Source organism: Lonchura striata, chromosome Z (assembly GCF_050655825.1).
Source record: "Lonchura striata isolate lonStrDom1 chromosome Z, ASM5065582v1, whole genome shotgun sequence".
Taxonomy (NCBI): domain Eukaryota; kingdom Metazoa; phylum Chordata; class Aves; order Passeriformes; family Estrildidae; genus Lonchura; species Lonchura striata.
In genome coordinates this window covers 2818339-2890427 of record NC_140740.1, presented here as the reverse complement: position 1 = coordinate 2890427, position 72089 = coordinate 2818339, and the positions used below count along the sequence as shown (strand labels likewise).

Sequence of the window (72089 nt, the reverse complement as noted above, 5' to 3'; positions counted from 1 at the left end):
TTGTTAAGATTTGTCCTGAAAGCAGGACACAGATTTCTCATTAATTAAATAGAAACCACAAAATCAGATAAAGAAATAATCATAATTTATGTGTAAAATTATAAATACCAGCATGTTTAGTCAAGTAAAATAATTGTCAATATTCAGACTCTATAGCTAGGTATTGTTTCTGAGGAACTTGAAGAGAATGCTATAAAAATATCCTCAAAGTGAGAAGGGACTTAAAAAATTGAGCTACTTAATTAGTTTATCAAGGAATGGTTCATATGTTGCAGAATATGTTAAAAAGTCATAGAACGGCAAATGCTGTTGCTGTGCTACTTTAAAGTAAATCTAAATAAACAACATAATGAAGACTGAAAATCTTCCATATTGCTGTGTGTTGAATGGACTAAATAAGGAAGTTACAAATAATAAAGTTACATAATGTGTGCTAATACATTGGTTGGTGCAGACCAGTTTGAATTTGAGGAAACTGGAGCAAGAAATAAAACTCTTGAGTAGGAAATCAATATACAGAGTTTGAAATTAATTTTAAGACTACTAGGTTATAATGGTATGGAATGACATAAAATACCAAGATTAGACTCATTAAATTTTACATTTGCAATTAGATTTCCCAGTTCACCCTGTATTAGAAAAATTCTGCTCCTAAATCCAAAGGCAACCAATAAAAAAATATTCTAATCTGTAGAAAAATTTCTTAATTGACTTGGGTATATTTGTTATTTTTTCATATATTTTGGATCAAGAGATTCTTCCAAGTCAAAAAAAATAAAAAGAACATATCTAAAAGAATGATGAATGACATATTATTTCAATTATTGTTAATTTTACTTATTTTTTTTTAAATACTACAATATATTCAAAATGTAGTAACAAAGTTTACATTATCCTTTGGCAGCGCCTGTGATTTCCATTTATTTTCTTTCATGTAGCACAATTCCAGACTTGGCAGAAATAAAGATGCTATGTATGAAATACTGAAAATTATTTTACTGAGGTGCTTGCAACACCATTCTCTTTTTTCCTTGTGCTAAGTGGTTTATGAATGCCACTGCCAGGACTTCCTGAAAATATGAAATATGTCTCTTGTTGCTGCTTTAAGGGGGGGTTGGGAAGTGGGATACAGGACATGGCAACCCATTGAAATATCACCCTAAATAAACAAAAAATGCCTAGATCTAGAAGAGGTTTTTTTTTGTTGTTGTTGGGGTTTTTTTTGGTTTTTTTTGTTTGTTTTGTTTTGTTTTGTTTTTTTGTGTGTTTTGTTGGGTTTTTTTTTTCCCCAAAAAAAGCAAATACAAAAATTTATGGAGAGGAGTGAAATAGCCTTCTGCTTACTCTTATTATTATCTCTATAATTATACAGCTTTTAGCAAAGGTGAAATCAAATGACACACATGGTAAGAAGCAATTTTCTCCATATTTATGTTTTTTTTCTGAACTTGTAGTGCTCAGCCTTTACTGCCCCTCTTGTCTCTCTCTCCCAGCCTTGTGGATAAAATATGAGAAAAAAGAATTAAAAAAAAAATTAAGAGTAAGAGGAAATATCTGGTTGATGAAATGCAAAATTTGCCTTCAGGGCATATATTCATCAGAGGCTATTTCCATCTTGGAGAAAGAAAAGAATGAAATGGGAGAAAAAGATTCTGTTCTTTGTCAATCATACATTATTTAAGGGCTTCCTGAGAAGAATACTTCATCTGGACCATTTTTAAAGAGGATGAACATGCTTTCCATTAATGTGTTTATTCTTGTTTAAAATGTATTTATCCCATTCACTTCCATCAGTTTAACAATGGCTCAATACATGAGGAAGATGATTAAAGGACACAGAATATTACATATTTTGTGTTTGCTCTGAAAGCATGAGCTGTATGGTTGGCTGAGTGATGCCATCAGATGTTCCACCTGTGACCTGATATGAAAAACACTTTTATAGTTAAATAGTAAAAGTCTAAGATGTGATAAAAAAATCTGAGATGTGATAAGGGGCACCACATCTTACAGAAATGAATTGGGCATTTTCACTCCCAAAATGCATTTCTATTCACGAATGCTTATTTAAAGATAAAAATAACTCCAAATTTTTTTGAGAAGTGGGAGATTCTAAGTCAAATATGGCTCAAAATTTAGCTACTTAAGTTTGGTATATTTAATGGTGAAGCAAAACTTGAGAGAATGGATATTAATGTGAAATTGAACAACCAGAGTTAAACAAGAAAAGGTTTATTTCCTGATTCTTGTAATTGGAAAATATTGGGAATGTATATCTTATAGATAATATTATATAGTTTTGTTTCAGTAAATCCATAATATCAGTTTCATAGCTAAAGCATTTGTTTATTGTATGTTTGTTAGTTTGCTTAATTGCTTTGGTTTATTGTTTAGGGATTTTTCTGGTTTTGTTTTATTTAGTTTTTGGCTGGGTTTCTTTTGCTGATTTAGGGTTTTGGGTTTTTTTCAGAGGCATAAGAAAAGAATTTTAAAAGTAAGTGAATAAAATGCTCAATAATATTGACAACTCAAGGAGATCAGAAGTAGCAAATGTTCCACATAATGAGTCCAAATAAAATTCTGTGTTTTCTGTGGTATCATTTGGTCCTCTGATTTGTCACACTTCATAACTGATGAGGTTTGGAATTAAAAAAAAAATCAGAGTCAATGAGAGATATTTGATTTCTTGGTTTGATCCACCAGTTCTGTTCATTTTGCTTTTGACAGTGGTTTTGTGAAATAGAATTGTCTCTACAATTTTAGAGCATAGTCTGCAAACCCCTCAGAGGTTCCAACCACTGAAAACTTCCCTTGGAAACTTTATTTTATTTATTTATTTATTTTTTTTTTTTTAAGGCTGCATGCTAACTACTTTTTGTGGACTATGGTTATAAAGGACAGGAAAACAGAATAATCACAATTAATATTTTCTGCTGCTGAATAACTGATGCACGTAGTGGGTACTTAAAGCATAATTAGGAAGCCAAGTGGATATTGACAAACAGTTTGAAAATAGCAATAGGCAGCATAAAAGTGATATATTTTTGCTTTTGGCCCCCAGGCATTTAAGAAATTGTAGTGCAAAGAATTCTACATCTCTGTCTTGAAGAAAGAGTGGCAGATATGTAGCAATGGCTGATTAAAGTACCTTAATTTTTATTGAGACAATCTGTGAAAAAATCCTTAAGGGAGCACTTACAGAAGTGTAAGGTTACACTGGTATTACCCTACACAAAAATTAGGAAATTATTTGTTTTATTTTATTGCTGTCCCACCCACTTCTAGGATAAAGAAAAAAAAGGCATATTCTAATCCCAAAATGTAATGTGCTATACCAAGCCAAAGAAATGGGCTTATAACAGACACGAATAAACCTTTCTTATCTAAGGAAGACAACAAATAACATCAAAAGTGTCTGTTTAAAAATATTCTTCTATTTTTTAAAATATTTTTCTAGCCTTGCAAAGTGTTTTTCATTTACACTTTGTTTTATTTAACTGAAGACACCTGTTTCCCTTTGAAGGCAATGTTTAATCTCTTCACCACAGGAGGATACAGGTTAAAGCTTCAGAGGAAGTATTTTGAAAGTAAATATGTGTTGTGAGACATCCAACTTTCAAGTCTTGGAAGTGAAACTGTCTGAAGTGCCTTTTTTCACTATTAGTGTTGAATCATGACTGCAGCCACCAGCAGATATCTTAAATACATGTACCAGTCATACTGCCTGGAAAATCTGAGGTTTCTTCATCAATTAAAAATAAACAAGGTAATATTTAGCTTTTTGTGATTGAGAATAGGGACACAGAGAGAGATGAAAAGGCTGTGTGAGTCTGGAGTCAAGAAACCCATCAAAATGTGGATCCAGAATAGTTAAGGTTTTAAAGGGAGGCAGGTCTTTGAATAGAGATAATAATAATAATAATAATAATAATAATAGTACATTATAATAGTACTTTATTACTATTACTGTTACTATTATTAATTGACAATGACGATGAAAATAATAATAAATTTAAGAGGTCAAAATTAAAAAAAATTCTTTCCTGAATATCAGATTATTGCAGGCTAGAACAGATGATATTTTGGCTTTCACGTGTTGTTCACTTTTAAAGTTCATGACCCAATTAAGGATAAACCTGTAAGAGAAACAGGTTGGAATATTGAGAATTATGCTGTGTTTGTTGAGGAATTTGTACAGCAGGAGTTTGGCAAAAAATGTTTGCAGGTTTATTTTAAAAGGTGTCAAAGAGCAAATTACAAGAAAATGGGAGGAAATTGGTGGGCCTGCTGCTGGATTATTTAGTGAGATTTGGAAAAAATAGTTTGTTTCTTATTGTGTACAATAGAAGTTCAAGTAAATTCCTACATTTTCTATTTTGAGGCATCGAAGTCCAAAATGCTCCGGCCTGGCAATTACACCTGCAGGAAAACACATGTTAAGAACAAAAAAGGTTGAGTAACTTAAATCAGACTTCTGAATCACAACTTTGAAAGTGCTGTATCTAGAAAACATGGTGGAAAGCTACTTATTCACTTTATTCTGCAATTTATGCAACCCTCTGTTTACTTAATTTGAATATGATGATACTTGATTATGACACTTATGAGTTTCTAGAAGAATCTTTTATCTGTTTTAACTAAACTAGGGGCTGTCCATGAATAAGGGTAATTTTAAAACAATTTGCTATTTAAAAAAGGAAAACTTTTCAGTGTTGTTAAAGGAATCCTGTTCAAATTTGAGAGAAAAAGGTTAATTTTTTATTTCGTGTAAGCATCTAAAAATAAAGGTTATTTATATTATAGATATGCAGCAATCGCACCAACATATTTTAATAAATTAAAACAACCCTAAAATTTTACTTTAGGAAACTTATCATGCTCTGAATTGCCAAGATTGGAGATACTTAGAACAAGGAATTGAAAGACATTTTTTTATTTGTTTTTGTCTTTGAATGATACACAGAAAAGGAAGAAACAGCATCATTGTGTTAGGTCCTTAACATCTGAATAATTCAGATTAAACTCGGAATTGTGAGTGGAGTGATGATACACAGGGGATAGGACAATATCAATTTTAGACACGTGGCACAGATTTCTAATTTAAAGTGTGCTCCAGCTCTTCCAGAAAACAATTCTGCAGAGGAGAAGTTTCTCATATAATTAATAGGATCTCTGTACTGTTATGCATGAACCTCAAGGATGTCCCTTCTTTGAAATGAAATCTGATATAATGCATGCTGAGGAGACAAAAGAAACATAATTGTATTGTGTTATTCAGGTCTGAAATGCCCCATTTAAGGAACTATGCACAACAGAGGCAGAATAACCCTTATAAAATACTCATCCTCCTGCTTTTCTCCTCAGCAGAGTGGCATCTTGATGTGGAAATGTTTTCCTGCACAACACATCAGGGAAAGCAGAATTTTTTTTCTGAGGTAGCGTCTGCACTTCACAAATTCAAACAGGATAACTGTTGTAGGAGGAGAGCCACAAACCGCTGAAAAGAGAATTTGAAATGACTCTTGGAAGATATAGAAAAGAAAAAAGGGCAGGTGAAACCATTGTTAAGGATTTGTGAGAAGGGCCTTGTCCAGCTTCAAATGTTCACGCATCTGAGTGGTGTAGGTTTACAAAAATCTATAAAAACGGAAAAATAGCTTGAAAAACACAATGCACCAACACAATGTACTCAACATTCAATGCAAATATTTTATTTTTCTGAGCGTCCCCTCAATTCACTTCAGTGTGACTACACCAATACCAATTAACTCATTTAAAATTAATTTCAGCATCTCGGGAACAGCCATAAGAGTTCCATTGTAATGCAGATCTAATTTAATGTATCACTAAAGTGGCTTTGGCCACTTAATACTTCATACTGGGTTTATTAAAATTGAGAAACCCAATAATCTCTGCAGTGACAGGAGGTGGGTTCCTGCATGGTTGTCCCCTAAACTTTCCCTTGGGGTGGGGAACCTTCCCTTCATGGATGGATGATTTCTTTGAGGGCATAGGAATTAAATTGATGGAAGAATTTGTGCATGCCAAATGCTTTCTTCTACTCTAAACCCATTTGTCATGCAGCACGTTGTTCAATTTTCAAAAGGAAATTTTTTTTCCTTCAGAAACTTTCAGTCCAAAACATCTTTTTTCTAATTTATGTTTCTTTTTTTGATCTATGTGCCATTAGAAAATATCAAAGTGGAATTTATTCCAAAAGGGAAGTCTCAAATAGGAGAGGTAACATAAAAATATTTCTGTGTAAAGGATTTAATGTTGCCTCAATTTCACTTTATAAATGTAGTCTAAACTAAAATTATCCTGAAATCACCTAAGAGCCCAAAGTACACTTCAAGTTTTTAGAACAGGGACAAAGTTGATGGGACAAAATTCTCCTGAAGTTTCTGTGACCAACTCCAGATCTGGCATGCTGGAGTGGTGAATTCTTGGAAGGCTGATAATTTAAACCATGGTTTATAATTAACTTTGACTGTTAGAGTCTTGTTAATTATTAATAACAAACATTGGCATTTTCATTGCAGACCCTCATTAATGTTTTCTTACATGGTCATATTAGGATTTAAAAAAATTGTCTAAACTAACAATTTTAGGAAAGTTAAGAAAGTCTGCTGTGTGGGAAGTTCAGCAAATTCCCCCTGCAGCTAAGAAAGTGATATTTTCCCCCTATAGATGAGTTATTTGCATTGGATAGTATTTATATTAAATAATGGGTGACATTTCAGCTTAATTGCTGTCTTATTTATTTCACATAGTGACTCACAAATTGTTAGTTTTATAACATCAAACACCTTAAATATGAAAGTGTAAAGAATTTTACCCACTAATGGATCATTAATTGAATTTAATTTGTTTACATTCTCAGTACATTTGGCCTATTACTATCAGGAGTTACAATAAGTTCTTTACTTTCTTCTGCCTAAGTTCTGATCAGTTCAAATTTGTGTGTTCACTGACTCTGCTCATGCTTACTGTAAACTCTGAGCATCCTAATGGAATAAGGAATTTCCAGAAAACTGAACTGAGATGCTAAACATTTTTTTAATTCTTTACATCTCTATTTTATCTTCTCTTTTTATCTGGGCTTGTAAGTGATACCTAAAACTAATAATTTCTAAACTTCAGAAATGTCAGTTGGCTACAGAGTTAATCCAGAAATAGTAGATCATATTCCAGAACGCACATGATCCGTTGAAACAATGCATGTCTCATTTCAGGAGAGAAAAGCTCTCCTTAAAAAAATATTTTCCTTCTTGCTTGATGTAATTTTAACGTGGCTGACACTTCCATTCCTTTTATAATACCTTCAGTTCTGAAATCAGCAGGTGCCAAGAGCTTCAAAGGAAACAATCAGAACTCACAGCGCTGAGATCTTATATATCATTACAAAATTGGTTTGTTTAAAAATACTGAAACAAAGGTGAGGGTTTTAGTGTATATGGTTAATATATATGATATAGCTAAGACTATAAGATATAGATTACATATAATATTATGCATGATATCTATTATTACATAATGGATTTATTACACATATGTGATAAATACATTAAAATCAATAAATATATTTTTAAAATATACATATACATATATATACATGTGTATATACACATTTATATATACATTTTTAATATATATGTGTATATATTACATATACACATATTATATATATATAAGCACATATACTTACACACACACACACACACACACACACACACCATATATATATATATATATATATATATATATATATATATATATAATAAAATATGTATAAGCCAAATATGCATGTTTTAAAATTTCATGACTTAAAGGATGACCATCCTCGGACAGATATTTCTACTTGCCTCATCTTTGAAGCAAATCCATTCTTTTTAAGTTTTCTATCTTCTCTCTGTTTAGTACAAACTGATTTTTTTCTTGATTTTTGGCCAATATGGGTATACCTGGGTTGCTTTGTGGGTGGGCTTGTTTTTAGTTGGTTGGTCAGTTTTTTGACTGTTTTTATTTTATTTATTTTTTTTTCAAGTTGCTGTTGTGGGTGGTGATCTTTCATTCTTCAGTTTTGTTTTTTTTTTTTCTTTTTTGTTTGTTTGTTTGGTTTTTTGTTTTGTTTTTTGTTTGTTTGTTTTTATTTGTATTTTATTTTTAAAGATGGATTTACAACAGAACAGCGCAGGTGCCTGAAGGAGATTGACCTGGAAGCCCACTGGCTCCTGGAGCCATGCACTGCATGCCTGGTAAGAAATTACAATTTTAGCTGGAAGTCTGTTAATCCGTGCTGATTTTATTTGCAGAGTCCTTATCACTGGGGCTATTTCCAGCGCCCTGATCACCTAGACCTGCTAAAATTCTTAATTTCATCCCTCTCCATCCCTGCTTTCTGTTACGTCGATCCACTCCGATTGCTGCCCTTATCACAAAATCCAGCTTGTTGCAGTGCAGGCTGGTGTGTCTGCACCCAAATTTACAATAAACCTGGGAGCTTTCTCATTATTTCTGTGCAGGTGGCTGCTGGCAATTTGGAGGAATTTGGGGCTCTCTATGGTTCTAAACTTCACAGCAGTGTGAACTTTCCCCTCCCTGAAAGTGACATCTCCCCACCCTCTGTTTTCAGGTGCTGTGACAATGGTGTAAAAATAAAACACCTTCTCTTTTTGCAGCACTCAGAATATACCTGGCTCCTCCTCTCACTCTTCAAGGTTTTTCATTTTACTGGCAATGCAATTAAGACATTATTAATTAAGTTCACTGCTTTTGGGTGAACAACCAAAGAAAGCCCCTGTTTAACCAAGAATGCCAACATTTTTCTGCATTTGTTGTGGAATGAGCCAGTTTTGATGAACATATCTACATTTTAGCTCCTAAATTTAGAATAATCTGAGTTACTGCATTCCATTTTTTAATAAATACAATTTAAAATAACTGATTTTCAAAGCAGAAGTGAAATGTGGGATTTTTTTTTTTTGCAGTCATAAGTATTATTTTAACTGCATTAAGTGGAATATTTATGGGTCATCAAGAGGGATATTGCTATCTTATTAATTCTGTGAAAAGTCTTTTCTATTTCCTTTCATAAAAACCTGTTTGGAAAGAAAGGGAGCCTAGTCATGAACATCATTCCAACTGCAATAATAGCCTAAGTGGGAGCAGATTTCTAAAAAGAAATCAAGATTTTGCTTTTGTTGTACCCAGATCTACAATTATCCTGACTTGATGCTTCTATCTGTAGTTATTAAATACTCAAACTTTTTTGTTGCTGTTGTTTTACCATTTAATCATCGAGGAACTAATATTGCTGGAACAGTGATTTAGTCTTCTGTTTACATGTATCACTACACTATACATCTTTTAAAATAATTGCTCAGAAAGCAATATTAGCTGAATTAACTGAAATAAAACCCTGAGGTGTGTTTAAAGGAGCAAGAAAGAAGTGCAAACTTTTGTATCCTAATAATCTATTTTTGCCTTTCCTTACTCTTAGCCCATCCTGCTCAGCCACGCTCAGGTCACCAAAGCCTTAGGTAAATACTCACAAAGATGAAAGGAAGATTTGCTAAATGGCATCTGTGATCAGACCTCTTTTTCTGGCTTCTCTTTATCCCACCTGGCAGTTTTGCAGCTTTTTAATGAAGAGGCTCAATGCAGTTTATCCTCCCAAATGACATGCTTTGGTGTTTTGGGTGGGTTTTTTTTTTGTGTTTGATCATTTCTTCATATTCACAGACGGGTGAAAAAAAAATATCAGTGAAACAGGAAGATGCACAAGAGAAAATGATCACCCACTAAATCACCCTGAGTGCACAGCTGTGAGGGGCAATTTTCAGCAGCCCAAAAAAAGATATACCCAAAGCCTAGGCAAGGTCCTGGCATTGAAAAATACCTAGAATTTGTGAGTGGAAAGGGAAAATTGTTCTGCAATCCTTAAGTCAGTTAAGTCAGTTGTCAGAAGCTCAGAAAGCTGAATATTTCATGAGGAATACACATATATATATATATATATATATATATATATATATATATATGCCTAAATGTGCAGGATGTCTTTGTTGCTGTCACTTCAGCAAATGAATACATTAAACCATTTTGCTAGAGTGTAGGTTTCCTGATCTCAAATCCACTTTTTAAGATCTGTATCCAATTTTTTTTTGCATTTATTTTCTGTTTGTTGTGGCTCCACAAAGCCACTTGCTGGGGAGAGACCTGGAAAGGCAAAAGTGAGAAAAGTTTAGGGCTAAGATGAAGAGAGGTCAATGGAGAAAGCCAAAATTAACAAGGATTAAAGCACCCCATCTTTCATCAGGGGTCACCAGGAGGGGTATTGCCACCTTGTTAAGCCTGTGAAAGCTCTTTTCTGTTTTCTGTCACAAAAATTGTTTGTAAAATACGGGACCCTAGCCATGGCTCTGGTTCCAGCTGCAGAAATAACCCATTTGGGAGCAGACTTCACTAAAGCACTGCTGTGTGCCCTGCTCTTCCCCCAGCAGCCGTGAGCCTGCCCAGCACTGCTCCAATGGCAGCAAAACACTTGGATCATTATTTTGGAGACAGACAGGGAGAAGCTACAGGTGAGAAAACACATTTTGACAAATATCAGCAGCACTTGTAATCCCAGACACTGCCCTGAGAGAAGGCTTGGTGTTCACATGGCAGTAAATCACCTTTTAGCATTTTTTTTTCTTTCAGTCTTTAATTCCCCTTGGATAGATTACTAGGACCTGGGAAAAAACAACAAACAAAAAACCCCAAAAAACCAACATCATGTATCAATGCAGATGTGTGTCAGTTAAGTGGGAAATTACAAGAGTGATTGACAAGATTATTTCTCACCATCTCCAGGCTCCAAGTAGCTTTCTGTGCCCATCTACACGTTTTAAATTTCTGCTCACATTTATCTCTGAAGGGGACAGGCTTAGTAGGTGTTTAGTAGTAGTACACTTGTTAAAGAGAGCCCCAGGGCCAGTAACACAATCTTAGTGTTTCTGTCTCTACAGAAATTATTCCTACCTGCAGTTCCCATGCAGCAAGGAATTTAGAACAAGTAGGGGTTTCATTATTTTAATGTTTTGCCATATAATAGAATTTGCAGGGGGAAAGAAAAAAAGGGAGACAAAGACATTCAGATGTCTTTACTTCATTTTTGAAGCAATATAAATAGTGTTCTTAGAACTAAAGAGGGACATTTTGGATTAATGAAATAAGTGTATTAATTTTGATGGGAAAAAAAATTCTGTGGATATTACATTTTAGTCCATTGATTGAAAAAAAGCTAATGTTTCAATTTATTGACTGTTCAGAAAATTACAAGTATGCACAGAATCAGTACACAGCAAGTGTGCAAACCTACCTTTTATCACCGTTTTTACCCCTTGCTTTTATCAGACTGCAAATTTGAATACTGACAACTCTGCAAATACAAGATGTGTAGGTATTACCCTACCACTTTAATCTGAAAGAATTTTGGAATGTACGATCTGTAGCTGGCTGAGAAAGCAATTAAAAAAACCAAAACAAAACAAAACAAAAGAAAAAAAGCCAGAAAATCCTTTTTTGTCTTTGATCTAATTTCAATAGGATGCAAAAAGGAAATTGATGCAAATAATATGCAGGTGTTGACCGTGGCTGAAGAGAGACTGTTTCCTCACAGCAATTATTATATTTGTCCACACTGACCCACACTGAAAAAATGTGTTCATGCCAGCTGGGAGGAAATGCAACAACACACCTCTGGTGCCACACAGAATTTCTGCCATGCCAGAGCCCCAGAGACAAGCTGCTCCCTGTCCTGCAGGGCAGAGTTATTGATTTACACACACTTTTCTCTGATGGAGTTATCAGTTAAGAAGCAAGAGGACTTTTGTTCTCTGTCATTAATCCTCCTGCTTGTCATACCACAGGGCAGTGGCGAAAAAATTTGTGTCAGCTCTGTGGAAGCTGGAGGGGAGAAGGAAATCCTGCTTGATGATAACTCATGTCAAAATAAAAACGAGGGTGATGCCTCCATGTGTGTGCAGTGTTTAAATGTCTCCATGGAACCTTCCCTGTGGAGTTTTGCTGTTTTGGTGAAATTCCCCAGTGGCTTTCAGTTCCAAGTGAAGTGGATTTAAACAATTCAGGGCGGTCAAATGTAAATATCTCTCAAGAGTATCTATTAAAAAGGGTGGCCCCATTTACCTGTGCCATTCAGGAGGAGTCCTTTCTGCCTGCTGAAAGGGAGCGAGCTGAGCTCAGAGCTTGGGGAGATCTCAGTCTTGGGTGTGGGACAAAATTCTTCCTTTTCTTATAGGAGAAGGTGACAGAAAAAAGGAAAGCCCTGTTTTCTTTTCTTTTTGCATCTAGAAATGATGGGGCAAGAAAAGTTGACCGTCATGAAGTTTCTGTGAAGACAGAACCCTTCCTGTGAGAATTAACTTTGTTTTACAGAGTCTCTTTGGTGAAAAAAAAATGTAATATGAAAAAAAATGTAATAAAGAAACCATTCCACACTTTACTGAGATGAAAGCATTCAAAAATATAATGCAGCCTTTAACACAGAAAAGGTTGAGAGGAGTTCAACATGAACTATTTTTCCCTTTTGTCTGTATTCATCACATACATATTTTTGTGCATAAGTTCATTCTTAATAGGAACAGTTTGCCACAAAAATTAGGAACACCATTCAACTCTAATTACAAAGAAAAATATAGGATATTTTACTGTCTATTTTAATATATTACTTAGTGCTCTTTGTTATGGAAAAGCTTAATAATTAACCAGTGAGGAAACACATGATTTTTGCATAACATGAGGGTGAATTCATCAAAATATATTTATTCTTCTATAATTTGCTGTGCTGTAGCAGTGTTAATTGTACTTACTGCAATGTCTTGATCTGAACTTCATTTTTAATAGAGGCAAGACTTAGTTTAATTAAGTTCTCCTCACTGCAGCTGCACGGGGAATTTAACAAAAAAAATTTACTTATGTCATGTTTTTAAATTATTTAAGTGTTTTTGCTGTGTTTTACATGCCCTCTATATACACCAATGTGCATGCTAGCACCATCATTAAAAAGCAGTTCAGGAAATACATAAATAAAATCCCAGAGGTTTTGCAGGCTTCTTCAAATAGGTACAAGAAGCCAGTATGGGAAAGATGGCTTTTCCACATGGCTGGAAAGCATGGAAAATGAATATGCAATGGATCCTAAACCACCTTTTAGTCCTCCATGACAATGACATCAGGACAAAGTCTCTAAGTCATTTTTCACTTCCTGTAGTTTTTTGTTATTGTGGCTTTTTGGTGGCTTTTTTGTTTTTTTCTTTTAGTGGTTGGTTGCTTTTGCTTTTGATTTTGTTTACTTTTCTGTAGCATTGCTCCAGGAAAAAGCAGCAAAAAACCTCTTTGGGATCCTGCCCTTGGCAGGTGGAACCATTCCAACCCACATGGCAGGAAGTGCACAGCGATTTTCCCAAAACTCTCCATAAATCCACCTTGTTTTTTCTGAATTTCTTATTTTTTGACAATGTTGTGCTACCTCCTTCCCTCCTGTTCAGTTGTTTCCTTTCTCCTTCTTTTTCTCTTAAAGAAATCCCTTGCCCATGGTGCTTCATTGTAAGCATTAACTTTTCACCCTCCATTAATCATTCTACACTACATCTAAATTTCTGTGGCTAAGCTAAAATAATACCCAGGTTTTAAAAATACCTTTTAAAATTTGCACTTTAGTCAAGTCCTGCAATACCATCAAGGGCTACATAAAAATCCAAATAATTTTCTTTCCCCTCAGGCTCCTGGAATCCTTAACATTTCTTAATCATTCAAACATGCTTCAGCGATGCAAGGATGGCTAATTTTTGAGTGTAATACAGATATTTTGATTTCTTTATTACTTGCTGCCTTCACCCCCGAAGTCAGAGCTTTTGGGATCCAGACACCAACTCCTCCTCATCAAAAATTTAAGCCATGCCTCAAGCAGGGTCTGAAACACAGGGCACAGAGGGTCAGTGAAGCAGAAAGTGCAGTGCACTGAGCTGCTCTGCTGACTGCAAGTGAAAGAAGGGCTTGGAAATGTGGCAAAATTCATTAATTTCTGCTTAAAATATTTAGTGCTTGCTCTGGAGGTGTCAGTTTGACCATGGAGAAATATGAGGTTCATTCTGCTCAGGCTGAGATTTATTGTTATAGTTTAACTTACTGGTAAAAATAACTAGAGAGAAGAAATACAGAAAAAAAAAAAAAAATCCCTGCACAAAATATATACTTCAAATACTCTTGGGTTTTAAGTGCTGGTCTATTTTTCTTCTTTATTTGTTTTTTTCTCCTGTGTTAAGTTATGTGCAAGCTCTCTTAAATGAAAATAAGAGCTGTTGGTATTTGTCTTTTGCACAGTAGCCTCAATTCATGACAAAAGTTTTATAACTCTTCATAATGGCTTATGTGAATTTGTTCTAATTTTAGCTTTCCTCAACAGGTTCCTGTCTCCTTATTGGAGAAATGTTTTTTTTTTTATTAAAAGAAAACCAATCTTGTAGTGCATACCAACTGCACGATCATGTATGGAAATCATGTACTGGTTAAAAAAAATATAGTTACCTTGGAAAATATAATAAAAAAAATGTTTATTTAATCTTTGTTTTTCTACATTTAGCAGGCAACTTTTGGTTTTTTACTTCTCTTTTTTTTACCTCTTTTTGGTCTTGTCTTGTTTTAACTCATGCCTGGTTGTTGTGCTACAATACTTCACAAGAAAAAGTTAGCAAAAAACATTTCCTCAAAGCATGGTCTAAAACAAATTGTTCAGGCAAACTTTCTTTGAACAGCACATCAGCTTTCCAGCAGAGTGCAATGCCCCTGTTTTTAAGTGAAATTCTCCTTCTTGAAGTGCCCTCCTGTTGTTGGTGAAGAAAAATCTTTTTTTATCTATTTCTTTTATTATATAGAGTATCTATGAATACTGTGGAGCTTTCCCAGCAGTGCTCTCTCACCCTTTGGCCACCACCCTCTGGGTGGGACCACCCAACCACTTTCTTATCCATATAAATGCCCACCAATCAAACCCCTGTCTCTCCAATTTACAGAAAAGGATGTTGTGGGGGACAGAAATCCAGATAAATGACATCTGCAGCCCTTGCCTTGTTCACTGATGTGGGCATTATAAATAAATATGTTAGGATGAGTCATTGATCTAAGACAAGCTATTTCTTAGGAATTTCTCCCTATTACTCATAACAGTTCATCATCTCTTTACTTCTGTCTCAAAACAGCCAGGCAATCTGTTTTCACTTATAAACTAAATTCATTTGTAAACTCAACGGGAACAGATCCCAGCATGACAATAAATTAGGAGACATTGTTTCCTTATAGTATTTGTCATTTGTACTAAACACACCAGATTTTTTTTTCCCCAGTCCCCTGATTTCTTTGCATTTTGCATGCTGACAGTGAGAACAGATATGGGAGCAGATGCCATTGTGCTAACCCCCTGACTTCAGAGCAGATTGAATATTTTGTTATCACCATTTGCAGGCTATTGTGGACAGACATTTATTCTGAAATTTACGTGCCAGCCCTGCAAAGGGGTTCTTGGTGAGGGATACAGGTGGGTGGGAAAGTTCTTAAATAAATATTGGCATTTTCCCTGTGAGCTTTATCTGTATGACACTTTATTAAAATAAACATAAGATAAGGGCTGGTTTATTTTCTATATAGTCACAAAACATGTCTGAAAAACAATGTTTAGGTAGAATTTACTCTTATGTTGAAGTATTGAACACTTTTCCTCATTGCTCTTCGCCTCTCTTCTCCCACCTCAATTATTCCTCCTTCAAGAAGCAACAAATTAAGTACTTGGTCTTACTGAGGCTATTGTGAAATTTAAGATAACTTTAATAGTAATTACAATGATAATTTTCTGCTGTCACTAATAGTCATGGTAGGACTGCTTTAGAAGGTGTTAATGTATGTAAAATTGTGATATTCCTTTCCTCTCTCTTAGCTGGGGTCGTCCTGCTGCAATGTTTATATTTATATTAACTTTATGATTGACAACAGACTAGCCTGCTTTAGAATTTCTTACAAAAATATGCATAATTGCACAAGTGTCAAGTCACTTTAAGTGGCTCCAGCTGTTAACTTTCAAGAAAAGTCCTCAAAAAAATATGTGAGAAGGAGATCAAATACCCTTTGATGGTATTAGTTCGTCTTTCTCTGTTTTCTGGTAAAGACCTTTCTTGTCATAATGAAAATGAAAATTAATTCTCTGACATTTATTTATGCCTGTAAAAAATTCCTTTTTATCTAAGGGCCTCTTAAAGCAAAGTTCAAATTTTAAACAGAAAAAATCCCCGCCAAAATCAAAACATAATAAAGAGAAACCCAGACACCCTTTCAATATTTTCTACTTCTCTTATATAAAGCAGTTAAAAAGGTCATAGCTGACACTTTACACAATAACAGGAGCAAATGAAATAGATGGACTCTGCCATCCTTATAGACAGGTCTAGAACTCTTGCAGGAAGGAAATCTAGACAGGAATTCAGGTATGTTTACACCTGGCTTTTGTCTTTTTTTCTGTTTAGGAACTGATTTGTACAACATTATATTTAACTTCTATATTTCCAAAATTGCTCATTATTAGCAGAAAGTATTGTTGCAGTCATCACTACAAGTCAACCTGAATTTTCTATTTTGACTGAACACTTTAATTAACTGTTTTACTGAAAGAGACCTTGTCAACATTTGATGAAAATTTCATTAATTGCAATTTCATTTACCTTCCAAATACAATTATAATGCATCTATTTTAAAATATTTTTAAACAGACCTTTTTTTATTTATTTATTTTCAAGTTGTCCATCATGAAAAACTGAAAAATCTTTGAAAAATTCCTTTCTAAATATGTCAGTTTTTCCATATATGAACCATCTTTAATCTCTTTATCCTTAATGTCTGCAGATACTCCTCATTTCCACCTAATCCTTCTTCATGTTTATCTGTTCTTTTAGCATCTGAAAGGCCAGATGGAGATCTCTTTTTCACAGAACACTGAAAATAAGGGGGGAAAAAACAGGGAGGAAAACACACCATGTCCTGACCTGGGCAGACACTGCTGGATATTTCCAGGTACCTGAAGAGTTCCCTCTGCCAAAACAAAAGTCCAATTTTTTAAAGGTTTTTATTTATTTATTTTTTATTTATTTATTTATTTATTTATTATAGTATGCATCTGTTTAAGAGGTTTTATCCTTTTTCTACTAATGGCAACAGAATTAATTTTTCATTATTTTCATCTTGACAGGTGAATGTGACTATACCTGGCAGAACAACCTCTGAAAAGTAGATAGCATCTGCTTTTCCTAAGCACTCCCTGCAGAAGTATAAAGAGGATGTAAGTAAAATTTATTATTTCAATCAGAAAAACTTCATGCTCATCTGAGGGCAGAATTTAGGCTCTATTTATTTCCAATATAAAGTAATATCAAGAAGATAATCTAAAGTTTTTTGCATAAACAGGCAGGGGAGTGGAGCTGAAAAAATCCCACAGAAAGCAGAACAAATACTGCTTTTGGTATTGTACAATTCCAGTATAAATTTCTGTAAAACATGAGCACTGTAAATGTGACTGAGCTCTGAGCATGGGTATACTCTGCTGCAAGGCAAGATGTTCCTTCTAGAGTGTTGTACAGTGCAAATTACAGGATATTTTCACAACTGCAGACATTAAGAAAACATTTTGGTCACATTTCTCCAGTAGTTACAAAGCTCCCAATGCAATCATGTTACCGAAATGATAAAATGTGTTTTAAGGCCAAAATCTGACTCTCAAGGTGATTTACATTGCCAGTTTCCAAACCCAATGTTCTCGCAGAACTGAAAAATGTCATTATTGTCAACACTCCCTTGAGGGAAATGGAAATAATTTTACTTTTCTGATTTTACCTGGATCTAATAAAAACAGTATCTTGCTTTCATGTCACTGCACCCTGAGCAAACCTCACGAGGTCTTTTCTTTTTATTTTTTTTTTTCTCTGAAGCCAAAATAGTTTCTATTGACTCAGACCACACGGCAGAAGAAGGTAAGTAACAAAAACAGACACTGAAACTAAAACTGCATATTGAAAGAGTTACTTTGGTTTTTAGATTTTCCAAATTGTTTTCATAGTGACATTTCCCTCACCTTCTGCATTTTCTCTAGACAAAGCCAGATGCCTGAGCAGTGGGCATGAATTTGCTGCTTTTAGGGAATTTTATAGAGCAAGGGTTTTCCCGGTTATATTTTACTGACACAAGAATGAGATTATGCTGTGTAAAAAATAAATTCTGGCTGTTAGGTTTTTAGAAAAGAGTGGTCTGAGGAACCAAAACCCTGTTGCAGGAGCTGTAGGAAGGATTAATGCTGGATAGTGCCAGGGATGAGTGGGAAATTGAGGATTTTTTGTGTGCAAACAGCACCAGACACCAAGTGTGTCCCTCCATGCAACCATCCAAGATGCAAAGCTTCTTTATGGCACAGAACTTATAAAATTATCCTAACCCTGAGGTCAGGAAAACACTTCCAAGTACATTAACAACTTCAAAAGTGGGATAAGACCTTGCTTGTTCAAAGGTGCTGTCGTGGTAGTTTGCTGATCGATTCAAGACACGACTACATTAATTTAGATGTTGCCACAGAAATCCTAGAATTTAGATGGATAACTGTGGAAAAAGGCTGAGAGAAAATAGGGGTGGCAAGGTGAGATTTATCAGTTCATGCTTTGAAAACTGTATTAACTTGTGTCTGATAACACACAGTATCTGCTTCAGCCAAGGGAGAGCACTTGTAGAGAGCAATTAATTTTATCCTTAAATAGGTGTCTTAAAGCAGGTTAAATAAATTGTGCTTGTTTTTCTCAGGCAATTGTAAAAGACATCCAGATAACTAGTCCAGATCTAAATGCCTATGTTATAGATGTCTGACATTAAGGTGAGATGGAGAGACTTTCCACAGAGCCACAGAGAATCCTAAAGACCCACCAGGACTCTGCGCCTCCTCCATCACCCGAAGCAATTTAAGAAGTGCTTTTTCCACTTGAGGCTGATATATAATATTTTAAATTAAAATGTGAATATTGTCTATATTTTTCCCTTGATTGACTCTGCTGGCCAGCTAAGCTGACCAAGTTCTGTGTACCTTGATTGATATTTCCAAGTTCCTGTAGAGCTGACCTCTCGAGTAATGAAGTTTTCTGGTTGGAATGTGCAACCTTCACCCTTGTGCTGGCATCACCATCACCATAAGCTATATCTGGAGGAAGGAAACAAAAACCAAAAAAAAAAATAAGGCCAGCTTTCTTCATTGTGCTGTCTCATTGTAGTGACTCTGCTTTGCTGCTGGCTTTTACTTTTTACCTGAGAGCCCAATTTGATTCAAAGTTCATTATGTCTCCTATCATAGAGATATCTTTTGTTTTTATTTCCAGTCCTGTGATTATTCTGGTCCTCAGAACTGAGTAGTTTCAAGTCACTGGGAGAGGTTCATGCCAGGTAAAAAAAGACAGAGAGGAAAACAGGAGGGAAATACAACATGATAGGATACTAAATAATGTCATAAAAGTAATTTAGGTAAAAGTTGGTGGTTACTTCTTATACAGTCCATAAATTTTTAAATTCTTTAAAACCTTTTTATGTTTCTAGGCTACTAGTGGATTAATATGGAAAAAGCCATGCATTTAGGGATAATATAGGGAATGGTAAGATCTAATGTGATGATGTGTCTCTTCAGGACTTATATCAGTAGTCAGATAGAAGATTCCTTTTTTCCAGGTTATTTTCAGAAACTGTTTTACTATTTTCTTTCAGGAAGAGCTATTTTGAATTCAATGAGGTGCATTTTGATTAGGCCTTAGGAAGAATCTGAGACAGGAATGACACTTTTTAGCTTTTTCCCCTCATAAATTCAGCATGTATAATATGGCTTATTCAGGCTCCAGTTACATTGATAATTATGAATATACTTTAATATATTCATTTGTAATTCAATCATGGAGAATACATATGGAGAGATAGAATTATTGAAATGAAACTGTTATAAGGAATCTGCCTCTGTACAGAAACTGTTCTGTCAAGACTCTATATTTAAAAAAACTTCAAGGAAAATGTTAGGGTTTTCTTTAAGGATATAAAAAAATGTCACAGCAGGGCCTTGATCCAAGCTCTCCCTGATGTCACAAGGAATGTCACAGAACAGCTGAGGGTGGAAGGGACTTCTGGAGGTCACTGCCCCAGGCTCTGTGCTCAAGCAGGGGCACCCAGGACCCCTCCCAGACAGATTTTTAACATCTCCAAGGACGACACACTACAACCCTCCTGTCTGACAACAATCCATTAAAAACTTCGTGGGGGCTTCTGTCCTGAGCACCTGAGAGCCCCTAGATGTGGTGGTACTCGTGTGGGTAGTTTGAAAGAGAGTGACCAAAATCAGAGGCCAGGAACAGCAATTATACAGAGTTTCCTTGCTGAGTCTCCTGAATTAACTGATTGACTTATGGTGGAAGTATTATATGCAGACAAATATTATTATGTATAACTCTTTTGCTTCCATTCAGTTAATAGCTGTCTAGTCAGAATTTAAAAGAAAGGACTATACCATAATATTTGTGAACAAGCTCTAGGCAGAAGATGTTGATAGCAGTTCCAGGGAAAGTTCTGGATATAAAATGCTATAAATATTGTAAATAAAAGTTGTACTTGTGAAAATAATAATAAAATTTTATTTCACAATAAATCTGATTATGATGCTTATTTTAAGAGCCTTACTTTAATGGGGCTTCAGGATACTTCCACCCTTGAAGAATTTAGCACAAATATAAAAATAAATTTCTCTTTGTCCTCTGCTCAGAAAGGATCATAATTTCAGGGTAGGAAAACTAATCGTTCTTGTTTAAGCAGACCTGTGTTTGTTCTTTTTTTTAACAAACAAACAGTATGAAGGTCTGCAGTGGTCTTTAATCTTTCATCTTTTTGGATTAATTAGTGGTTAACCCCTTCAGTTACTAGCAGAGACATCAAAAAACACAAAATCTTCCCTTACAGCAGTGCAGAGGCTGGGGGCAATACCACACATAGCCCAAATTTTGGAATTTACAAACTCATAAACTCCCCCTCCATGCCCCTGGCTGAAGTTATTGCCCTGAATTACAAGAGGCAGATTTTCTGTGTGGAAAATATTCTGTACTATTCATGTTTTGCACCAAAATTGGCACAGGTTTTATTTTCTCACTTTCCTCTGACACAGAGCACTAACAACAAAGATATTAATAAATAAATATCTTTGCAATATTCTTTCCACCTTTGGGCCGAAATAGGACCAAATACTGCTGCATCCAATCTTCATGCACCAAAAATGTAGTTGTTATTCACTTGGTGGAGTGAATGCATATATGTCTCCATCTGTATACATTTTTATATATAAAAAGGTATTTATAACAGCCTATTTATAACAACCTATTTTAAACACATTAAATCACATGATGCCAGTGGGCTGTGTAACCTGACATGTCTGCTTTTAAAAACAGAGCTGGACCAGATAAGATAAAATTTAACTTATACCAGGTTAGAATCAATGAAAAACCAAATCCGATTACATGAAGCTGCCCAACAATTCTATATAGGGGGAAAATATCGAAAAAAATGCTTGCCCATTTTATAGAGCAGTAGTTTGAGAGAAACCATGAATTTGTCTTAGTAACTGATAAATCTGTTATTTTTTTTTTTTAATTCCAGATATTGCTTTTTGTCTCGTATCTATCAAATCCTATTGATACACCCTGAACAGAAAGAGTAAAATGACTGTTTGGTTAAGATCTACTCCAGGATTCAGAAACATTTATTTTGTCTAAACCAAATATCTGAAGTAAAATTTAAACCAAATTGAAATTATAAAAAATTATGTAAATGACATTCCAACTTTTTTCCTTCTCTCCATCAGTGTGTGCTATTTTCAAGGCTACAATTCAGAATGCTAATAAAATCAGAAGACACTTGTTAATAACCATAAGAATTATACTTTGCAATGAATATATCAAAAATAATGTTTCTCAATTGCTTATCTTTCCATAATTTATGTAAAAGCCCATGATTCTGTGGTGGTGGGATTACAAGAGGACAATTAAAGAGGTAGGGGAGAGTCAGTCTTAGTATCAAAATCCAAGTAAATTTTGGGTATAGCAGAATAATATGGAAGCGATGATTTTCAACCAAGTAAGGATAAAACATTTGCAGGTTGAGAAAAATGGTATAAAATAAACCAAAACTTTGAAAGTTGCAAAAAAACATAAAGGACTATCTGGAAATCAACATAAAAAGTCATCCTGGCCTTGCTTTGGAGAGTTTCAGAGTTGTTCACCCTGTCCTTTGTGACCCTCCTGAGTCTAAAGTGCTGGGTAGCACCAACTGCTCAGAAGTGACAATAAAAAACACTTTTCAAAGAAACTTCCCCAGAGGATGGAGTCGTGGACTTGTTTAAATCCGTGGAAAAATGTCTTTTGCCCACAGGAAGGCCAAGATTCAGGCTTGATGCTTTAAATATGTCCATCCTGATTAAGTGCTAAAGGGTAAATGCAGTGCTAGCAGGAGGCCTGATCAGAGGGTCATAAATATTTAGAGAGTCCATTCCAGTTCCCATCAAAAGGGGAAAAAAAAATGACACAGAAGGACAAAGCCAGACAGCAATGAAAGTCCTTCTGTTTCTAAAGGGACAAAATGTTCTAAGAGTTTTCTTTTTCCAAAGTGAAAAGAATATATGTTAAAACTAGTAACAGCTCAGGAAGCAGAGTTCTCAAACTTAATATTTAAATTATTTTCAATACACATGAATTATTTTTAAAGTAATAAATACATAGGTATATATTAAAACATATATTTATAAATATAAATATAGATTTATAAATATATTTATAAAAAATAAATAAATATTTATATATGGATGTATAATACTCCTTCTGGCACCATGAATGCAAAGTTACTACATTATGTACAATATTCTTTAAAAAGATATATTAATTGCAAGTAATAGTATAATATTAAATTTTCATAAACAAATACAAGAGATTTCTACATATAACTAGATCACAAAATTATGTATTGTGGGCATCAAATTGTCCTAGCAAATAAATTATAGGACCCCATACAAAATTGTATTTTAGTGTAAGTTTCAGAGCATTGCAACAATATAAATCTTGAAAGAAAATTTTAAAAATGTGTGATACGGCAATACAATTCTTGTAATGTGTAATGAAATTCCCCCATTGTATATGAGTATATATTCATTGTGTATGAAAATATAGTTTTGACAGATGAGGAATAAAAAAAGGAAATAAGAAACTGAAGCTTACATGACATGAATGCACAGAGAAATTTCCCATGCTAAGAGTTTTCTTGATACTATAAATTCATGCTTTCCTGAAGTAAAAGTTATGTGCAGCAGTTTATTTTGAGTGATTGTCATAGTTTGGGATGAATCATGAAATTCAGTTAATGCCCAAATGTCTCTGTGGAGGGGGGGTTTATATATATGATTTAATGATGGAAAAGCCGTGTCTGTTTGAATGCAGAGGGACTGAGGGTGAGTGGCTGCAGTGCAAAAATTGACTCACAAAATGCTGAGTTTCTCCTCTTTTGCTCCATTTGCCCCCTGAGGCTGTAGAGAAGAAGCCCCTGGACCAACCCTCTCCAGCTGGAATAATCCCTCAACAACCCTTCCTGGGATTTTCCTCACTCAGGAACAAAATTTGCTTGGCTGTCACTGTCTCCCTCACAAGGAGCATTTCCTCCACATTTGGTTCCAGCTCCTGACAATCTTATTTCTCATGGACGAATTATTCTGCTCATTCTGGGCTGTTTCATCACAGTCAAAGATGAAGAAGGGAATTTATGTTGTGCATGCAGCTGGAAGTCACACCTTTTGATTGCAGCGTGGAGGGACATCTGAAAGCTCGTGGCTTTTGCCTAAGAGGAATCTTAAGGATGTCACATGGTTTAGTATTTCAGATATGTTTGATAGGACATTTACTTTTTATATTTTCTGAATTTAATCAAATAATTAAATCGTGTACTGCTATCACTGCCATGAAAAAAAACGTTCAAAAACTCAAAAATTAATTTTGAGTCAGGAAAAGTGCAAAGGATTTTTGCTTCAATTATTATTTGGCCTTAAATAGATAAGGTCCTCACCTTTGCGCAGAATATAATTTTGATTTACATTTTAAATCACATTATAAAGAACATTTGGCTCATATTTAAATTTTACTATGTGTACATAGTATTGCATTGCTTCCAGTTTTCTGTTGAAGTGCTACAGATTCTCCTTCACATACATATATATGTATTATATATATCTCTCCATATATATATTATACATATACATGCATAAGTCTAAATCTAAATCTAAATCTAAATCTAAATCTAAACAAATATATAACTATAACTATAACTACAACTATAATTATAACTATAACTAACTATAACTATAACTATAACTATAACAACTATAACTATAAGTATAACTATAAGTATAACTAACTATAACTATAACTATAAGTATAACTAACTATAACTATAAGTATAACTATAACTAACTATAACTAACTATATAACTATAACTATAACTATAACTATAACTATAACTATAACTATAACTATAACTATAACTATGACTATGACTATGACTATGACTATAACTATAACTATAACTATAAAAACTATAACTATAACTATAACTATTAATAAAAATAAAATAAAAATTAAAATAAAAATACATATAAATAATATAACTATAACTATAACTATAACTATAACTATAACTATAACTATAACTATAACTATAACTAAATATAAATATAAATATAAATATAAATATAAATATAAATATAAATATAAATATAAATATAAATATAAATATAAATATAAATATAAATATAAATATAAATATAAATATAAATATAAATAATATAAATATATGCTGCACATTGTTCTCTGTTGCATGTCATCCAGGAAGTTTGGGGTCTGCAGAGGGAAGATCCAGAGGAAATATTTATATATCTTTCAGTCAATACAGGCAAAGGTGGTGAAAGTAGAAAAGGAGTTTGATATAAAGAGGATGCTTTCATTGATAACTGACATGTAGTTTATTTGATTTAGAAATTTAAAAATATGCATACAAGCATATAAATATATATAATTGTTAATTAGTGGTGAATGCTTTTTGTCCAGTCATTGTTTAGTCTTTTCCACATACAAATTCACTCATGTGTAAGTGGAACTCTTCAGAACTAATCCAGGGTATAATAAATATTTTTTAAATGCATTTAGTGGAATCTACCACAATTATATCTTTTTTTTTTTTTCTTTTTAAAGGAACAGATGTTCCTTTATGAACGACTAGAGGGAAATAAGTTCTTTAGAAAGAACAATTTTAACCCTCTCACTGCATGCTTTGACTTGCACTGTCCAGGCCACACAAGGAATTTTCTATGACTTAGGCTGTCCCAGTGGGAACTGGAAAAAAGCACAGAAGGGAGGAATTTGCTGCTGGAAGGAGCTGGCTCCTGCTGGAGGTGAGGTTTGTTCAGCAATCCTGCTTCATGAGCCTGGAAAAAAATTCCCATTGTGGGAAAAAATGGAATAGAGGTGCTGGGGAGTACAGGGAAGGGAGTGGGAAGGGGTCAGGGAGGGGATTTTGTCACCATCCATCATGGGAGTTTAACTATATCAATACATAGGAAAGGATTAACTGTGAATAAAATGTGTATTTGATTATTTATTAAAAATATTTTATAGCATTTAAAATGCTTTGCAGTGTACTTTAGTGGCATCCAGACTTCACTTACTTCAGCTTTTGATGTGAAGCAATTACTGAAGGATTAATTTTGAGTTAAAAATCTGAATAAAACAGAGAAATCTTTATGTGATTTTGTGCACATATGCAGACATTTGAACATCTTTAGAGATATTTGCATGTAATATTTAATCCTGTTTATGAAAGATTATAACATCTTGAACATCTGTCTTGGCATTTCTCTGAAGTGGCTCAAAATAATCTGTGTCTTAGGAAAGAAATCCTATTTGTAGGTGTCAGATTTCTCATCTGAACTCCCAAGAGATCAGTGATATTTGCTTGTAGGTGTTTGTCCAGCTGGTTCTCAGACTTGGCTGAACAAGGGTCACATCCCACATTTTTGCCTGGGACAGTCTGGTTTGCACATTGTTGGGCAGTTACTTTGGAAAGCTACAATAAATTCAGCTTCCAGGGGAAAAAAACTGGATTTTTATGGAACTGCCCCAGAGCTGATGTGCATCAGAGGTGCTCCGAGTCCAGGAGAGAACATTCCCATGTGGGCCAAGCTGGGATGGGCATCCTCTGCTCCAGAAATCCAGGACAGGTTTAATTTCCTGAAAAACACACTAGGAAGAAACTTCTTTAAATATCTTGGATGTTCCTGGTTCTTGGATTAGGAGTAGGAACTCCAGCCAAAAGGAAAAATAAAATAATAATAATAATAATAATAATAAAAATTTAAAAAAAAGTAGTTTGGAGATTTAACCAAATTAATGTAAATCCCAATTGATTCACTATTAAAATGGATTGCTAAGCATTATATAATTATATTTTTTTTTTTGCATTTAATGGGATTTTCATGACTGTTTCAATCAGGTGTTGAAATTCAGTTTGTTGTTTGCTGTTATGTACGTTGGTGGCTATTGTCCCTTCACACTTTCTTAATGATTTAGAAGGTAGAAAAGCAGTGAATTTCAGATAATGAAATTGTAATAGGATCCATAATAGAAACATATAAACGCACACACTCCGCTTTCCATGCCCTATGGAGAGGGAATTTTTATTTACTTGTGAAATTGGCTACAGATGGGATAGGAATTGCCATAAGCAACTCACAGCCTTTCACTGCTGCATCTCTGCTGAGCTGCAGAGACATTTTTTCAGAAGCAAGAAGTGATTGAGTAACTGTCATTAACCAGTTGACATAAAGTAGAACAAGTGTTAGAAGCCCCTATTCAGTTGCAAATTTGTTGCTATGTACCAATTAATTTTATTTCAGATGCTTTCAAAATCCAACATCTGAGAACTTCTACTAGGATGAATCCCATATTGTATTTATTTAGTAAAAGAGGTTAATGGGAGTTTACCTTGCTCATGTGTATGGGTTTTGATTTAATTTTTAAAAAATATGAATTAAGTTGTCCAAAATTAAAAAAAAAAAAAACTTAGGAGAAAATAAAGGATGAAAGGGTTCTACTGTTCATAGATCTTCCTCTAGCAGCAGTGAGAAATTGTGTATTCTCTAAATTAATATTTTCAATATACAAGAAACAAGGAGAGTCACTGTACTGCATGGCCATTCTGCTTGCTATTTTATTAGCATTGTTTTTGTGCTAAAGTAGTGCAAATATGTAACTAGTAGACTAATGATTTTTTTTTTTCCTCAGTTTAGCCAGAGAAATCAGGTTTATAAGTAAATTCAGGTTTAAGTGGCAGACATTTCTGTACAAAAAACTGGACCCAGACAGTTGGTTCCTAAGTGACTGTGAAATACAACTCCTTCCTGTTAACCCCATCAATGCATATTTGACCATTTTCAATTGATTAAATTAACAGAGGAATGTCAACTCAGTCTGTTTTTTGAAACAAAATTATCTTCTTTCTTTTTTATTGCCAATTAATACTCATAAAGAGAGACTTTTAGGGAAATAATCTTTTTCATTATCACAGATTCTTATTGTTTCTCTACCTTGTGTATGGTAGCTTAGTCTTCTGTATGTCCTTCTTAGCTAAAGACAATGGGAAGAACTTATAAATATAAGGAAAAACCTTAAAATAAGGTTAGATTATCCTCAGGAGCAATAAATCAGGAATACCATAGGGGCTTTTTGATGGATCCAGGGCAATGTCCCACTAAGTTTCAGGGTAAAGATAATTAGCTATTAATTTACCACAGCAAACTATGCTATTACAATCACACTGCCCAGGGATAGCATGTTCTAATTGCTTCAGCACATTTCCAAATGGAATAATTATTCCATCCAGAGAGTGTATTTGTATAGCAATTGTCACTTATTAATTATAGAAATGGAACATGTTACATCTGGGGGATTTACAAAGGAATGATGTAGTCTGAGCAAGGGATGCTGTCTGGGGAGCAAACAGTAGTGCAAAAAACTCACAGGCTGTGCAAAAGTGAGCAGATAAATGGTGTTTCTGGCCACCTTGTGCACAAGGTAATTGTACTTCCAGTGGTTCCTGAGAGCTCACCAAGAATGTGCATCATTTTTTAAATGCCCTTTTAATGCACTTGTTGGGACAACGGCATTTTTTTGTTGTTATTTAACAGAAAAGCAAAGGGAAACCACTCCTCTCATGTACACAGCAATTGACACACCTGCTGTTGGATGCAGTTATAGCTTTCTTTCCACTGCTGCTTCACTTCTGAGGCAGAACTGGGCTGATTTCTGCTCGAGATGCCATCTCCAGAAGAAATCAGATTAGAAATGCCAGGGAGCCAATGACTAGAACTGATCATCTGTTGGAACTCAAAATGTCCCTCAGACATTTTTGGATGTTCTGGGCCCAGGTCAGAAGCATTTGAGACCCTGGCAGGCAGCTGGAAACAGCTGGGATTTTGGGTTTGAGCCATGGGATGATTTACCAATCTTGCAGGAAGAACAAGAAGTCACAAAAGTTTAGATATTAGAGTAGAAATAGTCACAAAGTAGAGGGAAGAATTTTTGAGTGCTGTACAGGGGGGTTTGGTTTTGTACATGGGGGTCAGAGGTTTTAAGATGGATTTGGGATCTGGGCCTGCCCTGTCCTCCCTCTTTCTCCTTCCTCACCTCCATGTTCTTGGTGATGCTGGCACTCACAGATTGGTTTGGAGTAGAAAATCACCATTTAATATAGGTAATAGGCATTGGGGAAAACTGTGAACATGTAACACGTAATGTCCCATATAAAAGATAGAAAATCACCATTTAATATAGGTAATGGGCACTGGGGAAAACTGTAAACATGTAACATGTAATGTACCATATAAAAGATAGAAAATCTCCATTTAATATAGGTAATAGGCATTGGGGAAAACTGTGAACATGTAACACGTAATGTACCATATAAAAGAGAGCAGCAGCCCTGGGTGGGGAGAGAAGCAGAAGCAGAAGCAGAAGAAGAAGAAGAAGAAGAAGGAGAAGAAGAAGAAGAAGCAGAAGAAGAAGAAGAAGAAGAAGCAGAAGAAGCAGAAGAAGAGAAGGAGTCAGAGAGGATGTCAGGGTGTGTGTCTGCCTCTGCCTGAGCTGTGAGCAAACCACAGCAGCCCGAGAAGAAAATCTTTTAGATAACTTGCAATAAACTGCCTTGAGACTGAACAACAGAGACTGCTGAGTCTTTCTTGGGAAGCATGGGTTGGAGGAGAGACCTTTCCACCACACAGAGCCACCCCTGACCCAGGGTGACCTCCAACAATCATCAGCAGTGTCTTTTCCAGAGTTGAGTTGTTTGTCACACACACCTGTCTGCTCCCCTTTTCCTTGGACTCCTTTTTTAGATACTTCTAATCTGGTCTTGAAAACAAGTAGAACTGCAAAAGGTGGAAAAATAAGGGCACAGATCTACACCTGTATTGTTTTTTTTGTCCAGGTGCTGAAGAAACACTGCTAAATATTATCTGTATTTCCAAACACATTCTTGCAGAAAATGTCACCAATTCATTCATAAGCATTCAAAACTTCACAGTACATTTCATATGTAATATTCTTCTCTTTGTTCCTCCCCATCCCCACCACCTGCTGTGTAATCTGAGAATTAGGAGAGCAAAATTCAGCACTGATTTTTAATGATTCATCCTAAGTCATCCGGAATAAATGTCTTGCAATAAAATGTCATAAAATTATTAAAATTACCTAATCTCCTCAGACACATAATTACATCTGTGTAATTTTTTCTTGTCGGTTAATTTTTGGGGCACTGAGATTGTAGCAATAAAGGCTCTGACATATAGAACAATTATTTGTTTTTCCCAAATTGGCATTTCCTTTTTTTTTTTTTTTTTGTAATTGTGATTATGCAAAGTTATTTACAGAACAAAAGAATTAAAAAGAAAAGAATGTATTCTGTGATAGAGTCTAAAGCATAGAAAGGAGGAAGGAAAACTTCTCTCCATGTGTTCTGGGGAATATGGCAAAATTTATTTAATGTTCCTGCAAAGGAAGAGCAAAAAATATAATCCTGTGACTCATTATTTTTCTCTTTTATTTCCTGTGTTCCCCCTCACAATTTTTTGTGGCTTAAACTGAAGCATGGCACAAAGGACAAATTAAAATGGTCTCAATTTGCATTTGCTCAGGAGGAATCTAGAATTGGTATTAGGAAAAAGTTCTTCCTTAAAAGGGTGGTCAGGGAGTGGAATGGGCTGCCCAGGGAAGAGAGGGAATCACCATCCCCAAAACTGCTCAAAACCCACGTGGATGTGGCACTTTGGTGGCCAGGTTTAGAGGTGAGCACAGTGGGAAGGTCAATGGTCCCATGCAGTGATTTTGGAAGTCTTTTCTAACCTTAATAGATTTTATGCTTCTTCTGTCACACAACCCTCACAAGGTCTGATGTTTATTTTATGGATTATTTCTCAAAGTGACACAATAAAAAAGTATGGGGTATTTTTCCTGTCATTTCATCATTTTCTCTCACTTAACCTGGGCTTTAGAGACAGGACTGAATTAATTATTCCACATCTGTCTTGGAAGATAAGGAGTTTACTCAGAAATAACTTGTGGCATTATTTGAAGAAGAGGAGAGTGCACAGGCCAGGCAGGGTTTTGAATTGCAGGTTCAGCTCCCTGTAATGGATTTGACTGCACAACAAAATCATCAATAAATTTAAGGTGAGTCTCTAAATCACGGGATGTGTGGTGACTTCAAATAAACCCTGCTATTCCACATTCCTAACAGACATAAAATGCCCCAAAGGAGCCCTTGCAGCTCTAAGGTATTAGACAGATGAGGGTAAATTATACACCAGAAATGAAGAAAACCATGTTAAACTTGTATGATATTTTTAGGCCATTTTAACTGTTGTGGGATGGTTTTAAATATCTCTGTCAGTTGCTGAACCTCTGATTCTCAGGACAGAGGCATAGCTGCTATGTTCTAGCTTTTCTTCTAAGTTGTCAAGTACTTCTGAAGTAATGAGGAGGATTCTGGAGGATCTAAAGACTGAAAGTTGATAATCACAAGTGTAGCAGAAGATACATTGAGACATCAACACATCTCTCTAGACACTGATATTTTATTATTCTGTACATTCTTCATATTAGCCTATATTCTTTCAATAAACCTTACTTACAACTGCACTAAGAAGCGAGGTAATAATACAGGCAAATTTTAAATGGTTCCACTTAAAATGTGCACATTTCACTTGCTTTTTAAACTTTAATTCAGTCAGAGCATCATTTTCTGATTACTGTTTCATGTAAAAAATCTTTAAATCACTCCCAGAAAAAAATAAGAAAAAAATACAAGAGAGGCAAGGGGGAAGGAAAGATCAAAATGGGAGAGTATTCTAAAATAACTTTTCCCTCAATGCCTGATTTTTACTAGCATTGCCTAAAGATTGCTGCTTTGTGTTGTCCAAAAATTATTTATTGTGTTTATTTTTCCCAGTGATTTTTTTTTTTAAGATTATTGAAGCATGCTGTTAGTTCTCTAACACAGTTTTGCAGAATGGCTCACACAGACTTCAGATCTTAGTCCTGTAGGACAGCCTTGCAGGAGTCAAACTTTTATTCTTAGAGAAAGGGAAACAAACTCTGTACTGTGAGAAAGAAAGCTAAAGAACTGAGCTTGCATTTGAGAACAATTATTGTGGAGAAAAAAAAAATCTGCTTATTAAGGAGGAAACAAAGTAGAGATGGAAGAGAGTAATTCCACAGTATGGATGGTGCCCATAAACCAGTTTTGAACCCTTTTTTACCCATACCAATTCACTGCACAAGCATGGCAGTTTCAAATTAAAGCTCTTAGCCTTTTATTGCCTTTCTAAGGCAGCTAAGACTATTTACAGAAATCTGGACAACTCAATTTCTCTTCCTGTCTTGTAGCTCTCCTGGAGAGATTTTTGCTGTTCCCAAACCCAAAGTGCATACTTTGGAAACCTGGGATTCACCTCTCAGAGATTCACATTCTGGGACTGGATGTTATTGTATGGGGTAAAATATCCTTTCTGCTGCTATTGTAAAATTAATTAGACTGTGAAAGAAAAGCTGTGCTGACTGCTCAAAAACCTGCATTTTCTGTGGCATATGGAAGTTTATCTTGTAGAGGCTGGGTGGTTTTTAGGTTTCATTTTGTTGTATGAAATCTTATCCCAGGCCATTTTGGAGAAAAGAGTGGCCTCCAAAGTCCTGCCTGGCACTGGACTGGTGGTGGCTGTCATGGATATGGCTGTGCCCTAGAGAAATCATATTTATAAACTTTTGTGTTGGGGAGTTACACAAATTATTTCATTGTTCTCAGAGACATTGATATTCACATCTCTGTTCTGCAGAATGTTCTGCTGCACCCTACCTCGTGCAAATTTGGATTTTATAGGGAAGTAAGTAGTGTTTGACTTGTGCCTCTTCACAAGAAGATGAATTCTTCTTTTTTCTCAGTGACAGCAACACTTCTCTTCAGAGAGAATGGTTTTTACTGACAGGGAAATAGGAAATATTGATTGCTACTTTTCCTAATACATAATCTTTTTTACAAAAGGAGTGACACAGTTTTTCATTACTGTGCTGCCTGTCCCAATTTCTGCATTAAATTACTCAGTTTTTCCACAACCTGGGATTTGAATTTTTGAATTGAAGAGAGGATCAAGTTTGTTGAAGGACCACAAGCAACAAATTCCTTTGCAGCAATCTTGTCTTTCTTTCCTCTGAAAGCCAATGGAAATGTGTGTGTCTGGTCTGCAGTTTGGACTTATTTGTCCTGTAAGTTAATGATAACTCTGTCCTACTGGATACCAGGTCAGCTTTGAGTCATGGCTGCAGTTTCTTGGCCATAGGCTGGATAAATTTTTTTGCTTCTTTTCCTCATCACTCTGCAGCAAATTTAAGAAGAGTTTCTTCCTATTAACAAGTCTGACAACTTAAATCTATACAACATATCTCTTTTTGCTGTTCTTGAGAACAGTGTTTTCCTAAAAAACTCAACTAATATAGATTTGAAAAATCTATTTTTGCCCTTAATATGGTAATTTTTAAATTAATCTTTCAGCTAGAGACTTTACAGGCTCAAATATACTATGGCATCTTTAATTACACCATGAGCTGTCAAAAGTCATTAATGTTTTTGTCACCTTGGTGTCAGTAATTCATTATATTTATATGTTTAATGTTCCTCACTGTTTGCTATAATAATGTGGTGTTAAAATTCATTTATTTTACTTGCTACTAGTTGGGGATGATTTGGATTGTATCAGTGCAGTATATCCCTCCTTTTTTCTGGTCTGATTCAATAAGATTGCATAGTTATCTACAAAAAGTCTATTCAAGTTAGAAAAACAGTCTAAAGTCTGTTTAACTGCTTTAACTGTAGGAAAAACTCATTATATGTATAGCCATTGTCATGCATTGTAAGAGAAAACACAGCTATTGAGAAACGTGGCACAATGTTCTATTTTTTAAATAAAATAGCTTCCAAAGATCTTTATCTGTCACCATCCTGTTTGCTGTTATTAAAAAAAAAAAAAAAGTTATTTCTGAGTTCTCTGGAGGAGAATATTAAACAACTGACTCAGAAAGTTTATAAAAGTGAATTTGTAGTCCCTACTATTTGCACAGCAAATCTGAGTTTGAGATAACTGCTGTCAGTGATGGAAGTCAAATATTCTCTGTAATTCATGCTGCAAACCCAAACATTTACAGCGGTAGAGTTCATTGAAGAGGTCAGGGGAAGAACAAGAAAAAATGAACATTTGATTGTTACTGTCTAGAGCTATCGCAAATATTAAAATAAGAATAACTGCAAATCCTGAAGTTCTGTGGGGGTTTTTTTGGTGTTTTTATGGAAAGATTGCTGTTTTCTGGTGCCCTTTGTGCCCAAGTGTGTTTCCATCTCCATCTTCATTGCAATAACAGGCTCTTAGGTGTTGTTTTTTTCCAACTTAAATCTGAAAATTCAGCCTTAGAAGAATTTATCTTCGAGGATCTTGCCATTTTGGGAATTTAATCATTCATATGTAGAATGATTAATGCCTCAGCCTGTCCGATTTCACACTGAGAGTGTGTCTGCACATACAACATCTTAGGCTTTGATTGAGCTGACTTGCATAAGGGACTTGGGATATCCAATTTACTCTATCCAGGCTCCTTAAACTTAATGAAAGAAAAAAGATTAACAGAGAGGGCATTGATTTGGCAAACAAAATTTTTTTGCAGAAACAATAATAAAATAATGCAATTTTCCAAATATTTAGGTTCATTGCCCATTATTTACCATTTTAAATATAAACATTTTCTCTTACTGGAATGTATATTTTTTGAAGTTATTTATCAATTGTGTTGTTAAAAAAGAGGCCTAAATGTACTATTAAGGCCACATTTGTAAAAGTACATATTCCAAAATACAGTGATTTTCTGTTACCTCTGGCTATTCCACATGAGCAAGGATTTGTCCTCTGTTGAAGAGAATATGAAAAGAATAACAAGACTCAAGAATAAAACTGTTTGCAATGAAAGTAAAAACCTGTAAAATTCCTATAACCAGTTAAAAGGGCTTGAAAGCCTCTTCTTTCTTATAAAAGTTAAATTAGTATAACGAAATCCACATTTATTCTTCCCAGGCTGTAGTTTACTTGAATTTGTTCTATTTTCTATTTGATGTTCTCTGCTGGCATTCAATTTATGAAGAAATGGCTCCTCCACAGGCCTTTAATAACTCAAATGGTTCAGTCGCTTGATTGTATGTGAGGGTTTTGATTTGGGGCTTTTTTTGTCTGTTTTTTTTTTTGTTTGTTTGTTTGCTTTTGTAATAAAAGGTATTGAAAGAAATTTTTTCAGCTGTTTTCTAGAAATGGCTGTCTTGTTTCTCTCTGAAAGAATTCAGAAGGGCAGGAAAGTTCCCTCTGGAATGATCTGCAAACTTTAAATAAAAGACAAATTCACAGCCACCAGAGCATGATGGAATACTTGCAACTAGTGTTTAAAAAAAAAAAAAATTATATCACATGACCTTAAATACTCATCTTCTATATTATAGCCTGAGATTTTAAAAAAACCCTTTAACTATGAAAATTTCAAAGAAACTTTGGTGTGTACAACTTCTGCCTCAATTTCTGTTTACAAAGACATCCACAGTGCTTTGAAAAACCCCCATGAACTTGTATTTTGAGGGATGTATATATGTTGAAAAGAATTAATTGAACATATTCCTGGGCTGAATGCCTTCCTCAGCTAAATTAATGATGACATCAATGTTGTATCTTGAGTCTTTATATATCTGGGCTGTGCAGAAACCTTTGCTTGGGGAAAAAAAGAAGAAAAGAAGGAAGACGATGAGAAATCCTTTCTGAAGATTTTTAGTCCTGATTTTATTCACAGAGTTTTCATCTCCTTTGAAGGAAGCCAAACCAGTGTTGTTTAGCAGCATAGGAAAACAAAATTCTTGTTTTTCTCAGCTGCTGGGTTGGACTTGTCTTCACCCAGCACTCTTCCTCAAACTCTTTTTGAGATCTGTGGAGCCAGTTTTCAGGTATTTGAGATGTTTTTGGTCAGTTTTCTAACTCACTTTCTGAACCGCCTGAAAAATGTCCTTTGTTTTGGGCAGCAGCAGTAATTTTAAATATTTCACCTTGGACGTATGATTTCTGATTTTTTTTTTCCTTGCAAGGTTACATTTTTTCTCTATTAAAACCTGAAATCAAAACTTTTTTTAGTCATGTCTATTTACATAGGTATTTATTTATCAACAGAAAAATAAACTATATGTTATAATTGTCATGTGACACTCATCAAGAGGTATTTTTTTAATCAGTACTAATCAGAGGAATGCCTAAGAACACACATGGTGTATTTTAAACCCCTATTAAAGGTAGAAAATAAAGATATGATCATTCATGAACATGGTCATATGAACATGATCTTCAATTCCACCCTGGGGATGAATGTGTTTAAACCATCCCTTCATAGCAAAGTAGGAATTTAGACCAGAGCTGCATTTTGGCCATAAATTTTAGTCATGTGTTTGGGCAAGTATAATTTTTTTTTTCTGAAATGGCTTTTTAATTTTCTTTAAATTTTCTTGACATGAACTTTCAAAGAAAATGTTTACAGATATAAACTCTCCCCCATCCTGAAGGTATCCACTTGATTTTTGTTTCTTTCTGCAGAGTGAGCAAACTTTATTAGGGCTGGTGTGATTCAGGCGGCCAAAAGCACAGGATGGTGGGTGGAAATGTGGATTTGGGCACCTGAACCCTGAGGGGAAGATGGGACAGACATTTCCAGAGTGAAACTGAGGCACCATCAATATATGGCCCCAGTCTCATGATCACAATATATTTTAGGAAAGAATTCAAGGATCCTGGCACTATCCATACTTAGAGATCCCAGATACTTTAACTACATGTCCAACAGTGTCCCTTCTGTGTTATTTCACCCCACTAATGCAATGGCTTGAAAGGTTTAGGAAGAGACAATTTTTGTCCAGGACAAGAACTTCTGTGTCTCTCTGAAGGAAAAAAAAAAATACAAGTAACAAAAATGGCAGGTTAGACATTTTCCATCAAGTCTGAATTTACTAGAATCTGAGTTAGATGACACTGAAATTGTGGTTTTGGAGGGCATTTTCAGAGGTAGATGATAAAAGTTTTTAGAAGACTTCCTTTTCTTCTGGCTGGGATACAGGGCTTTGTCTATATAAACTTACACATATGAAATATTTACATTTTCATGTTCTGAAAAAAAATCAGACTCAAATGAATAATCACTTTTAAATAGATCCATGTTTACAATAAAATTTCAGCACAGTTCACACAAAGATCTCCCTGAAGAAGGACTGTGGTATGATTTGCACTCAATAGTAACTGACCTGAATGTTCTTTGGCAGTCCATTTATTTAAATAGCCTGAGACTTTAATTGATTATAAACTGATAATGAACTCCCAGACTATGGGAACTCCAAAGTATTTGTTAGTGTTGGCTAAATGCAACAGAATGTGGTCCTGTTTTCAGCTGTGTTCAGAGGAGAGGTTGTTTCTCTAGAAGGAATGAAGTCAGAGATTTCTTTGTGTATTTGATTTCTTAGTCCTGGCCCCCAAACTGGAGCTTATTTCACCCACCTATTTTATCTGTGACATAGATTTGGACACAAACTTAGTCACCAATTCTCTCTTTTTGCAGTCAACAGAGAAAAATAAATGTTTTTGAAGCAGAGTATGACTTATTTTAAATTCCTCAGTGGTGGTGGTAATTTTTTTTCAATATCAACACAAGAATCTAGTTAAGTATATTTTAACGTCCTGGGCTAGAGGTCTGTGTAATCAGTTCTAATTCTACATTTGAGAAATTATTGAATTTTATCCAGTTACTTCTGTCCTAAGACTCATAATTTGTGACTCAAAGAAATGGAACTTGTTTAAAGCTGTGTGACTGGTATATAGATTTCATTTTATAGACTTAAGGTTATATTTTAGCTGATAACATTAATTTTGTCTCTGGAAATACTTTATCTACAGATATTTACTGAAATTCAGCACCGAATACTCTAAATTTGAGGGTTGAGTACAATTGTATCAAATTGATAATTTAGTCTCATGCCTTCCATATTTCAGAAGAGTGGCAACATGTCATAGAGTGAGTATCATATTTATGACTGCTTTAAGAATTGAATTATCTTTATTTTTCATGTAGGTAAAAATGTCAAACAAGCAATCTTGATTTATCATGTTCAATGAATAAGAAACCAGAAATCGATAATTTGTGGCAACCTAATATTAAGACCAAAGAAAATGAAGAACTGACTACTCTTGACTTCATGGGTTTGTTCCATTAGTAAAAAGAATGTGTCTAGCATTTACATCTTGTATCCATGTCTTTGACATCAGTCTTGTAAATGCTTTTCTACTAGGAGTGTAATTTCAGTAGTTGAGGCCTTTCTTTTCTGTCTCAAATTTTAAACAGTAAATGAAAATATTTGGCACCATATTAATTTGGTTTGGAAAAAGGCAACAGGCAGTTCCCTCTTTTGGGAGCAGGGAACCTTGGATTTATTTTGAAATTCATCAGATACAGAGTGCTTTGCATCCATGAAGGAAAGAATGTCTTTTATTGGGATAAATTTTTTTATACTATTTCCCATGGTGCTATGTTTTGGGTTTGTGATGAAAACGGTGTTGATAATGTAGGAATTCTTATTTACTGCTGAATAAAACCTTCACAGTGTCAAGAACTTTGTTTCTCACACTGACCAGCCAGGTGGAAGTGGGGACTGGGACATTCCATCCACTGTGTCCAAAGAGATGTCCCCTACTACATAGAGGTAATGAAAATTTCCTGTTCAGAATTGCTTTTAATTTTTAATTTCTCTAGTATCAAGTAGAATTTTATATAGTCTTTTATAAAAGCATGTGTTCTACATGAACATTGATCATACTCTTTTACCCATTCTCCTTTATCATTTGATAAACTCTGTGTTGCCACACACCAACCCACATTTTTCCACTAACCAATATTTTCCCTGGCCTGTCAATTAAATAAAAAATTGACATTACATTTCATTACATTAGTGAAGAAAAACCATTGTGATTTTAAATCAAGCATTTGCCAGCAGAGATTCAAATCAGTTCATCAGTTTACATCTCTATTTCACAAATATTTTCAGTCACATTTGGCAAATTCTGATGTTTTCTGACATAATTTCTTTGGGTATTTTAAAACATTAAGCTTTTCTTTTATGATGTATTTCCATTTGCAAAATTTCCTGTGGAGAACAAGCTAAAACCACTAACTTCATCCAGAGTGAAAAACGAACATATATTCTTTTATAAAACAACAAACATCTGAATGTTGACAGTATGTAAATTGGGGAAAATTAATGAAAGATGATACCTTACAGTGAGCCATTGCTTGAGAAAAATAAATTATTTGTAAAATTATTTTATTATTATTTTTATTATTTCCTCATTTTATAATGTATTGATTCAATATAAAGACAATTGTAGTTGATAGTGCAAACATATACACTGTTAAGAGCAAACAGAATGCATTTCATTGTTATCCAAAATACACAATGAGTTAAAATGGATTATCATTCCATTATCATGGAATGGAAGTAATTTAACAGCTGATATGAAAATTGTTATGACATGAGAGATTTGGAAAGTTTACAGTAGGAGACATAATGAAGGTAGGAAAAGAGAAATAAAGAAAATTTGTGTGGTTTATGCATCAAATTATATTATATATATAAAAAACAGACCCTGCAAAAACAGAATTTAAGCCTTATCTTCAGAAATTGTCCTTGGCCACCTTGCCTGTTTCCAACAAAAACAAAAAAATCTTAAAATACAGAAGCTTGGATTTCTTTCATGTTTCAATTTTTACCTGAAGTGAAAATTTATAGTAGTTAAACCTGAACATTTAAGTTAACTCTTTTAGGAACAATTTACCTAATTTTTTTTCTCTTACCAGTAGAATGAGAAATTAATCTTTAACTGGAAATTGCACTACTATTTACTATCTTTTGTGGCACTGAAATTTAATGGCCTATGAAAATCTATTTTAATGACCTCTAAAACTTCTGGCTGCTGACCCTTTTTCTAAGTGAGCCCACATCCAAACCAGCTGTCCCGCTGGATGGATGTTCATCAATAAATGCCAATAAGAATATAATGCAGGGAAATATTTTTTGTTTGTTTGTTTTTTGCTAGAATAATGGGGTTGTGGGTCAGAGCTTGAACTGCTAGACCTCTGCAATATGAATAACATACTACCATTTACTTCTAACCATTTATTTCTAACATACAACCATTTATTTCAATTAGAATCTCACTTGAGTAGCCTACATATAGTAACTCTAATTGGTAAATGCAATATACCTCAGGAATTCCTAGTCATTCACCACTTCATAGCCAGCTGTTAGGACTACAGGTTAGTTAATAATTCTATAAATACATTCCAGCAAAATACCTTTACTATCTCATGGCACCATTGCTTTTTGGAATGGGTGGTTGAAGGAAGACCAGAAATGTCATATGTCAGCTCTCAATTTACTCTTAATGACAGCACAGTTTGGGCTGGAAGGGACATCTAAAATTCTTCCCTGTGGTGAGCAGGAGCATCTTCAGCTAAACCAGGTCACTGAGGGACCTGTCTGACCTGGCCTTGACTGCTCCCAGGGATGGGGAGACACCACCTCTCTGAGTAGCCTGTGCAAGGCTTCCAACACCCTCAGAAAATTATTTTCCATATATCTTGTCTGAATCTGCCCTTTTTTTAAGCTAAAAACCACCACCCTTCGTCCTATTGCTCAAGACAGTACTAATAGGTCTGTCCCCAACTTTTTTATAAGCTCTGAAAGGCTGAAATAAAGCCTCCCTGCAGCCTTCTCCAAACTAAACCACCCCAACTCTCTCAGCCTTTGCTGGTAGGATAAGAGTTGTTCCCATTCTGATAATTTTTAAGCCCTCCTCCAGGGCATTTCCATCAGATCCACATCTCTCCTGGACTGAGGACCCCAGAGCTAAATCCAGGCTGGGTCTCATGAATCTGGTACTGAGCAGTCCCAAGGTCATATTTAACACTATCATTATATTGCTTAAGATACCTGGAATAAACTCTAGTGAAATGTTTTTCAGTTTTTCAGCCACAAAGTTAAAATATCCTTTATAGACAGAATGGTTATTTATAAATCTCTGTTTATTTTTTGTGAAGCAACAGAGCACAGCATTCCTCAGAGATTTAAGATAATTAGCAGCACAGGATCCATAAGAGTCAAATCTATTCTTTAATATAAATTGTTGCCTATAGTTATATTATAATTACTGCATGTGTTTTACAATAATGCTTTTTGTCACACATCTGGCCACCAGGGTGCTTTTCAATATTGCCAAGTGCTTAGATTCTTTTCCCTATATCTGGTATAAATATAGCTCTCTTTAAATTGGCTGCACAGTTATTATCCTGTCATTATGAATAATTCTACTCTATAATTTTAAAGACAAAAAGGATATTGATCCAAAGAGAACATCCCTCTGCAATAGGAGCTCTGCTATTTTGAGACTGCACATTGCTTTCTGATCTCCCTCGTCATTTGTTAAAAACAAAAAAAACCCAAAAAAACCAACCAAACAAACCAAACCTGTAGCTACATCTGTTTTTATAGATAGAGTTCTGGCATGGTCATAGCAAAGTCAAATATAGACACAAGTGACAATTTATTCTTCTGATTATTGTGGCTTTGACTGTCCCTGAGTGCAAGAATTCATCAGATCTGGCAGGTAGAATTGACTTGCTGCTTGTACTGGCACTGATTGAATTCCTTGGTAAATGGAGGCAATCCTGGTGACACCAATCGTGTGTTAACCTTGAGTCTTTAAAATTGGTTTATTTAAATGGAGGAGGAGACTAAAGATACAAGTCCACCTCAATATGGAATGTTTTATGATAGGCGAAATGATTAGATTTCAGATTATATATTTTTACACTGGTTCTGTCGAAGTCCATAATTTAAAAGCATTTTAAATTTTTTTTTTATTTTCTCTACTTTTTAATTTGTGCATGAAACTTTTTTTTCTAGAATTTTTGCACAACTAATTTTCTGGAAGATATCTGCAGACTGATCACAAATATTTCTCTTCAGTATGTACTGCTCTAGTATCTTTTCAAAGCCTTTTCTTTCAGTTCAACAGGGCAGGAGCTGATTATTTTTAAGTAGTCCCAGCAGAATTTGGTATTCCAACCATGCATGATTTTATCTGCCACAGAAAGTTCAAGAGTGTAGTCTGCTAAACTCTAAAATCAACTCAAAATTGTCCCATTTTTGCAGATCTGTCCCAGGGGGTTGTGCTTCTGAAGCAGACACTGCTTTACCCTGAAAAGGATGAGGATGGGAAGATGTTTTGTGGCAGAACAAGCTTCAGACTGAATATTTCCAGCAGTTGGTAAGAATTAAAGATCATGAACCTAAAATCTTATGAGTTTTTTATTTCATATGTTTTGAATGAGGTAGTTAGTATTAATTTAATATTTAATAGAGGTTGTAGTGAAAAATTAAGGATATTTCTGATTTTCTGCCTTATTTGCCCCCTGGGATAAATAAGAATATTTTAGAAAAGCATTATGGAAAAGTGCCTCTGGCCACATTTTATAACAGATTTTACTTATCCACACATATTTCATGGTCTTCACAGACGTACCTGCCCAGTGTAGTTGCTTCACATGGATCAGAAAGAAAAGACCATTTTTAAAAATAAGAGCATAACAGGATATGGACATATATATCTGACCGATATAGTACCAGAGAAACTGGCTTCTGAACTTATAATAACTTTATCCTGTGATTTATAGCCACCTCTGTTGACAAATAAGTTGCATCTTGTGATGGAACTCACTGACAGAACAACTTCTAAAAGCCTCAGCAATGCAAACCACCACAAGAAAAACTCTCCACCATTTTCAGGAAGTAAATAAAAGTGTTTAAGAGATTAAGCACATCTTGTAAAACATTCCCACTGCAGATTAAATTTAAAATAAGGGTCCTAAGATGTGTTCAGCTGCACCTTCCCACCGAGGTTCTGCCTGAGTTCTGCAGGTTAGTCCTTGCTCAGCGTTGAGGCTGGGACACATCTGGTCAGCCCAGGGTGGTTTTGGCCACTGGCTGAGCTGCCTGCTGCTTTCCTTGCAATCCCAAATCCTGCTTCACCTATGCCAGTGATGAGTTGATGGCACTGGCTTCACATTAGGTATCTTTCTCTCAAAGCATGGAAAGGAAAATTACTTTTTAAGAGCCTCAGCCACTTGGAAGCCAAAGGGAATAAAATCACAGAAACTGTCCTTATTTGTGTAGCAAGAAAGGTTCTGACTGCAGCTAAAAATGTTTTTCTTGGAGCTGTTGGAAGCAAAATGACTATATTTCCTGCTATAGAAGTTAAATTTAGAAATAAAATCTTAAAAAGCTTTGAATGAGCATATGTGCAAATATGACGTAGGTTAGAGAGTTAGGTAACCACCACCAACCATGTGAAATTTAGAAAAGGCTTCTTCAGATGGGTGAAAAGAAGGATGAGAGATGACCCCATCGTGGGTCTACACCTTTCTCTGGGGGAAGGTGGAGGGCAGGTGCTGATCTCTGCAGACACAGAACACCAGGAAATGGAATGAAGGGGCACCAGGGGAAGTTCAAGGAGGAGGTCAGGAAAAGGCTCTTCAACCTGAGCATGGTCTGCCCCTGGAAATGGGTGGAACAGATTTGCAAGGAAGGGCTCATGACACCACACACCTGTCCAAGGAGCATCTGGGCAGGGTTTTTAGTCTTTTGGTTCAGCTTTGTGAGGAGCAGGGAGCTGGATGAAATGATCTTATCCGCCCTCACCTTGAGATATTGCACAATTCTGTGATTCTCACAGTGACTTTGCTCTCTGTGGCTTTAAGGTTTCTATATAGGGGGACACATTTCTCATCTGTGAAGTAAAGAGGTTTGTGTATTTGGAAATTCATAGATAATAAGATGCTAATAGCTTTCCAATATTCAGAAAAAAAATCCCCTTATTTGCTGTGTACAACCTCATTTTATCTCAAAGTATTGTTCTTAGTGAGTCTGCAGGGTGAAATGGATTACTCTTGTTATGGTGCCTGACACACAACTATGGAGATTTCTTTTCTATATATGATTTTAGTTTAATTACCTAAATTAAATTGAGAGCACTGGTGCGGTTTAAGATTTCTTTTCTGCCACTTCCATAGTATATTTCCTTTCTTCTCTTTGAAAGTTCCACATGTATCATTTGTATGGGTGGGATGTGGCCCATACTTGGAATTTTAAAGATTTTTTTTAAATAGCAGACTGCCTAGAGTTGTTAGATACTTTTTCCTCTGTTTCTCTCACAAAATGTAATTTTAATTAAGCAAAGTGGACAGGTTTATCAGGCTAATTTCACCAGCAGAATTTGTGATGTGCCTGTGTTTGCTGGACTATGTTGTAATGATCTCTCAGCCAGCTCTGGGACTTGGTCTATCTCCACGAGGTAAAAGCAAATCAAGCACCAACATTGACTTTGCTTTTAGAAGTAGTGAACTCTTAAAAAGACTAATTGTTTTAAACTTGGCTCTGCTCTTGCTGCAGCAACATTGTGTCTTGGAGCTAATTGAACACTTAATTAATTAATGCTTGAACAACGGCTGTGAATAAACATTTCTTTTCTTGCTTTACTTGAATTGGTTCACCTGACAGAGATGCTCGATCAGTGTCCAGTCCTGTGCAAAAGGCAGAAAAAGAACCATCCACTGACACAGCAGACTGGTGCTAGAGCACCCCCGGAAAGACATTTTGGATTTAAATCCCACTTCTAAGGAAGCACAACTCTCTTTTCCCTTCTGAAGGAGCAGCCATATTTTAGAGCCAGTACATATTAGTCAGAAAAGTCACACAGTTCTCTCTTCAAGCGAAATATTTTTTCTTACTCCTTGTGAAAATGGCATATTATGTACTTAAGGGGCTGCACATCATCCTTCTGAAAGAGAGGGAATCTTTTTCTCCCCTTGAAGCAGGAGCTTGGATGTCCATCTCTAAAAAAGCACAAAGATTTCTCTCTTTTCATGAGGTTTATATCCAAATCCCTGAAAGTGTCTCTGGTGCTTAAAAATCCCTTTTTGTGGAGTTTTCACAAGTGTTAGATTCCTTCCTCATTCGCTGTGAATCTTGCAGTTACAGGTTTGGCTAATTTTGTCTTGGAGATTTGTGTCTTCAGTCTAAAGGTTTCTTATGTCTTGACAACACATTATTCCTTTGATGCCCAGATCCCCACTTGTGAACTTAGGCAGGATTTCCAAATACACTTCTAGCACTGCTTCCCCTTGGTCATGGAAAAAACTTTATGCTCCAGACCTTTCATCAAAGAATTGCCTCCACAGGGCTTTGGAGATTCTTGAATGTGCAGGATTCTTTGTGGATAATTGGACAAGCCTTGTTCAATTGTGTTCCAAAAAATGCCATGGAAATGGGAAATAGAGAGGGGCTGTAGGAACATAAAAGGATGCATGGAAAAGCTGACTTTCACAGTCAATACTTGAAATGGGAAAATTCACCTTCTGAATCAAGGAAATGCTGTTATTCATTTATGTTATTCATTAAGGGCCTTAATCTTTCCTCTGTTCTGCTCTAGCATGACTTTTTTTTTTTCTTTCACATGGTATATTTTTAAAAGTAATTTTGTTCCAAAATGTATTATTCAATTTGGTCAGAATGGGGAAATGCCCAGAATACATATCAGGTCATATCTGCATGTGGAAAAAGTGCTTTACTTGTACATATCTAAACTAGGAAAAAAAGTTGTCCTTACTACTTCAGGAAAACCAGATTGTATATTTTCTTAACTGCCTGGTCAATTTTAACTTTTCCCCCCCTAAAAATAGAGAGTGTATTGCCTTCATATCTGGAAATCATCCACAAACAGTAGGACACCTCAAAGTTATATGTGATATTTATTTTCTGCTTTAAAAAAGACAGATATTCTACCAAAATAGATTCAGGAGCTACCTTGAAGATCAGATAATGGATTTCTTGTCAAAAATAATACAGAGGAGAGGGTGAAAAAATGAAATTCATTCATTGAAAGCTATAGTGATTGTGATTATTCATGTTATACTTCAGTAAACACTCTGATGGAATAAAATGTTCATTTTACTTGCGGACTTGGAATAAACTCCAGAAGATAAAGCACAGAAATGAACTAAATAGAAATGTCCTAGATGTTCCTGAATCAGATAGTCTGAATATCTGATAATCAGACTATTGGCAGCAAAGAATGCACATCTTTTTAAATCAAGATAGAATACTTAAGGCAATTTTTTTATATGAAAAGACTAAAACTACGTAACTCTAAATAACGTCTAATGAAATCCTTTATGTTTTTAAACCATATTTAGAGATTTTTATCTCAACATTCTTCATTCAGAAGGAGCAAATAAATCAGATTTTATGGCTTGAAAGTTTCCTCTCTTGCAGCAAGAAAGTAGCTTATGCAATTCTGCCAGCATGCAGGAAATTGATGTCCACCCTTTGGTACTCATGTGGAACTTACTGTGCCCAGTTCAGAAAATGCAGCCAAGTGCAACTCAGCAAAGAAAGGCCAAGATGCTCATCACAAGATGCTCTGTTGAAGGTAGAAGAACTTTCTGAGAGCTCCAACAAAGGCCACCAGAATCTTTGGGGCAAGAATGAATATTTACCCCAGAAGCAAAGGTTTTGGAAGTGGGCCTTACTCAAGGGAAAATTACTTTTCTTTCAAAGAGTAAAATTTTATTTGAAAAATAAGGTTTCTTTTATTCTGTTGGAATACAGCTGCTTTTATCATCAAGAGGTGAAATCTCTTATTTGCAGGTTATTCCCAGTGCTCATTATCATGTCTCTGGGGTGAGTTTCTGGATGAACCCAGTGGCTTATAAAGGTCTCAAAACCAAGAATGAGGACACAAGACTTTTTCTGCTCAGGGTAAAACAGGATTTTTTTTTTAAGTAATGAGCCCAGTGGGGCTCCTCTGTGATGCAGTGCTGGGAAGAGCAAAGGACATTGTGGTCTCTTGCTCTGTTGCCTTGTTTTCACTGGGAAAAAAAAAAAAACCCAGGCTTATGGGCTAGGGGCAAGGACTGAAAGTCAAATATTCATTCTGTTATATATTTCCAAGGTGTAAGTAGCACAGTGTGCAGGCAAAATGATTCTTTTCCTCATGCTATTGTGCAACCCATATGGTATTCTTATAATGAAAAAAAAAAAAAAAACAACCAGTTTATTTTGACACATCCCTGGAAATCCACAAAGCAAAGATTGTTGCTAAATATATGAGGATACGAAAACAATTGCAAAGTCGGGAAAAGAAATAACTTCCCCCACAATGGCTTTTCCTGCACCAAAGCTAAAAAGAAAACATTCTCTGAAGATATTTTGGGAAGGATGAAAGATGCTCTTTGTGTGAGAATATTTTTAATTTTAATAGACAGAAAAATAAGCACAATTTCTTTGCTTTTAGGGATGTCTTGCCCACAGGGGAGACCTGCCACCTGCCAGCAAGAGGAATCATGAGAACCCAAGAAAAATCATCCAGAATCCTGCTGCTGCAATGTCAGAGGGAGTTTCCCCGAAAAAAAAAATCTCTTGAGAACATCAGGTGTTTGAAACAGGTGAGCTATTAATGCCAAAATGTTGCCATGAGGCAGCATGACAGAAAAAATATACAATATTTTATTGTACAATATAAACAGCTAATTGAGTATGGGGTGGTGGAACAGGTATGAGAACTTCAGCAGAAGTTATAGAGGAGAAGATATCTAGAACCACAGGCACTGCATGTCACAAAATCATAGAGAGAACTATTTAGTCAAGACATAATGATTTTTAATAGAGTAGTTCTTCCCTCCTCCCAGTCTGCTGCTGGTCTTTGCTTTTCAGCTGGTGAAAAACTGAGTAGTCCTGCCCTGTTATTTTATGCATTTATTGAAGTTTATTTTTGAAGTTGAGATGTGAAGAGATTGAAATGACAAAGGTTTTTTTTTTTTCTTTTTTTTTTCTCTTTTATTTCCCTGTGGCTGTTTATGCTCCATTTGAATGTGAACTGTTGGCTGCACTGTTGGATATCATAACTCAGATGTCCTAATGCAGCATTCATTAAAATACAGGATTGCCTGTGATAAATTCACACCTCAGTGGTATGGAAGAAGGAAAGGAAGGAAGGAAGGAAGGAAGGAAGGAAGGAAGGAAGGAAGGAAGGAAGGAAGGAAGGAAGGAAGGAAGGAAGGAAGGAGGGAAGGAGGGAAGGAAGGAGGGAAGGAAGGAAGGAAGGAAGGAAGGAAGGAAGGAAGGAAGGAAGGAAGGAGGGAAGGAAGGAAGGAAAGAAGGAGGGAAGGAAGGAGGGAAGGAAGGAGGGAAGGAAGGAAGGAAGGAGGGAAGGAAGGAAGGAGGGAAGGAAGGAGGGAAGGAGGGAAGGAGGGAAGGAGGGAAGGAGGAAGGGGGGGGGGGAAGAGAAAGGAAGAAAGGAAGAGAAAACAGATAATGGGTGGAGGGAGAAAAAGAGAGAGGCGGAGACAGATAAGGATGAAACATCTCCCCTCCGTGATGCCAACACGTCCCATTGATGCTCTCCAACAGGTCTCCTGGTGCTGAGGCTCCCCCGAGGACACCAAGCTCAGCACAGGGCCAGACCTTGGGGCCAGGGGAACACCCTGGGGCCAGGAGAACCCTGGCTCCCTGCCCTGGCTGGGGGAAGTTTAATGCAGCCTCCTGCAGCAGCCTCTGCATCCCGTGCAGTGCTGTGCTGCAAGGCCTCAGCAGTGAGCCTGGGGAGAGCTCTGGGGCTCTTGGAGGGATTCTGAGTCATCCTCAATGCCTCTTTTGTTCTTGTTCCTCTAGTTCCTCTTGTTCCTCTTCTCCTTCTCCTTCTCATTCTGCTTCTTTTTCCTTCTCCTTCTCTTCTCCTTCTTTCTTCCAATTCTTCTTCTTCTTCTTCTTCTTCTTCTTCTTCTTCTTCTTCTTCTTCTTCTTCTTCTCTATTTCTTATGCTTTTTGTCTTATGATTTGGTTACACTTTTTCTTATTTTTTCTTATTCCTTTCCTTATTTCTACTCTTATTTTGATTTTTTTTATTTGTTCATTCTTATTCTCTTATTCTTATTCTTATTCTTATTCTTATTCTTATTCTTTTATTCTTATTCTTATTCTTATTCTTATTCTTATTCTTATTCTTATTCTTATTCTTTTTTTTGTTTTTTAGTACTACTACTTCATCAGCTTCAACTTCTTCCCATTCTTCCTAATATTCCTATTCTTCTTTGTTGTCTCTTTGTTATTTTTGGGGTGTATTATGCTTTTTTTTGGTGTGGGGTTTTTCGGGTTTTTTTGTGGTTTTTTTGTGGTTTTTTTGTGGTTTTTTTGTGGTTTTTTGTTGTTGTTTTTTTTGTTTGTTTTTTTTTTTTTTGTTGTTGTTGTTTTTTTGATTTTTGTTTGCTTATTTGTTTTTGTTTGTTTGTTAACTACTACTATTTGTTAAACCAAACTCCCTCTTGTTTTGTAGGAACTGTGTGTGTCACAGCCTGGCAGTGTGAGGTCACGTCCTGGGAGCAGCATCTCCTGTCTGTGCCCGATCCTCGTGGAGAAAATGCCAAAGGAGAAGAGTGGAATCCTTTCCAGAGGAGAGGAAACGCCCTTGGATTCCAGCAGGAGAGGTGCAGATTCCATGTCAGAAATATCAGTTCCCTGATGGGCGTTCAGGGCCTGGAAGAAGCTCCCGCAGGGAGCTGCTGCAGTCAGTGTCCCTGCAAGGGGACAGGAGCCGTGTGGCCCTGGGGACACGGCTCAGGGTGACCACGGCGTGCACTGGGTGACTCTGGAGGTGCCCTGGCAGCCGGGCGATGGGCTGGGACAGGCGCTGAGCCCCTGGCAGCGAGTGTCCCCCACGGCTGCGGCTCTGGGGCTGCCACACGTGGGGAGCCCTTTGCCTTGGGGATGTCCTGGAGGTGCTCCGGCTGGCTCAGCCCCAGGGACACGCACAGGTTGGAGCTGCTGGCAGTGTCACTAATCCTCGGGCTGTGCCTCCAGGCAGGGGCAGCAGAACAGCCCGCACAGCGCCTGCCTGAAGAGCCAGCGGCGTTTCCCACGGGGCACCCCCTGCCCGGGACAAGACGGGTGTCCCATGGACACTTGGCTGCTTGGCTGTCCCACGGACACTTGGCTGCTCGTGCCGGGCCCGGCACGCGGCCGCTCTTGGCGACACGGCTCAGGTGCCTGGCACTTGGGCTCTTTGTCTTCTTCATTCAGCTCCAGGATGCTGATTTTGTCCCAGTTGTCGTCCTTCCACAGCCAGGCCTTGAGCCAGGGGCTCAGGATGCTGCTGGATTCCCTCAGCTCTTGGTCGCTGTCGTGTTCCCAGCTGGACTGCTCCGAGGGCCTTCTCTGACATGTACCCTTGGACACATCCTGGCTGCTGGTTTTTTCCTGGGACAGTTCTTGCTTGCTACGAGCATCCCATTCTGAGAGTCCCCGTCGGCTTGTGCCTTCTCCTGGGGACATCCGCTGCTCAGGACATTCTTCCCAGTTTGAGAATTCTTGGCCAGGATCCTTGTCTCCCTGAGACAGCTCTTGCTTCCTGTCTTCTTCCAAATCAGAGAAGTCCCAGTAGCTCCCGGAATCCTCTTGGCACAGCTCTGGCTCAAGGCCTTCATCCCAATCCGAGAGCTGCTGGGGACTACGGGCATCTCCTGGCTCAGCACAGCCTTCTCCTGGAGTCCCCTGCTGGCTCTGGTTCACTTCCCCTTGGGTGATCTCTGGCTCCTCCTCAATGTCAAATTGGACAAAGAGAAGGTCTCCATGCAGGGCCCCCCTCCTCCCTCTCCTTGGCACCTCTGAGCCCCTCTGGGTCTCGTCCTGCTGCCCACTCCAGGCCTTGGCTCTCTGAGGGTCAGGCAAGGACCTGGAGGGCTGGGAGTGGGGCTTTGCCTTGTCCTTCTCCATGGATGATGTGCTGGGACACAGTGACACAGCTGCTCTCCTGGCACTGCCCAGCCCAAACCCCGCAGTGCCCCTTATATCCCCTCAGCCAGGCGGGGCTCTGGCATGTCACAAAGGGCTTTGGGCACCACAGTGAACCACGTCACCCAGGCTGTGACACGAGGTGTCATGTCACAAAGGCCACCCCGACACCCTTCAGCAGCCAAAGGTGCTGGGAGTGGGCTGGAGCAGCCCTGGGGCTTCAGCCCCTGGCTGGGAGGTGCTGATGGAAATGGTCAGGAAGGGCTGAGACCGAGGGAAGGGGCAAAGGAGACCAGAGCAGTGGTGTGGGGGTTATTGAAATGGTCATGGCAGAAAGAAAGAAAGAAACAAAAAGAAAGAAGGAAAAAGAAAGATAGAAGAAAGAAAGAAAAAGAAAGAAAGAGAGAAAGAAAGAGAAAAAGAGAGAAAGAGAAAAAGAGAGAAAGAGAAAAAGAGAGAAAGAGAGGAAGAAAGAAAAAAGAGAATGAAAGAAAAAGAAAGAGAAAAAGAAAAGAAAATAAAAAGAGAGGAAAAGAAGAGAGGAAAGAGGAAAGGAAAGGAAAGGAAAGGAAAGGAAAGGAAAGGAAAGGAAAGGAAAGGAAAGGAAAGGAAAGGAAAGGAAAGGAAAGGAAAGGAAAGGAAAGGAAAGGAAAGGAAAGGAAAGGAAAGGAAAGGAAAGGAAAGGAAAGGAAAGGAAAGGAAAGGAAAGGAAAGGAAAGGAAAGGAAAGGAAAGGAAAGGAAAGGAAAGGAAAGGAAAGGAAAGGGAAAGGGAATTGAAAGAGAATTGGGTAAAAAAACCAACAACAAAGCCTGAGGAAAACAAAATGGTATGAAATACGCAAAGCAAACTCTGAGGTCAAAAATACATTGCTGCAGTTGTATTATCCAGTATGACATTCCTCCCCAGTCAAGGTTTTACACTGTTATGATAATTTGCTCTACAGAAAAAGCATGTCGCCACATCCCGCTATTTCTTTTGCCTTCTTGAAGTGAGATCCTGCTATCACAGGTGCATTTTCTGTCTGCCTCCTCCTTCTCTGTAGAAGAGTGCTGGCACCATCATCCCCCCTGGGACAAGCTCACCATCTCTCCCGTGCAAATGTTTTGCAGTGCAGAGGACTCCCCTGCAGCACATGGCATTTACCTCCCTCTGTGCTCAGTCAGTTGTGTGAGCAGCCTCAGGTTGCCTGTAATTGTCCAAATGCACATTTTACAACCATCCTGCAATTAATTGCAGCTTAGCTTGCAATTAAAGGTCCTTCTGCCAGGTGCTATAGCACCAGGGCTATGCTTCATCAGCCAGAGCATGGGCAGAGCAGCCAGGCTTTAGGAACTCTGGCTTCTCACATCCTGCTCACAGCAGATATTTGCTCTCAGTGGCATTTTCCTTCCCAACAGTGAAGGAGAGATCATGGACACACATATGCCATAACAGGCCTTGCATAATTCATGCAGCCTTCTTACACATGGGGTGCTCTTGGTCCTCCTCCATCCTCCCCACTGAGTGCAATCTGATGCACAACTGCCTGACAAACTGCTTTGCTGGCTGATCAGCAAACTCTAGAAATTACAGCAGGTGGATCTATATTCCTAACATCACCCTGTCAGGGTGTGGCTGTGGGATGAAGGATGGGGAGAGGTTTGTTTTCAGGGAGGCATCTAAGGCAGACACCCCTGTGACCCCAAAATCCATACTTTGCTTCTCAAGTCATCACCTAAGGAAACACCACAGTTGTTTTGGAGCATGCCTGCAATTTCATTTCTCTCAGCCTGCAAGAGCAGATGTGGATTTCTTAAAAAAGACACACAGTGTGTGGACCAGGCAGACAGGACATGATCCATTTGCTCCTGATCTCACACTGCCTGTGGGTTTCTCACCAGCAGAGCTATGAAAGCTGCAACATCTGCCTGACATGGGAACAACCCCTTGTCCAGGGATACAATGATGATTTGCCAAGTAGAAGTTCATTTCTGCACTGGATTGCAGCAGAGAATTTGTGCAGCAAAACTCTGCAAACTGAGATGACCACTTTGCTTAGCTCTGGCTTAGGAACAGCTTCCAGGTTCCTTTTCTGCTGAAAACTCTAATGAAGCTTCTATGGCTGTATAAACACACACATACTGTATAAATAAAGTCTAATGTCTCACTATGTTCTACAGAAATAAGTATTTTTGGGTTTTAATCTCTTCTACATTTCTGTCCATTGAGGCTGAATCCATTCAGAACAGAGAAATCATCAAATGCATCAGTTGCTTAAAAATAGCTGATTATGGATCAATTAAAATGCTGATTTCTAGAAACTAGTCCTAAAAAGGGCTATAAACAGTTCTGTCTTCAGAAACTTATGCTACTCTTATGATGATCAAATCTGGAAATCGTAAAACCAAAACACAGATACTGCCTAACACAGTGATAATTGTCCTATAAATCTAATATTCTTCACAAGAAAACAACATAACTGCATCACTATTTCAAGAGTAAAAGCTGAATTCTCAAAATCCTGCCAGCAGTTTTTTGGGTGTTTCAGTCTGTTGTCTGAAAAGGGAGAGAGGCTTTTGATCTTTTTGGCACAGTAACAGTGGATGTGCTCTGGTGGTTTTGCCTATCCTAAAGCAATCCATATTTTAATGGTTACATGCAGCAAGATGTCTCTGCAAACCACCATTGGAAATATGTTATGGATTTTGAATCTGAAAATATTTAAAGATTCATGTGAATTTATAAATACTTAATGAGTTTAAGAGGAGGTAAGGAATATTGGTGAAGAAACATTTATTAAAGGTTAGTAAATCCTTGTAAACATGTCTAACTCAGGAATATATGAGATACTTGTTTCCTCTGCTGAGATCTGAAGGCAACATTTTTTTCTAAGGGAATGGACCAGAATGGACCAGAGAGTGCTTCTGTATATGGTTTTGGGGAGGATAAATGAATGTCAAGCGCCAAAGCATCAAGAAAACCAATGTTACCATTTTCGCTGCTGCATAAATATAAATGAAACTGAAGAAATATAGTTGAGTGTTTTTTGAACCCCAAAGAATTTAAGTAGTGATAGTGGTGAATGGCCCCTCATGCTTGCAGTGGATCTGGGACAGATCTGCCTCTTCAGGAGCATTCTGCCTCAAATGCTGCTCAAAAACACGAGCCTGCATTTGTGTATCTGTAGTGTGCACACATTTTTGTGATTCTCAGGCAGCAAACTGGCTCTTTTCTCATATAATTAGAATCTTCTCATATCAGTTAAGCAAGCAGATGGTCACACAGTTTGTACACACAGATTCCAAATGTTCCTAGTGTTTGACTCTTGTTGATGGCCACAATCAACAGCACCAAACAGAATCCTCTCCAAATTGTGATACAGCAAAATGACCATTAAGTTGGTTCAAAGGCAGTTATTCATTTAGGTTTAGTGGAGGGTTCATTATAGTCATTATAGTATTACACATGATATTGCATAAATGCAAGCACTGTGTAGTAGATGAATTCTGCAGAAATTTGTTCAAAGGAGCAGGAAAAAATCTTCAAGTGAGACATCAGACAGTGAGACTTACCCAGCTTGGGACACGTAATTTGCTGGAGTAACAAGGTAGTAATGACTACCCTGTGGCAGCTGTACTTCATAAAATATTAAACCATGCAGGAGCACACTCAGGGATGCAAGAAATCACCTGTGTCCCAGTCAGGTTTGCCACATGCAAAAATAGTTGCGTTTGGGAAAAGCTCTTTCCTGGATAATTTGATAATTTTGCTTTTTGGAGTTTGAGGTAAAATTATTTATGTTTCCAAGAGAGATAACTTCATGGTTTTATCTTGGTTTAGGAATACTGCATATAAAAAGACATTTGATTAGCATGTCACTGGTTTGTAGGTGAATTTGTATTACAGACACTAAATTTTGTTGGATTCATAAAACTTTTAATCTAATAAAAAAATTCTCTTATGCAGTGTTTTCATTCTAACTCCCAGTACTTATCCTTTGGAATCAATAAAAATCAAAAGGATTAAAGAACATAAGAAATCTTCCTCTTGGTGAGATCCATGGTCCATCTAGCCTAGAATGCATTTTCAGAAGTTATATTATTTAGTGAGACCATATTAGTTTGGTTTATCTCTTGGCTTTAACATTAGCATAATGCAATAATAAATGCAATACTGTTTCACGTATGGTAGAGGACCCAGAAAAATCTTTAAATAGAGAATGTAGAATCACTTTTGCTTTCTCACTAGCTCAGCAAAGGTATAAAACTCAGGATTTAAATTCACATTTCTTCCCATGTGTCAGAATGGGCAAGTGACTGTTGGAAGTGCAAAGAAACAAAAAATAGACAGCAAAATTGTAAGACAGAAAGTCCAGCTGCATTAACTGAGCATCACCTGCAACTGGCAGCAAATTTTATTTCCCTCCAGGAATGTCTGGTGAACCTGAAGCATTGTTGTGAACTCCACACACAGCTGAGGTCACGGTGATCCTGAAAGAAAATAGTAAAAGAAATTCAACAGGGAAAGCAGAGAGACTTTCTATCTTCATTCCCAAGAGGATTCCTTTCTCTTTCCCTTGTTAAAGCATGACCAAGGCATTGCTCATTCTGACCTGTGGAGGCAGAGCCAGCTCTGAACTCAGGCCCTGGGTATGCACACAGGTACCCTGGAGTGTCACTGCTGCTGTCACTGCTGCTCCCCTTCCCTCTCTGAATCCCAAATGAAAGGATGACGCTGTTGTCCTCACAGATGCTGGGTATCTTCACAGCCCATGATATTCTCATAGTCTTCCTATTAAACTTGCCTCCTCAAAAAAACCCCTCCAAACTGTCAAGAAACCAGATTTTAAAATTACCAGAACAACAGTGATGGTCTACTAAGAGCTTTTTGAAGTATTTCTTTTCCTTTCCTTTCCGTTGTTTTTTTTTTTTTTTACTTAAGAAAAAGTGCAAGACAGAGTACCAGATAGAATAATAATTTAATAATTTCCCCAGCAGTGACTCACAGAATCATAGAATGTTAAGGAGTTGAAATAGACCTTAAAGATAATCTAGTCCCAAATCCCCAGTCGTGGGCAGGGATACATCTCACTAAACCAAGCTGCTCAAGGTCTTATCCAGCCTGCATTTGAGCACTGCCAGGACTGGGGCATTCACAGCCTCCCTGAGCAACCTCTGCCAGCATTTCACCACCTGCACAATAATGAATTCCTTCCTAATTTCTGTGGCAACTTTCCCCTTTTTAGATTTCTATTACATTGCTCCTTTTTCTATCACAACAATTCCTGATGAAGAGTCCATCTTTGGCTTCCCTGTAGGTCCTCTTCAGAAGCTGGGAATTTGCTATTGGGTCTCCACAAAATCTTCTCCTCTCCAGGCTGGAGAATAAAATGATAAAATCACAAACCCTTGTCTTTAACCCCAGTGGAGGACACAGGACACAAGGGCTGCATGAAGGTGATGGTCAGAACATTGGTGCAGTTGTGATAATAACGCAATCAAAGACTGTGAAGAGAAACTGAAGCTGCTTTATTTTCTCTGGTTGTCCAAAGCAATTTTCCCCTATGCAAAGGACTAGTTTTAATACAGACAGGTAGCAACAAGGAATGGTTTCATTAACATGTGATTCTGTTCTAGATATATTGTTTTGCCAAATGCTTCATCTCAGTGAGTCACAGCGAGCAAAGCCTTACTGATTATGTTGTCATCTGCTGTGAGAAAAGAGCAGCACACATGGCAGCTGGTGTCTGGCTTAATAACCAGACAGTGAGCAGAAATGCTCCAGAGGGCTGCTGAGAGCAGAATATCTGAAATCACCTTTTGTAGGAGCTCATTGTCTCATCACTGCATCTTCAGGGAGAGCCAAACTAGGCTGTAGTTACTGTAGTTTGTGTAGCTGTGCCCTACTGGGAACACCCTTGAGTCAAAATGAAATCAAACAAAAAATCCTCCGCTTTCCACTGATTACCAGTGGCTGAGAAGAAGCTGTCTCATGGTGTTGGTGTTTTCAAACACAGTGATTCTACCAGTGCCAGGGTCTGGTCCTCCTCCTTCACATTGTGTTGTGGATACGAGTCACTTTTTTTTCTGAGCTGCAGGAAGGGGAAGGATTAATACTCCTGAATTCCAAGAGAGCGATTATACAATTGAACAACTGAGTGATGAATAAAAGTTAGAACTTCAGCTGTTTTTCCACTCTATGTTGCACAGAAAATACCCTTCTTTTTGTTTTTTTGTGATCCCAATTTAATTTGCGTCATGTGCTTAGTGCATTAACCTTTCAATCCATCCTCACTTGGACCTTTCCTATCAATAATGAAAAAAGCTGAAGTTTCAAGAAGTCAAAAATGTCTTGCAGACTAATATTGAGCAATTGATAAGAACCTTCAATAGTTTTTGAACTTTGGTTTGATACTTTTGTTTTGCAGTAACTATTAAGAAGAGATTTTATATTATTTCAGACATTGTACACATCAGTACTGTCAAGGCAAAGATTGTGAGATGGAAAAATCTGTGCTGCTAAGTTCTCCAGAAGGTCTTCTGTTGTATTTTATCAGGACCCATGTTTGTGGGAAAATAAAAAAAAAAAAAAAGAAAAAAACCCAAAAAAGCAAACAAACAGAAAGAAAAAGCTAAGAAAGAATCTTATGCTTCAGAGTTTAAGGCAAAGTGAAATAATTCAGCACAAAGATAATGAAATTATTATCTGTTGTGCAACATTTCCAAAATTCTAGGGTCTCTCCCTTTCCTAAGTCATTAGAAATGCCTCTTGTAAAGGTTTGTGCTCATGTTTGAGGACTCTGCTAAAAACTCTTCCCAAGCTCCCACAGCTGGTTGGATCTCACTTTAAGTCCCAGTGCAAATGAAAGCTCATTTTTGTGCCTGAGATTCCCCACCAAGGGAATAGCCTTACCTGATCTGTGGGGTGAGCCAAGATGGGGTCATTGCAGGCAATTGTAGAATTTCAGCTTCAGGGAAAACATGAAGTCAGTGTAATCACTTCATAAATTCACAACTGTACCTAAACAACCCCAAGAACTGTAATAGAAATGTATTCCCAAGGTCACCACACCATTTTATGAGCTCTTCATCTTTTCCTTTAGGATGTCAAGGGAAAAATGGAGGCACATTTAGGTTTTGTCATAATCCCATTCCAAAGTTTAACTATATGACCCAGCTAGAATTAATCTCAGCATAAATACATCTCTTAGAGCTTCAATACGCCCACTGAAACCAGGTGATCCAACATCAGCTCCCAAATTCCCAAAATAATGAAATTTGTACATTTAAGGAGAATAATGTCACATAACAAAACAAAAAATAGCTTTATAAATCATAACAATCCGAATATAAGATGGATTGCAATTCCCTTCTTGTGAAACAGCAGTGAGAATCAGGTATGTGTGGCAGGCACTTCATACTCGACCAACAGACAATTAAAATGCATTCAGGAAAAATATTTTGAAGTCAAATGAAAATAAAGCATTATTGACTTGGCATTTTTTGGGAAAAAAAAAGCAAGAAAAAAGTAAGGGTGGCAAAAAGAGGTGAAACCTAATATGTTGGTACTAATCTTTACTGGGCTATGCCTGTGAACAGAAGTTAATGAGGTAGGAAAAAAGCTCAGTGTTCAGTGCTGTGAGACAGTTGCAAACCCTCCAAGCAGAAGGGTTATCAATATTGAGATTAAAGTCTCGGACAGCCTAACAGCCTTCAAAAGAACACCTCAAAGTTTTGAAGAGATGAAAAAAATCCTTCAGTAATTGATCCAAGCTGCTTTGGGGTACAATAATCTTTAAGTAGTGAAAAAGAGGCCAGAAGTAATGCAAAGATGCAACTGATGTTCTTAGGGTTGTTTTAATGACAGAACTCTAAAAAAAGGACTTTTCAATAGAATGTTAGGCATTGCTGCTTCAGGATTTCAGAGCCACGTGACACTCTCTGCTTCACTGGCAGTAGGAGGAGGTATTCCTGCAGGACAAACCCTTGACGCCTACTTAATAATTCCCACATCCCACCCCTGTGGTTTTGAATTAGCTCCAATTTATTGTACATCATGTTTAAAATTTAGGCACTGCAGATGGCTCTGACAAAAGACTTCATCATATTCATGTTGAATCGGTGGCTAATTAATCGACTTAATCTACTTGCCTAATTTTGAAAGGTAGAACCTTGAATAAAGATTGACTTCCCCTGCATGGACATTTATATGACTTTGACATTTGCTGTCTGCCTATCTTATTTAATAAAAATATGCCCTTCAGATGAAATGCTGAGTCGTTATAACAATAACAATAGCTGTTAAAATTATATCCAGTGTGTTTCATTAGCACTTCTCTCAGTGAGACACTTTGAAATAAATTAACATTGCCCTGTACCAGAGAAAGAAATTCAATTATTTTTTTCAAGGTTAATTCATGGAATGAATTGAGGGCCAGGTCTTGCAAAATGCACATAGGTTGTCAGGGTTTGGACTCTTGTTTCTCTCATATTTGTCTTTGGTTTGACAATGAAGAGAATGGTAATGAATTTGATAGTGGGACAGTGAGTAAAAGATAAAATATTTTGGTAAACTGAACTGTAAAATATACGCTATAAAAAACATAGAGTTTGAAAAATCTCTTGAAGTATGGAGTTCAATCTCTTGCCATGCTGTGGAATCTGCTGTAAAAGTGTTTGCTTCTATTATTGAATACAGAGGAATTTTCCACCAGTCTTCCTTTAAAAATTGCTGGCTTTTTGGGAACAGTTAACAAGTTCCAAGCTTAAATACTATCCTAAATGGATTTCCCTTGGCAAATATTGGTTAAAATATTGCTCTAGGGTTTATCTTGAAGTTCTCTGACCTTTTGCCTTCTGAGTCACCTGTGGAGAAGATTTTTGTCTGATTTGATATTTATTCTACATTTTAGAAGAAGAGAATAATTTATCACCCATCTCCTGTATCCTGTGTTCTAATGCCCTTGGGCATCCAAGAAACATTTTTGCATACCTTTCAGTTTGATCTTCATTTCCCTAAACCTGCAACAAAGACTAACATAAAAGGTTGTTTTTTTTTGTTTGTTTTTTTTTTTTTTTTTATGAGATACAAATTGCTCACTGGTTGGTGATAAAAAAAACCTTTATATTCCACTACTATTTTTAGCTTTAAGTTTGTAATATATATTCTTGTTTTTATGCCCCCAATGAATTTCTTTTCATTAATAGCTTTCATTCTGTCAGCATTTTCAGTTTTCAAAAGGACTGAGTACTTCCCATATTTCAGTGTGTGATGGGTTTCCACAGACTTCAATAGCCTTTCAAAATCCTGTTTCAAATTATTGATTCTGATGACAAGAGGACTTAATTAAATTAATAAAATGAGCAGAAATTCAGTGTCAAGCACAAGAAATTGGGAATTGCAAATTTGGAATTTGGAATAAACAAAATGGTAGTGCAAAATCAAATAAAGCACTTAATTGCTTTCAATTTCCTGGGATTTTTTTTTTCCCTGCAAGCTTTATTTATATCATATTTATATTTATATCAGGAGAAAATAAAAGGATAAAGAAAACTTCTAAGAAGCTTTGCTTATTTGCAAATTTTTCCTTAGTGAGAGTTTCCATGGCTCCTGGACATTGATTTAGATAGTAATTTTCTATCCATATACTTAGTAGTGGTATCTTATGATCTTAGGTACTTAAACATATGATTAAACTCTCCCTGAATGGATATAAGTATTCATAAAATTTCTGTCCAGTTGAGATGCTTTACAGAACTATTTCACTTGTTTTATTTAAGGAGTCTGGCTTGGGGATTTTTTATCATTGTTTATTGTGTGGTTTTATTTTATTGTTTTGTTTTGTTTTTTGGTTTTTATTTTTAAACAACAGTAATTCATGACAATGTTGTTGAAATTTAAATTATAAAAGAGTGATCCAGACTTAATGTTTTCCCTGGACTGCAGTCTTCATAATCTTATAGAATCTAGCTTCTGATACTTGTAGAAGTTGGAAATGTTCCTTACATTTGTGAGAGAATAAGGTCATGAAGAATGTGAAAAATCCAGCATCCAGGAATTTCCAAATACCTGAGACAGATTTAAAAATACAAGATATTTTTTCTTTCAGTAAAATTATAATAGCCATCTTGGTTATTTTGGATAGACTTTGCCCACTTTAGGTCTTCCTCCAGGAGAAGAGCTCTTATCAAGTTCTGAAATGAAATATGTCTGTTTGTTCTTTTGAAGTGACTGCGAAGTCTTTTGGTAAAATGAGAGGAAAATCTATTAACTCAGTATTATGGGGTTTTTTTACCAATTATTGGTTACCAGAGATATTAGAATGAGTGTAGTTGCAAATAATCCAGTATTTGTTCTGAAGACTAAATATTTGTTTAACTGTGTCTTCTGGGGTTTTTTTTGTGTCCTTAACTGGCACCACTACAAGGATTGAAGAAAATGTGCCATTCTTTACTGATTTTGCATGCGAGGATATGCTGGATTGTGATGCACATCTTGAAGAGCCAATTTTTTATGTTTGAGATAAGAGCTCTATCAACATTTAACTATGGCCCATAAACAATAAAAATTTACAAAGCTATGTAATGAAGACTTTTTCTTCTGGTTTTCAAATGGCAGAGCAATTGCAGGTTTTGGAGTAGCAGAAGGAGTTTCAAGAAGTATTGAGGACTTACCCAAAATTATTCCATTCATGCTCTGCTGTTATTGGACAGCAATATGTTTAATACTATTTGATGTTGATTCAGAAAATAATGATTTTGTCATAATCTGTTATTTTCTGATTCCTTTTTTAGGGAGAGAATGTCTAGACACTGAGTAGATTTGTAGACAATATTATGCATAAAATATGAAGAGATATAACTCATAAAATCCCTTAATTCTGAGAATTCTTTGAGAAGTGCTGGGTACAAGGAGGTATGAGTACCAGGCTATTAGCCTATCACTTTCTGGTTTTTAATCAAAATATTAGTCCTAAAATAATGTACTTCACTATTTCCTTCATCATAATTAGATAATCAATTTTTAATTATAAGCATTTCCTACTCAGGAAATCAAAGCCTTATTTTTTTCCCAGATGGTCCAAAGGATTTAGGTAAACATCTCATTTCAAGACAGTTCTGGTGCTCATAATGTCATAATACATTTTTTTTTTTTAAGATCCTTTCCATCAGCTTTGACTTTTATTATCAGACAGCAGACACATTTGTTGAAAACTAGAGCAGTACAAATGAAAACGACCTTTTGTTTTTTCCTAGAGTAGACTTCCTATTTTTTTAAGGGTAGTATTTCAAACCCTGTCAGAAGGAAAATCTCTTACTGGAATATAAAGAAACACATGGCATTAACCTAATATTTTTCTCACTGTAATTAAGGTATTGAGGCCAATGGTAGCAGGGTTTGGTCAACAGTGAACACTTTCAAAAATCCATTTGAAATACACACCCAACGTATGTAAGGCTCATTCTAGACTATTCTATTAGATAATTCTATTTTGTTTTCCTGTATATTTCAATGGCTTGTGCAGTTATTTTATACCAGAGTAAATAATAGCCTCAGATATGGGAACAATTACTTTGCTGACATCATCTTACAGCAAAAGACAGCCTGCACTGAATAACAGCTCTTCAGAAAGGTGACACTGTGTTAATGAACACCATGGAGGGGAAAACGAGGATAAAGTGTGGCTGTACAAGGTTGTCAAGTGGTCAGGAAGCAGTTCAGAATCACTGAAGTAAATCATAATGCTTGCTTCATCACAGTTATGTACTCAAGAACATAATTAATAAGATTAGTTGGCAAAAAATAATTAATAACAGAGTTATCTGTGCTCCTATGGAAGGATTCCCTAATTTAAAATGTAGCAGATAGGAACCATGCAGAGCATAGAGTTTTAAGATTTTTTTTTTAAAGATAAATAGGATTAATTATACCATAATTGTAACATAATTGAAAATTTCATTTTTCCAAGGACATTTTTTGGGTCATATTGCTCCATTTTATCATGCTAATGAATAGGCAATATGTTGAATACTCACCTCAGATAATCATATATATTTCTAAGGCAAACAGAACCTAATTAAGCTAACAAATTTTTAGTTATGCAGATAAAAATGATCAAATAAAGGGATTTTCACAGCACAAAAAAAGGCCGGTACAATTCACAATAAAAATAGTCCTATTTCTAGAGAGCTACTCCAGCATTTGGGTCTTATAAATAATAAATTACCAAAATTTAGCACATGTTTTTTCAAAAACTTGGAAGCAAAAACAAGACTATTTGTTGTGCAATCATGACTTTTTCTAGAGAATGGCTGATATTCTATGGGAAAAGTAACTTTACAAAATTTTCAAGTATTAAATCATCAATAAATGAATAAATTATCAATTTTTAATAATAAATTAAGGTTTGATAAATAATTTTTTAAAAATTCTGGTGCTGAACAGTTTTATGAGGGGTTTTCTCATGTTTGCAATGGAAGTCCATTTACTCCAAACACAAAACAACTGTAAATCAAACACAAGTGACACCACATGACATCTCAGACTCATGAGCAGCAGATGGCAGCAGGTTATTTATTATTTTTACACTGCGTTGCAGTGATCTACGCTCCTATCATTTACAGAAATTGCAGAGAACATGTGCATTAATTAATTAATGAGCGTTCTAAGCCCTTTTTCATTGTTTACCTCTAGCATATGCATCCTGCCTCCTACTCCTGACAGAGGCATTTATCAATCTGAAAATACAAGGGAAGATGATCTCTCTAATAGTGCTGTACGTTGTCAGAGCAATTTTGTATAACTTTTAAATCTCTCTTTGCTGCAACTTTTTAAAGACAGATACCTACACCTCTCTTAAAAGGGACTTTTGGAAATTTGGGGGATAATATATGAGATGTACTTGCTTTAACGCCTTAGCATGGAACGTCAAACATTAGTGGATCAGAGCCATGTTTAGCAGAAATTACAGTAGAACCACTGAATCCCAGGATGGTTTGGGTTGGAAAGGGGACTTAAAGCTCATCCCATCCCACCCAGCCATGGCAGGGACCCCTCCCACTGTCCCAGCTGCTCCAGCCCCAGTGTCCAGCCTGGCCTTGGGCACTGCCAGGGATCCAGGGGCAGCCCCAGCTGCTCTGGGAATCCCATCCCAGCCCTGCCCACCCTGCCAGGGAACAATTCCTCATTCCCAGTGTCCCACCCAGCCCTGCCCTGGGGCACTGGAGCCATTCCCTGTCTCCTGTCCCTCCATCCCTTGTCCATTGTCTCTCTCCATCTTCCCTGGAGCCGCCCTGAGCTCAGCCCAAAGCTTCTCCTGGCCGGGTGAGCGATGGCAGCTGTGCCAGCCTTTGCTGCCAGCAGAGCTGCTGCATCCCCTGCTCACCCTGGAGCCTCCTCTGGGCCGGCTCCAGCAGCTCCAGCTCCTCCCGGGCTGGCCCAGGGCTGGGACAGCTCTGCAGGGCTCCGAGCTGAGGGGCAGAGGGGCAGAATGGCCCTGGGCTGGTGTCCACGCTGGGCTGGGCCACGGGCTCTGGGCTGGCCCAGAGCAGGGATTGGGGTTGGGGTCAGCCCAGATCAGGGATTGGGATTGTGGTCAACCCAGATCAGGGATTGGGACTGGGGTCAGCCCAGATCAGGGATTGGGATTGGGCTCAGCCCAGATCAGGGATTGGGATTGGGGTCAGCCCAGATCAGGGATTGGGATTGGGGTCAGCCCAGATCAGGGATTGGGATTGGGGTCAACCCAGATCAGGGATTGGGATTGGGGTCAACCCAGGTCAGGGATTGGGATTGGGGTCAAACCAGATCAGGGATTGGGATTGGGGTCAGCCCAGATCAGCGATTGGGATTGGGGTCAGCCCAGATCAGGGATTGGGGTCAGCCCAGATCAGGGATTGGGATTGGGGTCAAACCAGATCAGGGATTGGGATTGGGGTCAGCCCAGATCAGGGATTGGGATTGGGCTCAACCCAGATCAGGGATTGGGATTGGGGTCAACCCAGGTCAGGGATTGGGATTGGGGTCAAACCAGATCAGGGATTGGGATTGGGGCTCAGCCCAGATCAGGGATTGGGATTGGGGTCAACCCAGATCAGGGATTGGGGTCAGCCCAGATCAGGGATTGGGATTGGGGTCAAACCAGATCAGGGATTGGGATTGGGGTCAGCCCAGATCAGGGATTGGGGTTGGGGTCAACCCAGATCAGGGATTGGGATTGAGGCTCGGCCCAGATCAGGGATTGGGATTGGGGTCAGCCCAGTTCAGGGATTGGGATTGGGCTCAGCCCAGCTCAGGGTTTGGGATTGGGGCTCAGCCCAGCTCAGGGTTTGGGATTGGGGCTCAGCCCAGCTCAGGGTTTGGGCTCTGGGCTCAGCCCAGCTCAGGGTTTGGGCTCTGGGCTCAGGATTTGGGGTCCCAGCTCTGCCCACAGCACCCCCAGGGCTCCTCCAGGGCTGCTCCCTCTGCTCAGCCCAGCCTGGATCCAGCCGGGGCTGCCCTGACCCGGGCCCAGCCCCAGCCCTGGCCCGGTTCAACCTCCTGAGATCCCCGTGGGATGCCCTGGGGATTTTCAGGTCCCTCTGGATGCCGTCCTGTCCTTCAGAGGTGTCACTGCACTCTGAGCTTGGTGTCACCTGCAAGCTGCTGGGGGTGCCTCAGTCCCTGTGCCTGTCCTCAGCTTGGTTCAGGTGTTGAATAACACTGGTCCCAGTACTGACCCTGACGGACACCACTGGTCACTGGTGTCCATTAGGGTTCTGACCAGTTTACCCCTACCCTATGTAAGTGACCATCCAGCCCCTTTCTTATCCATGTTTTCATTAAATCCATCTCTCTCTAGTTTAGAGGATATTGTGAAGGGCTGAAAGAAGTTACTGGAGCTGATACGTCTAAAGAGGACAGCAAAGACAGTATCAATAAGATATTTGTGTGAATGATACCAATTCACTCCAGACAGCCCTGCCCAAAATTCCCTGGGGAAATTACAGGGCTCCTCAAGACTTTTGTCATGATGCTTTATGAGAGTATGCAATTGAACTATAAAATGGGGAAATAATGGTACTCATCACTAGCAGCTGCCTATGCAGTAAATATCCTTTTAAAGTTACGGCTGCAGCAGGGAAAGCATTAGAAAAGCATTGATTTTTGCAGTGTGGCATTCTAATTAGATAAAGAAATGCAGGAACTTTTTGAGAGAAGTATTTGAGTGTCGTATAATTTCACGTGAACACCTCTTCTCTGTAATTTTGGTGACTACAGTATTTTTCATTGTAGATAAAAGCTATTTAATTTTTTTCTGTTCTCTTTAATTGCATGTGGCAGCCTTTTTTGGTCATGGCCATGTGAGGAGAGAGGAATGTTAAAGGATTTGCACCAGACTGTCCAAGTCATCTCTACCTGCTGACACAGTCTCTGTCAGAATCTTCTAATAGAGGAAATCAAGATCACTTTCAAAGAGATTCCAGTTAAGAAATATGCTCTCTCTAAACTTTGGAGCACTTACGTGAATGCTGAATAAAAGGACACAGTAGGACTTTATGCAAAAAAGTTCTTTTTTGTGCCAACTATTCTTCAAATCTGCATTTATGTGGAGGCTTTTAAAGCTGCAGGAGAATGTAGGAAACTCAAAGTTTCCTTCTGAACACTGGAAAGAATTTGACTCAGTACAAATATATATATAATACTGGTACTGAAATGAAATTTGTTGATAAGTTTAACACAAATAAGACAGGTATGTATCCCATGTAATGGGATCATCAAAGTATCTGTAAAGAATATTAGAAATGGTTAATATATGACATACTACTCTAGTTACTCCTGATAATCTGTTTTTCATCTGCATGTGCAGCTAATGGAAGAAAGGTATTATATCATACAAAAGTCTGATTTTAGTGCAATATTCTGGCTATACAGTAGCTACTTTACAGATTCCAATTTTATTTGGTAATACAGTTTAATGCTTGGTGGGATGGATTTGAATAGACCTTGCTGCGTGACAAACTCTTTCATTTCAAACAGATAAGTAAGATGCAGGGGATTTATATAACTCAGGTCCATTATCTGTAAAAAGAAGAACTTAAAGTACCTGATTCAGCTTAACAACCCACATTCAGACTGATTTGCCTCACTGAGTTCAGCAGACACAAGAGAAGTTGTGACACTGCCAGCTCTGCATCAGATCAGCTGGATTTGTCTTGTCCAGCCTTGAAAAAAATCCAAGCACTGACCATATAAATAAACTGAAAAATGAACATTTAATTTCTCTGCATGCATTTATCTCTACTTTTTTTCTGAATATGGCATGAAATAATATTAGTTTATGAAACTGGCTAGTTACAGGATATTAATGTGAGGAACAAATGGCATATATTAAATTTTTAACTCATCTGGGCATAGCAGACCAACCAAACACCACAGCCCATTTTGACTGTATCCTGTCTACTTTGAAATGATTACTTGTCTACCCTATGTGCTTGGAATTAATACCAGAGTAAAGGATCTTGCTAATTTTCAAAATAGTATGAGGTTTTAATTGGGTTCCATAGGAATCAGTGGATTTTGAAAACCAGGAAATCACAACTAATGAATATTATAAGTAAATTCTGCATTATGACTCTTAGAATGTCTGTAAATTGAAAAGTAAATGGACTTGGTTAGTCCGTCTATTTTAATTTTTAACTTTTGATTAAAAACAACACTCCCTGTTTACACTGAGTTCTGTTTCTCATTAACCTGTTGCTCTCACTGATCTTGTTGAGGGTGCTTGGTTTTACAATGCCTTGCTATGCTGATTTCTGTTTTCTCTAAAGATGTGCAAACACACCCACCTCACCCCATCCCACTTCCCTTACATGTAGAGTAAATGATCTTTAACTACTCATAGGTTAATACAAAACAGGAAATTTTCAAAGATTGTAAAGTTATTTCTTGAAAATTATTTCTGATTGACTTTTAAATACACATCAGCCACATTTAGGCATGGTTTCCTATATTCAATATATCTTTTACTAACCACATATGTTCAAAAAAGGATTTCTTTAAAAATATAAACATTCATATTGTTGGTAAAACAAGTTACAAATTTGAAGTATTTTGAAAAATCTTTTTTATCAAAATAACCAAGACTCAAAAATAAATCAATACTAAATCACTGTGTTATCAAAAACACATTGAAAATTATGGGCAGGACAGCCACATGTCCTACTTTTTTTTTTTTTTTTGACAAATTAATATGGGAAATTCTGCTTAAATGGTGCATAAGTTATTAGTATTTATTGTTTGCTTTTATTCAGGCTTGACCTTAAATCTTTATTCAGAAAATAAAAGCTAGTATAGCCTATTACCATAACAAGGAAAGTAAGCAAATTATGAATTTTCCATAGAAACATGTTTGGTAATTTTTGCTAACTGAAAAACTGAGAACTTGAAATAATAACAAGTTGAACAGCTTGCACCTGTTTCTGAATGTTTTGTGATATGAGGCACAGAAGCAGAAATAAAGTCTTTCTGTCTCTGGGGATGCTGAATTCTGATTTGTATTCAGGCGCCCACATCCCTCTGGCTCAGCAGACTCTCACACTGGAATTAGGTGCCTACATCTCCTGAGCAGGCTGTTGTCATCCATTTGAAGACAGGGTTGTCATCCACTCAAATAATCCCCATAAATAGTTCATTCAGGTTTTGCCAGCCCGTTCCTCCTTCATTTTAGTGAGTAGAGTTTTTCTCCAAGTACTGTGGGCTGCTGTCCAAAGGTGGCACCTAATTGTAAAGTTTTACGAATGCAGAAAACTGGTCACAGCCAGGGAGTAGTTACAAGGTGTTGATAATAAAAGTGTCACTGGCACTCAGGAAGGGAAAGAGAGGAGTGTTTTTGCACCTGCCAGTGCAATAGCCATCATCTGCCTCCCTCCTAGGACTGACTCACTGCCACACTCCTCTATTTCTTAAAATTCTCCCACTAAAACCCCTCCCAGTCCCACTGATCAACTATTTTGCTGCTCACATTCCTGTGGTATCCAGAATTATTTTCTTTATGCTCATTATTGTGTTATTATCCTATCTTGATAAATGCTTAGGAACCTTAAAATTTGTCTGTTACCCTGAAATATAAATACTTGCCATTTTCATTCACAGTACTGTTGAAAGACGAAGTATATTCAATAACTGATTGTAGTTTTTTTTACTATTAATTCTAGGATTTTAGTGCTGAGCTTTAGTCCTTTCTTCTCAACTGTCTAAACAGAATTTAACTTGTGATTTTAACATCATGTGCTTAGAGAGTGAATGACTTGTAGTGGTGCTTAGATTTTTCTGAAAAGAAAATTTAAAAACCCAAAGAAACCCAAACTACATTATTTAGTGCAGTGATCCCTCTTTATTTATTACCAGTAAATACATGTGGCATATTAACATTTTTATTTACATGTAATATGTAAAGATGTGTCTAAGAAAACAAAATGATTAAGCTCAGAGCATGTGAATACCCAGTAACAAGTGTGAAAAAGTAGCAAGTGATTAAAAATGAAAAAATGGGATGAAAGTAACATAAAAGTTGTTTGTAAAGTAGAAGGGGTGATGGTAGGGAGCAGAGAGATGAAATTAATATACTGGAACTGTGTTGTGGCAAACATCCCACGAACAGAGGGGCAGTGGTCTGCTGAAAGATGGAGAGGTCCAAAAAACTGGGGACATCCCAAGGTCGAGGAGGAAAAATCCATTAGCAGCTGAAATGAGGAAGTCATTAGCTCGTTGGAGGAGAGCAATTTCCTTGTGAAGGCCATGGAGAAATCCCGATTAAAATCAGCCAAGGGTATTGTTGTGTGCAAAATGATTTCTGTAGTGGTAAAAAGCTACTTTCCTCAGGCTCTTTTATCCCATGGGAACACAAAAATTAGAAAGTACCTATTGCTGGTTTGTTGGCTTTTTTTTTTTTCTTAATTCAAGGTCAAGTGATATTTTTAAAGGAGGTGTAGTTCTATAACTAACTATTTCTTTCACTATTTTTTTAATTGGATTTATCATACCTATGACATTAAAATTGGCAAAAAATGAAATACAGATAGACAATGGAACATGTTGAGAAGACAAGAAGACAGTGGAGGAAAGAATAGCCATTAACAACATAGTAGGGAAAAAGTTAAAAATCATCACACTATAAACAATTTTGCAGCTTCATAAAGCTGACTCGTGGTCAAGTCAAGAAAATAATAAAAAATGTATAAATGAGACAGAACTGATCAGAGAGATTGCAATGTATGGAAATTTTGGAAATATGTCACATTTTCTTGTTTCTTTGACAACTATTAAAAGTTGGAGAATATTTCAAGAATGGAGAAGCTCCCACTGGGCTGGATTGTCCTGTGTGCTCAGAAGAGGAGAGGAACTGGAAAGGAAATTTTGGAAGAGAATGTGATATGAAAGAGAGACAAGGTGTGAATGAGGAATATTCGCATCCAGGTATTTCTCAAAGGTTGTATTTAGTCATGTACTGCAGAGTTATTATGTGGGAAGTGATTAAAACAATAAAGTTCTGCAGAGCTGTGAGGTGCTTATCTAGGGAAAGGGAGAGATTAGGAGATGTTACCAGGGGATTATAAACATCTAATAACATCCGAGTTTTTGTAATTAGACACTGGGTCTACCAAAAAAACAATCTGAAAAGGACAGGTAGCAGAATAAATAAATACCCAACTTTTTGTGCAGAAAGAGTTCCCAAAATTAAATCTAAAGGTAAATGGTTCTGCTTATTTTATCTTAATTATATTTCTGGCAAATTTGTTTACCTTTCTGCTGTTTCCTTAGCTGATGGTGTGTAGATTCATGTTCATCCCAATTTAACAGTGATTTTACTGGGATTTTGCACATATACTAAGACAGCTAAAATACTTTGTATAACTGACGAAGTACCCTAGTCAATGGTCTCTTGCAAAAACCACTCAGATTCTCAGATCTGGTTAATATCATGGAACAACTAGAGCTAGAATTTCTGACTGAACTTTTCTTCTTCTGACAAATTGATTTTATAATTTTTTTCCCCAGATTTTCTTTCTGTGGTTGCTTAGTGCGAGGTGCAATCTGAAGCTGTTCCATTTGCCCTTGCACATACATTTCTTCAAATGGTGTTGTTCCATGTGAAGTAATAAAAATGTCTTGCACTGCTGGGTGCCTTTAATAATGTCAAATGATGTCTTGCTCAACATCCAGAAATACCTGATATTCTCTCTGATACACTGGTGACCTCTGTGAGAGAGCTCTTGCTGCTTGTAGCATGCAAATAGTCTGGTTGCCAGGAGAGGGATGTGCAGGAGAGGTCAAAAGAATATGTGAAAAATAAATCCTAAATGTGAAGATTCTAACTGAAATATTACACATGGGAAGGACCTTAACAGGAAATGTGTTTTGATATCTGCAGACACACATACATAGGTATGCTACAAATTTCTTCATCTTATATATTAATATTTTATGTTCTGTACTTATGTTGGCACTCAAATTAATTGAATAGATATATTTTTAATTGCATTTTAAAATCTACTTATATAATGGTTGAATATATAAAAATTCATCCTTATGTTAAAAAAACATAAACGCTATTACAAACAGAGTAGTAGAGAAATAAACAATTCAGAACTGTCAGCAAAGACAGCTAATAAGTTTTATCTAGTCCTACTGAAATGTTAAAATTAATTATGTGAAAGAGGACACACTAAACATGAGAGTTTCTGTTGAGTGATTTCAAAACAAAGGGCAGGAATGATAAAGAATAAGACAAGGTTGTTATTATTGAATTCAGGTTAGGAAATTTCACTCATATGTGTTTTTGCAGGATTTGTAGTGCCCTTCAAAATGCAACACTTGCTTTTTGCTTTCTTTATCCTTTTTAAACTGTACCATGTAGTAGTATACCCTGAAGACATTAAAACTTGAGGAATGGCTCAAGCTACAATCCTTTTAGATATTCATATGTATTTAGACAAAAGGGGAAAAGGAAATCAGAATAACATAAACAAAATTATTTTCTGTTAAACATTTTTCTACATGAGATTCAGTATTCTAGAGAAAAGCATATATAGATGTTAAGACAATTCTTTTAGAGCTCCAAAGCCTCTCCATGACAGATGACTTTCTATTTCCCAATACATTCTTCCCCTTAATACTGAGTTTGGGGTTTTTTTGATGAAGATCAAAAAATACTCTGTCTTGTGGATTTTTATAGATTTTTTTTACTTTTTTGGTACTTCTCCATAGTATTAGTAATCATCATTGGCACATGGTGATCTTTAGTCTTTCCAGCACCCTCTAGAACAGTGAGCTGGAAATCTTCATAAGGAATTTTTTCCTACCAACTGAAATGATGTACA

General features: G+C 36.8%; 1 protein-coding gene across 1 annotated transcript; it reads left to right on the top strand.

Annotated features, from left to right (window-relative positions):
• The first annotated feature begins 18028 nt into the window (after positions 1 to 18028).
• On the top strand, positions 18029 to 51698 carry LOC146763570 (uncharacterized). Its single transcript, XM_085567853.1, has 8 exons — positions 18029 to 18074; positions 23674 to 24010; positions 25515 to 25589; positions 38456 to 38554; positions 42062 to 42176; positions 47259 to 47409; positions 49296 to 49344; positions 50988 to 51698. Exons 2-8 carry the CDS (start codon positions 23908 to 23910, stop codon positions 51581 to 51583), a joined length of 1188 nt encoding a protein of 395 aa, XP_085423979.1. The 5' UTR covers positions 18029 to 18074; positions 23674 to 23907; the 3' UTR covers positions 51584 to 51698.
• The last annotated feature ends 20391 nt before the right edge of the window (positions 51699 to 72089 follow it).

Bases quoted from the DNA above. Each gene is read 5' to 3' on its own strand.
- LOC146763570 (XM_085567853.1), top strand. From the start codon at position 23,908: ATGTTGTGCATGCAGCTGGAAGTCACACCTTTTGATTGCAGCGTGGAG. The intron at 38,555-42,061 runs GTAATGAAAATT...CCATTTTTGCAG, and splicing joins ATGTCCCCTACTACATAGAG to ATCTGTCCCAGGGGGTTGTG. The intron at 47,410-49,295 runs GTGAGCTATTAA...CTTGTTTTGTAG, and splicing joins ACATCAGGTGTTTGAAACAG to GAACTGTGTGTGTCACAGCC.